This window comes from Monodelphis domestica, chromosome 6 (genome assembly GCF_027887165.1).
Source record: "Monodelphis domestica isolate mMonDom1 chromosome 6, mMonDom1.pri, whole genome shotgun sequence".
NCBI lineage: Eukaryota > Metazoa > Chordata > Mammalia > Didelphimorphia > Didelphidae > Monodelphis > Monodelphis domestica.
Window position 1 is genome coordinate 115,703,587 of NC_077232.1, and position 72,089 is coordinate 115,775,675.

Genomic DNA, 72,089 nt, shown 5'->3' on the forward strand with positions numbered 1-72,089 from the left:
ACCAGAATGGTCTTTATGATAATGGTCCCTTTATTTGGAATATAATTAAATTTCTAGTTAATAGGTTTCTATTAGGAATTTATCACTCTTCCTGAGGAGTGTGTCATAGGTAGCATATAATACAGAGGCTTCTATTTTAATGACATCTTATTTTAAAACCCTCCCTTTTCATTTTTTCAGAAAAGTGATTTAAGGCCATTTAACAGAAGACTTATCAAGCCCACCTGTTAAAGTCAACATTCTTTTATTTAGCTTACTCTGGAAATATTTTCTGAAAACTAAGGTAAAGAATATATTATTGAAAATTTTTTGAGATCAATGAAGTGTTAGACACTACATTTGTTAATATCAGAGGTGCTCAGGATGAGGGAACAATAACAGCCAAGGAAGTGTAAATAGGTACGCGTAGCTTTTTTGCTTTCCTAATGGTCTTAAATAGATAGGCATGAAATGAACTGGAACCTTTCACTTGGGATGGTGTTTTGTTGTAGTTCATTCCAGATTTTTATCATTGAGAGTTATTCAAACTGCAAAATTGTGCATGACATCCTGAGGAGAAGAAAAAAAAAAGCAATCATCTCCCAAATCCATATGGAGTTTTTTTGACTCATCTGGTCATGTACCACAGGGAATGGGAATTCAAAGCACATAGAGCATTAAAGATCTACAGTTAAACTGAGAATTGTATTTTTCCTTTTTATGTAAGGGTAAGAATTCATGAAGAAACATGGGAAAATTTTAATACCATCACCTAAAACTGGGTGATGCTACAAACCCTTTCAGTTAAATTATTATCTTTATCAAAAGAATATATAAATCCATTCATTGATCTTTAAGTTAACATTCTGTCCAATTTAAATTTTCCAATCAATCAAATAGAGTATTAAAATGGCCAAGGAGAAGCAATATTATTACTAGTATGAGTTCAAGACTGGTCTCAACTATGTCAGACTAAATTACTTAACTCTTATAGATATAGATATAGAAGAGTTGATTATCCTTTATTTTGTAAAGAAAATCCTTTATTTTCTCAAGACTTTGTGTGAACTATTCAAGAGGCTGTACTAGTTTTCTAATAAAACCAGAATTAGATTATTAAATTCAATAACTTACAAACAGATTTTAGATCAAACTATTTCATAACTGTTATTTGAAGTCTTTAACAATCTGTGATTTTTTTGGATGTAGGGACATTTCACAGAACATTTATTGTAAACTATATATTTCCTTATTTTTTGTGAGTAGGAGGAAAAATTACATTTAGGGGTTGAATGTTAGAGTTAGTTAATTATTTGATTAATTTATAGAGAGGTGTATATTTGGGAACCCATTCATATTTTACTCTAAAAGTTGTAAAAATGTAAATAGGCACTTGAAGATACATGCAGGCATCACTGAATATAAATGAATGAATGATCTATTTGGGGATGAGATGATTAGATTGAGCTGTAAGAATTTGACTATGAATAAATTAGTTAAATGGAGTTACTCCTTTTTCATAGGTATATGAAAAAAAGTGATACAATGAACCCTGTCTCTGAGATCTGAAGAGATGTGAATAAAAAACAGGTGTTAGCAAAGCTAAAAGTGGACTTGTAGTCTGAGTGGTATAAGGATGGGAATAGGTTATCTAGCACATAAGTATTGGTGCCATGTTGTGTGTGAAATATTTCCACCTCTACTATAATTACTCTACAAGTGGGAAATGACTTAATTTTGGGAAGATATGCATGGTAATTGCATGTGTAATAAACTATATGATCTAAGGAGCAAGATTCTTAAGCTTAAACTCCTAGATAGAGCACAAGAGAAAATTTCTGCATAATATTAATTTAGAAATTCTATAACCCATCCTTGCAAGGGTGTTTTTGGACAGCATCAATCTCTTAAAAAAAAGATCAGAGTTGTAGGTCCCAAAAGTGAAAAAGCAGCAAAAGACTAAAGTCATAATATGGGAGAGAGAATAACTTAGACTTTGTCATCTCTCATGAGCTATATAGACTTTGTAGGTTTGATAGAAAAAGAACATTTCTGTGAAGACCAAACAATTTGAAAGTGCTAATAGTGAGTTTTAACAACTATTATATTGCTTGGAGTTGTTATGTCTTTTCTAGTTCATCTTTGCCAGGTTATTGTTCCTATATGAATTGTTTTTATTATGCTTATTTTATTTTATTCCACATCAGTTCATACAAGTTCACCCAGGATCCCTAAAAATGATCTTCTATATTCCATTATATTCATGTGTTATTATTTAATTTTTTAATTATTGACTCCTTCATATCCTGTTCTTTTACACCATACAAAAGATACATACATACACACACAAACTTTTATATATATATATATATATACATATATATATATATATAATATAACATAAATAATAGAGGGATTTTAGCATATTCCTTTGATCTTTTATGGGTCTAGCTTTAGTAATGATATTGCTGGGCCAAAGGTTATCTATACAATTCAGTAACTATTATGCGATAGTTAAAATTGCTTTCAACTAGGTCTACGCCAATTTATAACTTCACCAACAATATAGCGCCTCAAACAATTATTAACTTTCTCTTTGGTTAACTTTTTTCAGTCTGATCAATTTGAGATAGAGCTAGAGTGGCATTGATTTGCATTTCTTTAATTAATAAAGTTTTGATAATATCTTCTAAGGTCCTCTTATTTTTATGAGAATCTTATTGTTAAGACACATGTGTTTTTGATGCCTTTATTTTGGTGTATGGTATGAAATGTTTGTTCATAATTAATTTCTACCAAACTGCTTTCAAGATTGCCTACTGCTTTTAGTTGAATATTGAGTTTTTATCCCAGTTATTAAGATGGAATATGGTAATCTATGTTGATTGTATATTGACATATGCAAGTTGTATTGTATTCTAATCTATTACACTGATTAGCTACTCAATATTTAACCATTACCAGTTCTAGTGATTCTGGGACCATTTCCTTTGTTTATTTTCTTACAATTTCCCTTGAAAATATTGATATTTTAACCTATCAAATAAACTTCATTTTTTTTCTAGATCTATAAATTTGTTGAAGATCGATATGGCATGGGAAATATATAAATATTTAGAGATTATTGACATTTTATTTTATTTTATGACCAAACTATAGGCATTCAATATCTCCAAAGTTCTTTTTTCTGTAAATTGTGTTTTATGCTTACATTTTGTAGTTCATGCATATATGTTTTGGCAAGTAGAATCCCAAATATTTTCTACGTTTGGGAGATTTTTAAAATGTAATTCCTTTTTTTGCGTTTACCTTCTTAATTTTCTTATAATTGCACAGAAAATTAATAATTTATATGACTTTGTTTTATACATTTCTATTTTGCCAAAATTATATTTCAAAAAAATTGTTGAATTTTTAATTTTTCTCTAATTGGAATATAGTTTATGAATTAAGCAATATTTTCCCCTCTTCACAGATGGTTATTTCTCTTACTTATATCTAGCATTTTAAAATATCAAATTAACAAAATGAAAATATACATCTTTGCTTTCTACCAATATAATTGTATAGGCCTCTGTCATTTCATAATTTTATATAATACAGAACTCTTAGTTCCAAATAATTACTATTGACTATATTAAGAAAAAGCTCATTTATTTCTGTTATTGTTTTTAACAGAAGTGGTCATTTAATTTTGTCAGATACCTTTTTACATCTATGGATATAATCATGTACTTCAATTGTTTTATTATTAATAAAATATATTATGTTCATAGTTTACCTAATATTGAAAAACATGAAATTATAAATGCAATCTGATTGAATAAACCTTCTTCATTACATGACTTTAGCATAATTGCTAATACCTTCTTAAATATTTTTGTGAATATTCATTAAGAAGATTGGTTTAGTGTTTTCTTTCTTTATATTTTTTCCCTATTTTAGGTATCTATTCCCTGTTTCTACTCAGTATCAACCTTAAATCTGGTCAAGGTAGACCCTTCTCCCAGATACTTATGGCATAGTGGGAATTTTGAGAAGGCCAGTCATCATAGGCACAAAACTATTCTGAATATAAACTGATTTTCTTGAATATATGAAGAATAGTTTGAGATAGGTCAATAGGATTCACCCCTTAGGCCATGATGGTGTGATTTGCTTGAAAACTTGCTTCATGGAATTTTAGCAAAATTATTGTTATTTCCATGATAAATTTCATAGTTTATCACAAAGGTATCAATTGTTATTTATTCAATTATTTTTTATGAAGAAGACATTCTAGGAAAGGTCCTATTGTACTTCTAACAAAACATTTTATTTAATTCAATTTGATAAAGAAGCCCGATTTAAAAATATTGTAACTTATGGAATCACCCTCTTAAAAACACTTTTTCAATGTCTAGAAAAAAATTATCTCAGCATATCAAATTATACTTTCTTTTATAGTTATGCACTAAAAGCAAGGAGATGAAATTAAGATTTAGATCTCACCATTGAACAATGGAAGGAGGGATATGCTAAAAATTATTTGACCAGAAGAAATGGAAGAGTCAATTTATTTCTGGAACTCACTATAATTATTATATAAATATTTTAAATATTATAAAATTAGACCATTATTATGTAATTAGTTTGTTCAGTGTCACATTGCTTTCAGATGAGGTCAGCAAAAATATAAATGCCATTATCAACAGAAACCATACTCTGTACTTCCCCTGAACAAGTAAAACTAAAAACAAAACCTTGAACATAGTGATATCAAGAAGATATTTTCATGAAAATTCCTTTGAATTATCTATACTAATCAATGGTTACATGGTAACATAGTAGACCTAATAAAATTGAGCTGCCCTATGGATATCTAATTTATTTTCCTGTCTTCCCTTTTGGTCCTCCATCTGCTATGTGAATGCATATTACTGAGATAATAAAATTACCAAATAAAAATAAATATGAATGCATGTATGTAGTGTGAGAGTTCTCAATCACTCTGAATTTGCTTAATCCATTGTTGTAAATAATTAGAAATAAAATATTAAAATATTATGGATTTAAAAACTATACTGGCCCTCATTTAGAGATTCCTTAAAGACATGAATGAAAGTTTGGAATTTTTAGAAGAAATAACATTTTTGGAAATATATTAAAATTTATTTCTTTATATTAACTTTAATTTGATATTATAGTAAAATAAATTATTTAGTATACCTCACATAAGTCTATTAATTTCCTAATATATATTTGGCCAAATTATTTTAATTGAAAGGGCCATTCTCCAATTCTCCACAACATCTTTTTAAAATTACACACTATAGACATGTCCCCCTTTTGCTTATCATATTTTATTTATTTTCAAACTTTTTTCCTAGTATTGAGTTATTTATATCCTCTACTAGTCTACCAATTAATAAATTTTATATTCATCTAAATATTCATCCAGACTCAAACTTTCACAAGAGAATATCAACATTTTTATATGTTTATTGTCATTATAATGTGTATCAAACCAATGTCAGCAGTACCAGAACTCTGTACGTTCTTTTATGAAGTTGATGTAGAACAATACTAAATATAGAATGTAGAAAAATCCCAGTGTAGAACAATTCCAAGGAATTCATGATAAAAGAGTGAGAGATGGGGGGGAAGAGAGAGAGAGAGAGAAGAATGTTAAATGCAAATTGAAGCATATTTTCCTTCACTTTGTTTTTCTTCTTTTTCTTTTCCTTTTATGTCTAATGTAGAAATGGTTTACATGACCAGAGTTTTAGAATGGATATTGTATTATTTATCTGCTCAATGGGTGGAAGTAGATAAAAAATGAAGGTTTAATTTAAATTTTAATTTAATTTTCAAAATATACTTCTTTCCTTTATCAAAAACATAGTATCCGTACCATGGAGGAAATTATCTGAGATTTCAGCAGCGAGTTGAACCACTTGTCTAAGTTTTTCTTGGAGAGTATCTGATATTTAAGAGTAATGTGTAATTAGAATTTTGTACCCCAGGACTTCATATCCCAGAATCCTACTTTTCATCCTCAATTTAAATCCTTATGTTTGGGATATAAGGTTTCTATAATCCCATCTTTGCTCTCTCTTCTCCAGATAACAAGGTCAGGAAAACTTCTCTTTATTTAAACTTTTACTTTTGTCCTTTTATGTCCTCTACTTCAAGTGATTATTAATAAATCTTATAAAATAGAAGACTTGGAGTTATTGGATATTATTTTAAATTTTACAGTAATAACCTAATAAATATACTAAATTTCAATTATTCTAAGTTCTTTAAAATTTATACTTAGTTCATCCTGAACAATTCTGTCTGTGTCTTATGTTCTATTGTCTCAGTGTTTTAGAGGGATAATATAAGAAATATCCATTTGAAGTCACATATATACTTTTTGTATAACTATAGTTAAATATGGTTCATTACATTATATAAGAATTTATATGATAAATTCCTTCTTCAGCTCAGTGTCTTCTTGGGATTATAGAGAACAATGTCTCTCTAGTAAAAATTGTTTGCTTTCTTTTATCAACAAAAATGATGAAATCTGATGTCTTTTTGTCTTTTATTTTAAAATATATGTAAACTGTTGGAAAACTCAGAAGTAAATTATTTACTAGGCTATAGTAATTAACTTATACCAGGTGCCTTGCCATCTCAACCTAACTTCTCCTGATATTTTTACTGTCCTCAATAACTTACATTTAATGTAATACACCTTAAATTTTCAGTGCAAATGGGTGTTGGAAGACAGGAAGTTGTAGTTGGTTTTGATTTATGGATTTTGGGGTTCTTGGAGGTGATATTCCCTGAGAGAAAGTTGTATCATCTTGAGCAGTATTCTGCCCCAGAGCAAGATCTATGAATTCTAATCTTTGATAAAAATAAAGATATTAGATATTAGGGTAAGACTCACTATTTAGTAAAAACTGCTGGGAATACTGGGGAAACTGTCTGGAAGAAATTGAATGTAGACCTAAATCTCACACTATATAAATTTAAATACAAACTCAAATGGGGACCAATGGACATCAATCTTTTCTTAATTACCAAATTTGATGACTCTTTTCTCAATCTTCATCCTTAGACTAAGAATTAATATTATTTAGAGGACTTAAAGATGACATTTAGAATTTCGAGGAGAAAATTGTTGTGTTCTGCCCCAGGCTCAACTCAGCAGTGCACACTAGCATTCTAGAGGCAGTAGTATCTGCCTTGCAGAGGCAGAAGTTCCAGGCTATGCAGGCTTGTTGCTGTCATCCATGTTGTTTCCTACAACTAAAGAAATATCTACCACATGATACAGATAAGCTTCTTAAAGAGCCACTTGTTTTGGAGGGACAAGCTATTTCCTTTCAATCAATTAGGTTAGGGGGCTGATGAAACCTGTTTCTCTTAAATGAATAGTTGGAAGAAACCAAGTACTTCATATTCCATTGGCTCTCCAGTGACAAGGCTAAAGCAGTTTGTTTTTTTCAAATTAACTGGTTTTGAATAATTTCATTAGTGCCATAGAAAATGTCAAGAAGGATGTCTCCTAAAGCATTGATGGGATTGTGGTGAAACAGTCTAAAGGAGACTTTCTTAAATGCCCTATTACATGTGGATGACCTAGAAACCACTTGCTCTTTAGATGAGCTTCTGGTCCCATTGGAAAAGCACTCTAAACAATGTGCTGCCTAATTAATTAGTACCTAAAACAAAGTTCGGCACATAGGTATCCAATATCCAGCAAGAAACCATATAATTCTCCCAATTCAACTTTAGCATGATTTTTTTTTTGCATTTCAATATATTCTTCCCCAAGAACTCCTTCCACTTTAGTTGAATTTCTTGCCATTTCTGTGTTGTATGTTCACCCTACTTCCATTGTTTTCCATCTGCTAATTCAAAGAATTACAATATCAAAGATTTAAAAAGAATTGCAGAGGAATTCTAGTTCAACTCATGCCAGAATGAGAAACATCCATAACAAGTAACCATGAAATCTCTTCTAGTATTGTAAAATTTGGTCTCTAGAGATAACTCATTTTATATTTGTTGTGGTTCAGTTGTTTTAGTCATGTCCAACTCTTCATGACCTCAGTTAGACTTTTCTTGGCAAAGACACTGGAGTGGCTTGCCAGGTCCTTCTCCTGTTCGTTTTACAGATGAGAAAACTATGGCAAAATGAGGTCAATTATTTCCTCAGCATCACAAAATAAGTGTCTAATATAAAATTTGAACTCAGAGAGGGGAATCGTCCCAACTCCAGCTCTATTCACTGTGTCCACTATTGGTTCCCATTTTACTCTGAGGTACTCTAAAAGCTTGGACAATTTCCTGTTGTTTATCTAATCTGTCGTTCTTCAGCTTCAAAACATTTCTACTTCTGTTTTTTCAGATGCCAATTGCTTAGGAAACAACTGTGTTCATGTCCATAAAACCATATAACCACAATCAACATTAATCTTAAAGAAAAATAGATAGATAAAATATCTAGGAATCAATTTCCCAAAGTATGATCAAGATATATAAATATAATTATTAATGATCATTTTAAGACTTTAAATGAAGAATATAATTGGTCATGGTTAGGCTAAAGCAGTATAATTAAAATGATTATTATACCTAAAGTCATCTGCAAATTTAAATCTATAATAATTAATTTCCATATAGGATGAATTATAAAATTTGATAAAACCATATACAATATATTAGGTTGCTGAATTGATTAGATTTGCTGAACTGCTTTCCTCATCTCTTTATTTTGTTATAAGCCATGATTCTTTGAGTAAGGGAGAGTTAAAGATAAATTTAAAAATAAATGTAATTTTAAAATATTTAAAAGCCCGATCTATATTATTATTATTATTATTATTATTATTTATTTGCCTTTTATTACCTTTATTTAGGTAAATATGTATTTTTGGTAGTTCATAATATACAAATGTGTGATTCTAGGCTGAGGACACAAGCAACATGGAGCATATGGACAATGAGGATAGGCTTCTATTAAGAGATAAACTGAGATTAGCCATAAACAACTGCTATTATATTCCTACTTTATATAATACTATTGTAAATACACCAAAGTTCAAAGAACAATTCCTATCCTCATTAATCTAATGAAATTAAAAATCACATATATGAAAAGAAAATGAATATTATGATAGTAATCTAAATGCTAAATGAAACTATGAATAAGTGTTTCTAGACAGGAAAAATCACCTTATGGCAAGAAAGACCATCTCTTATCCATCCAGAATCACAGTTCAACATAGTGGATGGGGATATAATTTAAAAATAGATCATATACCTTCAATACTGCATATTTTAATTAATATGATAGAAACCTTCATAATAGCACCTAAATTTAGTTAGGTTGGACACAATTGTTTTGAATTTGAGGGATTAATTTTCCAAAGCTGAGACAATGATCAATTGTCCAACATTTACCAAATTAATGACTATATATTACATTTGCCAGAATACCAAGTAAGTAAAAAACAAAAGCAAAAGAGCAATAATAACAGAGAATGCTTACAAAACCTATGCACCTTAGCAAATTTTAATGACTTAGTCAAAGCCAAGTAGGTTTCATATCATGAGTGAGTAGGTGATTCTTGTAGGGATATTCAAATAAGAGGAATATTTTTATTCAGGTCTTTTAGGCATATGATTTGACAAGTCAGCACAATCACAAAATATTATCATCTGCCTCTCTTTATATCCACTAAGATTTCAATGCTTCTCATTTTTTTTTAAATATTTCAAACCCCCGATATAGCAGAAAGCTAGGTGGTACACTGAATATCATGCCAGATCTGGAGTTAGGAAGACCTGAGTTCAAAACTTCTGGCATTAGCTGTGTGACTTTTGGCAAGTCCCTTGATCTTGTACACCTCGAGTTTCTTTATCTGTAAGATGAGCTACATAAGAAAATAACAAAACATTCCACTATCTTTGCCAAGAAAATCCCAAATGTTATCAGAAAGGACTGAAAATGATTGAAACATACTTAATATTATTGCTGGAACATAACTCCTGAAGAAAGACTTGTTTCTTCTGTTACCCAATGTCTGTTAGTCACATCCTAGTGAAGCAATATTACAAGAAGGAGAACTTGGGCCTTGGAGCTAAAGAATTTAGGAATTTAATGGTAACAAAAAGGACTATTAAAACACCTAATAAAAAGAATAATAACACTAATGTGAATGACTTAGACATTTACATACTATTAGAATGGATACATATCTTTCTCCTTTAAATCATCTTAGTCAATGGCTATTCATGTTATTTGTTACATAATAGTTTTTGAATGGTATTCATTTTTTGATGAATCCCTTTATTATCACTTCCCTTTATTAAAGGGAAACCAGATTATACTGTAAAGAGTGCAATCCTTATAATTAGAAAGACTTAAGTTCAAATTCTATCTGTGGCACTGGCTTTGTGACCTAGTAGATGTCTTATAATCTCTATGCTTAGTTTATTATCTATAATATAGTAATAATAGCTTAATTGATTGATTTACTACAAGAATCAATTGAATTAGCCTTCATAAAGCTCTTTGTAAACCCCCAAAAATTGTAAATTATAGTTATTATTGTTGTTATAACAATTCTACCTCCAAAAAATAGGTTTAGTCAAGAAGAAAATTTTTACATTTGTACGGTATTATATAGGTTAGAAAGATGTGCAATTTGAAATGGACTAAGTGGATATTTTATGTATCAGAAAAAGGAAAGGATAGATATAATACCTCATCAGAAGAAGTGGTTTAAGTCACTCATTGTTCTTTGATAAGCTCTGTGATTCTTTACAATATCCCCTTTAATCACTAAAGTTCCATGTATCTAGAAAGTAGGGTTTTGGCATCCTCAAGCCATTGGAAATCAACTTTAAAACTCAAAGTATATCAGTGAAAAAGTCCTCTAAATGATCAAAATAATTGTCCTTCAAATCCACCCAGTTTACTCTTGCAGAAGAGACCCAGAGTTCTTACTGAGAGTCATCTTGACATCTAACACTCCACCCTAAGAATTTTCATTATCTTCTTTCTAAGCTTAAAGCAGATGAGAAATAGATAAGGCAATAAGAGGGAGAAAATGTACAGGAGTTATTTTATACTGATGTCAGAGAGATGTGCTCTAAGTGCTAACTGGCAGTGAGGGAAAAGGGAGAAAAAACAAATAGCAGACATGCAGACATAGAAATAACTAGTATAGCTAAAGTCTAGCAGCAAGGTGCCCTATGTGCTTCTCTAGTTCCTCAGGGAACCATAACCCAGTATATAACTTATATTTATAATGAATACCATGAATCATGCAGAAAAAATATTGAATTATATGCAATGTTCAATAAACACTACTTTGGACAATGGGAAAGTATGAGAATTCAGATTCTCAGCACCAGTGCTTAGTACCTATGTGAGTTTATGCAACTCACTTTACCACTTTAATCTTATGCTTCTTATCTACAAAATGAATGTTTTAGAATAGATTATCTTCAAGACACTTCTTAGTGTTTGATCATATGATCCTGTGAAGTAAATTTTAGTAGTTTTTTATCTGAAATGGTTAATTTTTAATGTGCCTAAAAGGCACATTAAAGTATTTTATAAGTATTACTTATAAAATATATTTTTGAAGATTTTCTTAATATTGAAGAATATTTTTATAAACATAACTCCTGATTCTCCTATAATTTGCCTCATCCTGTATATTCCCTCCCTTAGACTTTGTAAATGATATAGAAGCAGGGCAGCCACATGCTTTAGTGGATTAAGAGTTGCTTCCTTGCTGTGTGACCTTGGGCAAGTCACTTAACCCCTGTTGCCTACCCCTAACCATTCTTCTGCCTTGGAACCAATATACAGTACTAATTCTAAAACAGAAGGTAAGGGTTTTTAAAAAATGGTATAGAAGAAATCGAGTCTGGATAGAGATTTTAAAGATATCATTCCTCACCTATTTCCTCCATAAATGTTTTTCTTTTATCTAAGCAATATATGTTTTGTTTCACAACATAGTGGATGGTGAAATATATATTATATGATATCATCTATACAACTAATATAATATCTGCCTTCTTAGGGAGATGGGACAGATGGAAGGACAGGGAAAAAGAATGAGACAAATTTTTGGACATAATGTGAGAATGTGTTTCTCTTGGATAAATATAATTATTATAATTTATTACAAAATTATAAAAATCACATGTGTTATGTTATGTTCTATATTTAAATATTTATAAATAAATGCTATTAAAGAATTTTTAAAAGATATAGATTCATGCCCTTCTAAAGGAAGAAAAACCTACAAATAAGAAGGCTTAGAAAAGGAGGGACACATTTGAACTCTTTCAGTTTTGTAAAGCTCTGTATTATATCTCTAAGATACAGTCTCTAAATGGCGAAAGTATTGTTTTTAAATTACTTACTTGATATGGAACATCCAGTTCATAAAAACAATTTTGTGAAGCAATAAGACTAGCCAATTTGTCATGTAATGGTACAGTTATGTAGGATCTTTTTGTCAAGGACATCAATGCAAAGAGCTGGAAGGCAAATTTTGGGGCATGTGTTCCAAACACTTGTATCAAGTAGATTTGTACAATTGGATAGTACAGGTGACTATTACTCCCTAATTAAAGGATTTCCAGAACTGAGAATCTATATCCTCTTCTGTTTATTTGTTTTCTTAAGGTAAATTTTGTCCTTAAATTCAGGATATGTGTATAGAAAAACCCTCAATAGACTTTCTGGAAACCTTGGTCTCATTAAATTGGTGTAATATGACCCAGTCCTTTTTAGCAGAAAGAAGTTTTCCTGCATAGTTAATGTCATCTTCATGAAAAGATGTGAAATACTCAATCTTACATCTACTGATAATAAATCAAAGATAACTATTACAATGGACAGTGTTTTTGACATTGGTCTTTGAAAAAATGAGTCAATAGACTAAAGAAGAGCCAAAACTGAAAGACAAAGGGGAGCCGATGGAGATACAGAGACTTCGGTTCTCTATAAAAATTATATACTTTGGGAAACCATGTGGTCCCAGGAAATCTGTAGTGATGGTAACTGCTGGAGGAAGTGGTGGAGAAGCAAAGTTTTTAAATCCAGTCCCCTACATTTAGAAGAAGAGTTTTTTGACAACATTTTGTCTTCGAACCAGAAAAAGGAACTCCAGTTGAAGCAGGAATCATGACAGAGTAGCAAGAAACTGAGCCATGATATAAAGGATAAGATTTGGTTATAAGGGAATTCGTGTTTGGGGTCATCTTATATCTCACTAAAGAGACTCCATATTCAGATGTTTAAATGAATCCATGATCTCTCTGTCATGAGTGGTCTCTCCAATAATTGATATTGAAATCCACATATGCCTTTCCTTACTATATAACTTACACATATTCACAAAGGATGAGAAAATTTATTCCTAATGCTATATCATTACTTCCAATAGTGCTTGGGACTTTTCAAGACTCTTTCCTTATTACTTTGAGTAGGGAAAGCACTTTACATTACTTGACTCAAACAGCTTCTAAAAATTGGCATAACTAACATTGAGGATATATGATTCAACTTTTATGGAAAAAATCTAATTCTAGGCAAATAGGTCTGCAGCAGGGAGCAGCCTTGGTTTCCCATTGGGATAAATGGGGTATGTAACTCTTAATCAAACAAAACCTAATTTCTTAATACAGATATTGGAATGCTATGAACAGATGTGATTTTCCATCTTAATGAGAGGTATTAGGGAGCGATGGGGGAATATTGACCCATTTACTCATAGATATCCATCAATTAGAGATGTCTTGAGTTGTCTAGGGAAGGATGAAATAATGAGCTTCAAAATTGTTTTTAATAGCTCAAGACTCTGAATAAAATATCTCTGGCTACTGAAAGAAACCTTAGATCATTGATTTAATATTTGTCAGCTAGTTAATGTATTGATTTCCCATACCCAGTACCCTATCTGTTGGAACTTTGATCCATTAAAAGGGAAATGTGGCCAAAAGAAAGGAGGAGAGATCTTAGAGGTGTTATCTCCCAGCAGCAAAAATGGAGCCTCAAGGAAGTTTTGAATCAAGTCTAAGGTAAATGTGTTAGCAATCTACTTTATTTTCTTCTGCTAAATAGAATACACTGGCAGGAAATATGGGATGTCCACTGATTGTTATTAATAATGTATTTCAAGGATCATCACATTTTTTTCAGAGTTTCTTATTCATATATTTGATCCTGCTCATGCCCACAATGTACTTCCAGAAAACTTAAGTAATATTCTTCCTTCTCTCTGCATTTGCCTCTCTGTCTGTCTGTCCTTCCCTCCCCTTTCTTTCTTGTCCAGATTAAGTGGGTTAAAATTTCCTCTTTAAAAAAATAAATAAACCCTTACCTTCCATCTTGGAATCAATACCGTGTATTGGTTCCAAGGCAGAAGAGTGGTAAGGGCTAGGTAATGGATGTCAAGTGACTTGCCCAGGGTCACACAGCTGGGAAGTATCTGAGGCCAGATTTGAACCTAGGACCTCCCGTCTCTAGGTCTGGCTCTCAATCCACTGAGTAACCCAGTTGCCCCCAAAATTTCCTCTTTAATCAACTCAAAAACAAAACATAGGATTATATATTTAGAGCTGGAAAAGATCTCAGAACCATGTAAAACCACCCCCTTCATTTTACATATGAGGAAATTTAGGACCAAGAAGATAGAGTGACTTCTTTCACTTAACTCATGGACTAGATAACAGAGATAGGATTTAAACCAAGTTTCCCTAACTCTATAGCTAATATTATTTTCTCTGTACATCACTTCCTCCTATGCCTTTTGCACTATCTAAAGATTGTTATGTAGATAAAATTCTATTCTAGATATGATATTACTTCAAAATTTTTCAGGAACATTGTTATGAGGTTGAATTAGCTTTCTAAATATGTAAATTTATAAGGGTAGGAAAATCTCAATCTATTATTTATTAGAGTTTTCAGGGGCACTGAGATGTTAAGTGACATGCCCATGGTAACATAGCTTGAGTTTGTCCTAGATAGGATCTAATCCTACACCTCCTTGCAATGAAGGCAAGGTCTCAAGTTTCAATCCACAATGCAAATCAGTTCATGAAAGTCATTGTTACTACTATTACTGTTACTACTACTATTCCTACTACTGCTGCCATTGCTATTAATTACCACTATCTTTACTATGTAGCTAGTAGATAGTACTATGTAGCTCCTAGCAAGAAGGGATACTGAGAAAAATTTTCTTCCATAAATGCAATTCAATGATAGTGACTAATTTATTCTACAGTATTCTACTCAGAAACTGATCCTAAAAACCCAAGCTGGCAATAGGTAAGAAAAGGAGGAACACAGTAATAGTGCTATGAATGTAAGTAAAATCCAAATCAATCCTAAAATGTTTAATGAGTGATTGTGGCTCATGGTCCTGGATGAACATTCACTGATCTGATTCATCCATATGTTTCCCTGCCCTGCTGCTCTCACTCTTCACACAATAAGTGAAAATAATTGATTGTTTCTCTTCTCTGTAAAAGTACATTGAAAGCTATATACCTCAGCAAGCTTTTCATTTATTTTGAAAAAAAATTATAGAAAAATGCTAAAGAACCAAAAAAAGGGAATCAAATGCATATACTGGTTTTCTTTTTATAAAATAAAGTATTTCACAGACTTAAAAATAATACTAAGAAGCAATGCAGTAAAAAATAAAGTATAGAATTGCAGAGGTTGAAGGGATGATAGATGTTATTTGGCTTAGCTCCTATTGGAGCATGACAGTTCTTATACAGTATGCCTGAGAAATGCTTTTCTAGTTTCTGAATACTTCATTATCTACTGAGGCAACCCTTCACATAGTTTTTACTTAAATAGTCAAATTAATCTGTGACGTCATCAATTTGCAAGTTCCCTCCTGTGAGGCAAATCACCATTGATTTGTGTACACTCATACTATGTTACTCTTATTTGTCTTCTCAATTTATGAAATGGAGTCCATCTATATGCCAAAGCCTCCTTCTACTCCTGGTATTGCAAAATAGCCCTGATACACTCTGGTAAAATTAAAAAAGAGTACTTACTTACAAAAATCTTTATACTAAGGGTATTTTTTAATAAATAACTGGAAACTTATGTGAACCCCATCAATTAAGGAATAAATAATCAAAATATGGTAATGGAAGCCTCATAAAAAATGAAGAAATTCATGGTTTCAGAGAAACTTGGAAAAAGTCCATGAAATGATACAGAGTAAAGGAAGCAGGACAGCAATTAATACAATTACAACAAAGTTAAAAAAGAAAAAATAATAACTTCAAAATACATACAAAATCTGATCAATGGAATCACCAATTAAATTCTGGGGAGTTTATGATGTAATCTACTGCCCAATTTCTAATATAGATGATTATATACATTTTAGACAGTGTAGGATCTTGTATAGCTTAGCTGTGATTTTGTTAAAAGTACTTTCTTTTTCTCTACCCCCTTTAGTCCCATGAAAGTAGAGTAGAAGCATAAGTGCTAAAGAATAGCAAAAAAAGGAAGAAAAGAAGAGATTCATTAAAGCATTCATTAAAAAAAATCATAAGATGATCAGAATCAGAGACAAGTAAGGACATTGAAAGTTACAGGCCATATTTCTTATACTATTTAAGAGAAAATGAAGTGTACATAATAGATATCCAAAATTTTACATAAAATATATTTTCTGTTGTTAGTCTAAGAGGCAATGAAGAGGGACTTTCGCTCAGAGAGGAACTCTTATATGACAAGGTCAAAACTTGGAGTTTCCAGATCCCACACAGGCCACAAGTTTGGAGTTTCTAGATTCCATGATGACATACACCTCTTTTGATCAAGACTGGATGTCGCTGACCAAACAAATGGGCATATGGGGTTGGACTTCATCTCTAATGGTGGGAAAGCCTAGGGGTACAGGTAAAAGCAATTGGCATTTATGGACATTCCCCAATGCCACTGGCAGATTGACATTTGAGCCAGAAAGGCAATCAGTCTGCCTTGGGCAAAAACTAACAATCAAAACACTACCCTATTTCCCCAAAGTCTTTAAGTCTTTCAAATCTGGTGGGTCCTGAGATGATGTCTTCAACCTCCTCTCTCCCAAAGACTTCAGTCCTCCTGCAGACTCATCTTTTTGTACCAGCCTTTTCCTTGCAGTTTCTGTTATTAACAATTATTTTTAGGATCTATCATTCTTTAACTTCTGATATTAATTTGAAACAAACACTTTTTGCAATTGTAGGCCTGTACTGAAACTAGCACTCTGAAATCTGCTGCAAATTCTCAAATTAACAAATATTACTTTTAAGCATCTTAACAAGGTAAAAAGTTCCTATTTTTAATTTTTACTTCAACTAAATTTGTAGAATAAAACTCTCTTCTTTCTAGATTCTGTACCAAAAAGGGACTTTGCTCAAGGTATATAAAATGGCCAGTTTTATGTCTGCTACAGAAATATTTCTAAAGTCAATGAAAATGATGAGAAACAATACTTATCCAGTTATTCAGTTTCTTGGGGGCTCCTTTGAATTTCTTGTAGAGATGTCTTCTTCAGGAATTCTTCAGATTCTAGGTTGCAGGAAAATCTTGTCCTTCTTTTGGATCCTAAGAAATGTCTTAAGGTAAAACTTAACTTTAATAACTTAACTTCACCCACACTCCAGAACTGGGGTGATAAAATACAGGGCATTCCTAGAACTTTCTTAGGAGTTTCCCAGGTGGAAAATTTCTTTCTCTATTAGTGGTCATGTGCCAATGATCATCAGAAATAATACTCACAAAACAATTAGTTCTTTCCACTTAAAAGGAAAAGTTAATTATTGGTCCTTTAAAACAAAAACTTATCTATTTTAATGGTTGCACTCTGGAAATTTACCTTAAAAATTCCAAAAATCAGATTATAGTTCATTGTCCTTTACTTAAGTAAAACCCACAAAATGTTTTCTCCAAACACAAAACTTAGGATAACAAAGGGAAAACTTAAAAATTATCTTTAATTCAGAATACCTATACAATTCCCTTCTTTTTATATTTTTTACTCTAATTTACTTTTGGCCACAAATTTGTCTTTCTCTTAGCTTTACCTCAAATCTCTGTGGCCTAAATCTCCTTGAGAGGAAATTTGTTTATCAATTAAAACTGTTTAGGATTTCCTTACCATTTTAAAGCAAAGTCTTTTACCAAATTTTTCTTGTCCATTGATACCAATTTAATGACCAGTCAGGTCTGTAGTTGACCATCCTAAATTGAACTTTCTTAACTCCAGAACTCATACATACTTTAACCAGAAAAAGCTTGCTCTTAGAAAACAATTAACAGCTTGGGGGAAAACGTGAAACTATAGCACTCAAATAACAAAGTTAACACCTAGAATAAAATGCATCTTATTACCAATATTGACTGCACTTGATACAAAATATTTCACACATTAACCATATCAAAACTAGGAAGAAAAGATGAGACTTTAAAGGAATGAATTCCTGTGCCTCCTTTTGCCTCCTGCTGGATATTCACACATCCAGATCACCAGCTCCAGTCTCAACCCTTCAACTTTTGGGAGGAATTTATTGTTATTATGACTTTAAGTCATCACTTGCTAATGTTTAAATCACAAGCATTTGAAATTATTCGTGGCCTTTGCTTAAGAAATACATTAGACATACAACATAAGCAAAAATCCACAGAAAATGGATAAGAAATCCAGAATTTAAGTTCTTAAACTTCTATGAGAAGCTCTTTCACAAAAAAAATGTTTAACCATTTAAATCTTAAACACTTTTAGAAGTGACTCTCTGAAAGATGAATTCAAGTCAAGCATCTTGCCTAATTTCTATACATCTCTCCCCTCTGAGACACATCCTAATCTCAGGAACCATGCCCTCAAAATGGCAACGATCTTTGGCAGTACTTATGTCTGTGAACAGACTTTTTCCTGAATGAAACATCTGAAATCTCAAACAAGATCTAGACTGATGCATACTTGCATCACTTGTTACCACTAGCAGTGACAAATATGGAACTGGGAATTGACTATCTCATTAGTCAAAAGCAGGTCTTCAGTCCCCATTGAAATACTGGTCAGTTTGTTGATTTAAATTTACTTGTTTTTATTTTAAATATTGTAATTGTTCCCATTTTGTTTTGTTTTTACTTTAAAATAAGATATATGCAGTGTGCATAGGGATTTGTTCATAGTTTGTTTGTTTTTTATAGTCTGGCCCTCCAACAGTCTTAGGGACAGTGAGCTGGCCTCCCTGTGTAAAAAGTTTGGGGACCCCTAGTCCAGGGTGTATACCCTGTAAAAGGTGTGGTGCCAGACTCTGAGTAAAGAATCAAATACTGGATTTATCCCTATCCTGATTAAAGCCTTGGTTTTTCTGACTATTTAATAGTTCTGTGTTATTTCCAAGTTAACACTTTTAATATGGAGATTCTATGTTGTTTCTAAATTCAGGGTAAAAACAAATAAAGGCAACACCCACCCCAATATCCAAGACAACAAAACAATTGATAAATCTAGCTATCCTCATTTCAGTGGTCACTTTTACCACATGACCAGACCATCTTCCCTTCCAATCATCTTTAATAATTGGTTTTGCATACAATTTATATTTCATCTCAAATAATTAGAGTTGTTTTCCCTGAGTATTTTCCAGACCCTTCCATTGATTCAAGTCAGTTTTTTTCAACTAATCCCTTTTTTACCTCCCTTCAAAAGTATAGACATATAGTATTATTCAGCAGAAATAATAATGGATGAAGTTATAAAATTTCCTGGATCATATCCTTCAAATAAACAGATATAATACCTAGCAGGATTGTGAGGGAATAAGAAAAAAAGACCAAATTTACATAGGAGTAATTTTCTTGCATATAAAATAAAGGAACAACAATGTGCAGTGGGGAAGTCATGAATGCCCTATCAAAGCTAAAATTCCATGAAATTCTCTCTCAATAATTAGCCAACTCCATCTCTATCTACAGGTCTTATGTTACAAGGACTGAAGTGTAAAGAGAAAAAAATAGGGATTCTTTGGACCTCTGGAACAGAATTTTTTTGATATACAGAAAAGTCAGAGAATTAGGGGATAATGTCTATTTCCAACAAGACATTGATTCAAGACAGTATACAATCACTTATTTTTTAATGCTTTATTTCATTTATACACATTGTTCTTCTGCAAAGTAGGACCTCTTTCTCTTCCCAATTTTCAACCCAATGCTTTGATACTCTAGATATCTAGACTATAGGAGGACATTACCTTGTCAATTGATTTCTTTGGCATTGTACCTTAAGGAAATAATTAATGGATCAGAGATAATTTGACATAGTGGTTGGGAAATTGGATTTGGATCAGAAAAATCTGAATTTAGATTCTTCCTCAGATCCATACTAGCTAAGACACCTTGGATAAATCATTTAACCTCTTTCATCTTCAAGTTCTGCAACATTAAAGTGAGGATAATACTATCTACCTCAAAGGTTCATTGTGAGAACATGAGATAACATATTAAGTTGATTGAAATTCTTAAAATTGTATATTTATGTCTGTCATTAATTGAATGAGTCAATTAATAAAAGGATGCCTCACACTATTCATAACAGAAAACTTGATTCTGATTAGACTTCAGAGTAAGTATAACATAAAGATTTGACTGAATATTCTTTTTTCTGGATTCAGGCTAAGAAAAAGAAGGAAAGGAGTAGATAAATTTCCTATATTTAGAAGATTGTTAAGGATACCAGCACAAAATATTTGGTTTGAAGGTACACTTAAAAGGTGATTTCTGATTGCTATAATAATATTGGACACTTTTTCTTTGAAGAGTACAGAATAATAACTCATTCATTAAATATTAACAAGTTATACAAATAAGTTAGATGGCATTAAATTAGCCCTATAGCTCACTAGATATAAGAATTATTAATTCAATTTCTCAGTATATAATTCAGGGCATTTTATTTTACTACTCAGAATATTATCCTCCATACCTCCATTCTTTGACCAAACATTAAGTATTTCTTCTATATATGCAAGCAAGTATGTTAAAATATTTTGTCTTTTTTGGGGTCTAATTTGTTGAATCCACTAAGAAAAGGGTAAGCATTTCAAACCTATCTGGCTTAGTAAACATTTATCTACACTTTTGTCTGTTTAAAGAGTTCTGCAGGATCTACAAATTCACTAAAGAAAAGAGAGCTCTACTTAAACTGATGTTTTCAGCATGCTGAAAATTCCACTCACAAAAATGTTTCTTTACTCTAGAAAATGTTTTTGGTAGATTTCTTGTAGGAGGGAAAAATCACCAATTTGACCAAACATTTGCATTCATGGCTTCATGTATGTTCAGCCTCAAATTTTCTGCTGTTTTCTTATGGGCTTCCACTCACTATTAAATACTTCTTGAATGTATTGATTGAAATGTTGAGATTCCTATATATTTTTGGACCATGATAATGATTTTGTTTTTGCTTTTTTGAACATTAAAGTAAGAAAATTATCTCTATACATGTATAGATAAATACGCAGATATAGATTATACATATTTAAGGAACCATGTTGCTTTGAGATTAAGGTGATTGATTAATCAGAAACAGTGTTAGCAATTATTGAGTTCTATTACTTTTAGATACTACTTCTAAAGGAAATACATATCATAGTCCTTTTCCTAGAAAAAGGGCAAATAAGCTAGACCTTTACCTATTTACATCTTTATTATGGTTGCTATTGACTCATTTCAGCTGTATCTGACTATGATCTAATTTGGGGTTTTCTTAGCAAAGACACAGAGTGGTTTGCCATTTCCTTCTCCAATTCATTTTATAGATTAGGAATTAAGACTAACATGGTTGACTTCCGGTCAAGATGGCGGCTTAGAGAAAGCTAAAGTTCAGATCTCTGGAAACCCTTCCCAACCAATCTCAAACTATAGGCTCCTAGGGCGCCAAAATTCAAAACGACCAACAGCATAGACCCTGGGAATCCTCCTCCTGGACCTGGACCTGGATCAAAAGGTATGGCCCCCCTCAAAAGCCAGAACCAAAGAAAACTCAGACTTAAGGAGTAGGAGCTCAGAGTCCAAGGCTCCGGGAAGCCTCGGCCACTCCTCCCTCAGAGAGCAGGTTCATATGAAACAACAGTAACCCTCAGGGCCTTCTATCCGAGGCTAAGTGAAAGTCACTGCCCTCAGAGCTCCGGGAAGCCATGGCCCCATCCCCTCAGAGAGCAGGGTCGTCTGAAACAACAGTAACCCTCAGGGCTGGCAAGACAGCCTCAAAGGCTGGATCCTTCCATCGGAGTCTCAGTGAAAGTCACTGCCCTCAGAGCTCTGGGAAGCCACGGCCCCTCCCCCCTCAGAGAGCAGGGTCCTCTGAAACAACAGCAACCCTCCGGGCTGACAAAACAACCTCAGGGCCAGCTATTCTGAAGGAAAATACAAAAAAATCAACCTGACCCAGTGGAGGGGGCACCCGAACAGCAGGGAAACAGAGAGAGCTGGGGGAGAGTGTAACACCCTGGACCCATCCTTCCATTCCAGTTCCAGTGAAAGCCACTGCCTTAAGGCATACTCAGTTCAACTCAGGGAAAGCTCATAGAATGGAAAATCTGCCCAGAATTAAAGCCTCTGAACACCAGACAGAGATAAGAAAAGCTAATCCTCCACATTCAGAGATGGCAAACTCCACAGAAGCACAGAAGCCTGAAAGCCACAAGAAAAATAAGAAGAAAGAAGCGGCTTTGGACACATTCTATGGAGCCAAAATACAAAATACAGAGGAGATACAAGAAGATATACAAGAAAATGCTCCAAAATCTTCCAAAGGAAATGGAAACTCTCCACAAACCAATGAAGAATTTGAATCAGAAATGACCAAAAAGATGGAAACCTTCTGGGAGGAAAAGTGGGAAATAATGCAAAAGAAATTCACGCATCTACAAAACCGGTGTGACCAAACTGAAAAGGAAAACAAGGCTTTAAAGGCTAGAATCAGGCAACTGGAAGAAAACGATTGAGTAAAAGAGCAAGAATTAATAAAGCAAAACCAAAATACCAAGAAATTAAAAGAGAACATAAAATATCTCACAGACAAGGAGACAGATCTGGAAAATAGAGGGAGAAGAGATAATTTAAGAATAATTGGACTTCCAGAAAAGCCAGAAATAAACACCAAACTCGACATCATGATACAAGATATAATCAAAGAAAATTGCCCAGAGATACTAGAACAAGGGGGTAATACAGCCACTGACAGAGCTCACAGAACACCTTCTACACTAAACCCCCAAGAGACAACCCCAAGGAATGTAATTGCCAAATTCCAAAGCTCTCAAACAAAAGAAAAAATCCTACAGGAAGCCAGAAAAAGACAATTTAGATATAAAGGAATGCCAATCAAGGTAACACAAGACCTTGCAAGTTCGACTCAGAATGATCGTAAGGCATGGAACATGACCTTCAGAAAGGCAAGAGAGTTGGGTCTTCAACCAAGAATCAGCTACCCAGCAAAACTGACTATATACTTCCAAGGGAAAGTATGGGCATTTACCAAATTAGAAGACTTCCAAATTTTTGCAAAGACAAGACCAGAGCTCTGTGGAAAGTTTGATACCGAAAAACAAAGAGCAAGGAATACCTGAAAAGGTAAATATTAAGGAAAGGGAAAAGGAGAAAAATGTTATCTTCTTCTTTTATTCAAACTCTCTTCTATAAGGACTACATTTCTATCAATCTATATATACCAACATGTGGGGAAAATGTAATGTATAAATAGGGGGTAAAGAAAGACCAAATAGAATAATCTTTCTCACACAAAGATTCACATGGGAAGGGGAGGGGAAGAAAACTCCTATAAGAATGAGAGGAAGAGAGGGTTTTTTACTTAAACCTTAATCTCAGGGAAATCAACTCTGAGAGGGAAGAACTTTCAGATCCATTGGGATCTTGAATTCTATCTTACCCAACAAGGGTAGGGAGAAGGGAAAACCAAGGTGGGGAGGGGAAGAGGGAAAACAAAAAGGGAGGGAAAGACGGGGGGAGGGGGAGGATACAAAAAGGGAGGGACTAAAAAGGGAAACATCAAGGGAGGGGAAAAGGGGGACTGATTCAAAGTAAATCACTGGACTAAAATGTAGAGCCAAAGAAGAAAAGGTTAGAATTAGGGTAGGATATCAAAATGCCAGGGAGTCCACAAATGACAATCATAACTTTGAATGTGAATGGGATGAACTCACCCATAAAACGTAGACAAATAACAGAATGGATTAGAATCCAAAACCCTACCATATGCTGTCTTCAAGAAACACAGATGAGGCGGGTTGACACCCACAAGGTCAGAATTAAAGGATGGAGTAAGACCTTCTGGGCCTCAACTGACAGAAAGAAGGCAGGAATGGTAATCATTATATCTGATAAAGCCAATGCAAAAATAGACCTGATCAAAAGGGACAGGGAACGTAATTGTATTTTGTTAAAAGGGACCTTAGACAATGAGGAAATATCACTAATCAACATGTATGCACCAAATAATATAGCACCCAAATTTCTAATGGAGAAACTAGGAGAATTGAAGGAAGAAATAGACAGTAAAACCATATTAGTGGGAGACTTAAACCAACCATTATCAAATTTAGATAAATCAAATCAAAAAATAAATAAGAAAGAGGTAAAAGAAGTGAATGAAATCTTAGAAAAATTAGGATTAATAGACATATGGAGAAAAATAAATAGGGATAAAAAAGAATACAACTTCTTCTCAGCCCCACATGGCACATTCATAAAAATTGAACATACATTAGGTCATAGAAACATAGCATACAAATGCAGAAAAGCAGAAATAATGAATGTAGCCTTCTCAGATCACAAGGCAATAAAGATAATGATTAGTAATGGTACATGGAAAACCAAATCAAAAACCAATTAGAAATTAAACAATATGATACTCCAAAATCATTTAGTTAAAGAAGAAATAATAGAAACAATTAATAATTTCATCGGGGAAAATGACAATGGCGAGACATCCTTCCAAACCTTTTGGAATGCAGCGAAAGCAGTAATCAGAGGTAAATTCATATCCCTGAATGCTTATATTAACAAACTAGGGAGAGCAGAGATCAATCAATTGGAAATGCAAATGAAAAACTCGAAAGATATCAAATTAAAAACCCCCAGCAGAAAACCAAACTAGAAATCCTAAAAATTAAGGGAGAAATTAATAAAATTGAAAGTGATAGAACTATTGATTTAATAAATAAGACAAGAAGCTGGGACTTTGAAAAAACAAAATAGACAAAGTATTGGTCAATCTAATTAAAAAAAGGAAGGAAGAAAAGCAAATTAACAGCATCAAAGATGAAAAGGGGGACAGCACCTCCTATGAAGAGGAAATTAAGGCAATCATTAAAAATCACATTGCCCAATTATATGGCAATAAATACACCAATTTAGGTGACATGGATGAATATATAAAAAATACAAACTTCCTAGACTAAGAGAAGAAGAAATAGAATTCTTAAATAATCCCTTATCAGAAAATGAAATCCAACAAGCCATCAAAGAACTCCCTAAGAAAAAATCCCCAGGGCCTGATGGATTCATCAGTGCATTCTATCAAACATTCAGAGAACAGTTAATCCAAATACTATACAAACTATTTTACAAAATATGCAAAGAGGGAGTTCTACCAAACTCCTTTTATGACACAAACATGGTACTGATTCCAAAACCAGGCAGGTCAAAAACAGAGAAAGAAAATCAATATCCTTAATGAATATAGATGCGAAAATCTTAAATATGATACTAGCAAAAAGACTCCAGCAAGTGATCAGAAGGATCATCCACCATGATCAAGTAGGATTTATACCAGGGATGCAGGGCTGGTTCAATATTAGGAAAACCATCCACATAATTGACCACATCAACAAGCAAACCAACAAGAACCACATGATTATCTCAATAGATGCAGAAAAAGCCTTTAATAAAATACAACACCTATTCCTATTAAAAACACTAGAAAGCATAGTAATAGAAGGGTCATTCCTAAAAATAATAAACAGTGTATATCTAAAACCATCAGCTAATATCATCTGCAATGGGGATAAACTAGACGTATTCCCAATAAGATCAGGAGTGAAACAAGGATGCCCATTATCACCTCCCAATAAGATCAGGAGTGAAACAAGGATGCCCATTATCACCTCTCCTATTTGACATTGTACTAGAAACACTAGCAGTAGCAATTAGAGAAGAAAAAGAAATTGAAGGCATCAAAATAGGCAAGGAGGAGACCAAGTTATCACTCTTTGCAGATAACATGATGGTCTACTGAAAGAATCCTAGAGATTCAACCAAAAAGCTAATTGAAATAATCAACAACTTTAGCAAAGTTGCAGGATACAAAATAAACCCACATAAATCATCAGCTTTTCTATAAATCTCCAACACAGCTCAGCAGCAAAAACTAGAAAGAGAAATCCCATTCAAAATCACCTTAGACAAAATAAAATACCTAGGCATCTACCGCCCGAGACAAACACAGGAAATATATGAACACAACCACAAAACACTCTCCACACAACTAAAACTAGACTTGAGCAATTGGAAAAACATTAACTGCTCATGGATAGGATGAGCCAATATAATAAAAATGACCATCCTACCCAAACTTATATATCTATTTAGTGCCATACCCATTGAACTACCAAAATACTTCTTTACTGATTTAGAAAAAAAACATAACAAAATTCATTTGGAACAAAAAAAGATCAAGGATATCCAGGGAAATAATGAAAAAAAAAACACATATGATGGGGGCCTTGCAGTCCTTGACCTTAAACTATATTACAAAGCAGCAGTCATCAAAACAATTTGGTACTGGCTAAGAAACAGAAAGGAAGTTCAGTGGAATAGACTGGGGGAAAGCGACCTCAGGAAGACAGTATACGATAAACCCAAAGATCCCAGCTTTTGGGACAATAATCCACTATTCGATAAAAACTGCTGGGAAAATTGGAAGACAGTGTGGGAGAGACTAGGAATAGATCAACACCTCACACCCTACACCAAGATAAATTCAAAATGGGTGAGTGACTTAAACATAAAGAAGGAAACCACAAGTAAATTGGGTAAACACAGAATAGTATACATGTCAGACCTTTGGGAGGGGAAAGACTTTAAAACCAAGCAAGACAAAGAAAGAATCACAAAATGTAAAATAAATAATTTTGACTACATCAAATTAAAAAGCTTTTGCACAAACAAAACCAATGTAACTAAAATCAGAAGGGAAACAACAAACTGGGAAAAAAATCTTCACAGAAACCTCTAACAAAGGTTTAGTTACTCAAATTTATAAAGAGCTAAATCAACTGTACAAAAAATCAAGCCATTCTCCAATTGATAAATGAGCATGGGACATGGATAGGCAGTTCTCAGATAAAGAAATCAAAACTATTAATAAGCACATGAAGAAGTGTTCTAAATCTCTTACAATCAGAGAGATGCAAATCAAAACAACTCTAAGGTACCACCTCACACCAAGCAGATTGGCTAACATGATAGCAAAGGAAAGTAATGAATGCTGGAGGGGATGTGGCAAAGTAGGGACATTAATTAATTGCTAGTGGAGTTGTGAACTTATCCAACCATTCTGGAGTGCAATTTGGAACTTATCCCAAAGGGCGACAAAAGAATATCTACCCTTTGATCCAGCCATAGCACTGCTGGGTCTGTACCCCAAAGAGATAATGGACAAAAAGACTTGTACAAAAATATTCATAGCTGCGCTCTTTGTGGTGGCCAAAAACTGGAAAACGAGGGGATGCCCATCAATTGGGGAATGGCTGAGCAAATTGTGGTATATGTTGGTGATGGAATACTATTGTGCTAAAAGGAATAATAAAGTGGAGGAATTCCATGGAGACTGGAACAACCTCCCGGAAGTGATGCAGAGCGAGAGGAGCAGAACCAGGAGAACATTGTACACAGAGACTAATACACTGTGGTATAATTGAACGTAATGGAGTTCTCCACTAGTGGCTGTGTAATGTCCCTGAACAATTTGCAGGGATCTAGGAGAAAGAAAAAAACACAAGTCATAAGCAGAGGATAAACTGTGGGAGTAGAAACACCGAGGAAAAGCAACTGCCTGAACACAGCAGTTGAGGGGACATGACAGAGGAGAGACTCTAAATGAACACTCTAATGCAAATATTATCAACATAGCAATGGGTTCAAATCAAGAAAACATGTAATGCCCAGTGGATTAAGCGTCGGCTATGGGGTTGGGGGGGGGGGAGGAAAAGAAAATGATCTATGTCTTTAATGAATAATGCTTGGAAATGATCAAATAAAATATATAAAAAAAGACTAACATGGTTAAGTGACTTGCCCTATGTGGTACAGTTAGTAGAGATTTAAGACCAGATTTGAACTCTGGAAGTTGCACCCTCTTGAATTCAGGGATAATATTCTATTGACCAGGCCACTGAGATGCCTCAATCTTTATTATTAGACTCTGACAAAATGGAAGTTATTAATTTTAAATAGCACAAAACTTAAAATCAAGCTCATATCCAATGAGCATAAACATATTTCATACATTATAGTTGTGCCAATTATACAAAGAGGAATATCAGAGTAAATGAGAGAAATATGACACTGCTCAAAAGAGTAGAATGGAAATAAATATTTCAAAATGGCAAATTGGTACAAACATTTAAAAGAAAGAAAAAGCAAAATGTTTTAGTTGAAATCGTAGTTGAGTTATGTATAAATTTTAAAAAAAGTGCTTACACATTGGTATATATCTGTAAAACAAACTTTCAACCATATTAAGTGAGATAAAAATACATAAACCAATAAGTATTTATGTACAGAATTAGCAGAATAATGATTAATAAAATAATTACAAAAGAAATACACATTAGGAAATGAAACTTAGAAAATGAATAGGCAAATCTTAATCATTGTGTCTATTATATTTGTGTGACAATGAAATCCAAAATGTTGAAATCACCACTTCTAAATAATAATAGGGAAGTGTGAAATATAATATTTTTGAAGAATAAGTGTGAGAAAAATTAAAATTAAAGCAAACAGAAAAAAAGAAACAATAAGCAATAAAACTAAGAGGTAACTTCAAATTCAGGTAGCACTCAAATATTCTAGCTTAAGTAATTATTTGTAGCTATAGCATTAGAAGAAAGAGTTAGAATAATAAGATAAAAAGAATAAGAATTGATGTTGGAGGTCACCACATTTACAACTGCAGAGTCAAACTAATATTCTGAAAGATGGGAAGAAAAAGAAATGAAGTAATCATGAATTATAGATATAAAACTGGAAAAGAACTTATAGACCATCTAGCTCAAACTATTTTTTCTCATTTCTCTGAGTATAGATCAAATACTAATTCTATTACATAATGCAAATTTAGACAGAGCTGATAATCAGTTTATAGACAATTGAGACTTTACTGCTGTTTTTTCTTAGGAAAAAATAACTTGTATTGTGATTATGAAATAAAATCATTAACATAGATATTCCAGGCTTTGTAAAAGTAATGCCAGAAAATATAAACTTAATATTAAGTCTATTATCCTAATCTTTATCTGATCCAATTATTACTAATACTGAAGCACAATCATGTGATTTTTAAAATTATTTTGAGGGTTGTAATACATATGAAATTACTATTTTAAAAAAGCAGATTGATTTTTTAAAGTATTCATCTATATACTTAAGTAAAATATAGAAGTAAATTTCAAATGAATTTTAAAATACATTAATTTAGTTTTCATGATAAATAGTTCATTTTTCATTGTCTGTTTTTTTTCCAAAATTTGGCATAGAGCATAGACACCTCCTAAGAAGAAAAAATAAAAAGCAATAAGCACATCACTTCGCAACTAAGTGTACAGTAGCAAATTAAGACATTCAAGCTCAGCATGACTTTGATTTATTAATGGAGAGAAGTGTGCTATATGCTATGCAGTGGGTCTGTCCCAACCTTATGTAGTAATGTTTCAGGGGATTTACCATATCTTCTTTACCATAATGCCAGATTGATTCCAGAGAAGCCTTCTGTAGATATGTAAAGCAACCTTCTGTCTCTCATAAATCATAATTTTGTTCCTTATGTGTGAACAGAAGGTGTAGGTAAACAAATCATTTTGTAGTAGTTGGCTACTATTTCTTATAAATTTCTAATAACTGAAATTTATGATTACATTTTATTTTGTCAGTTATCTCCTAGTATCTTTAATTTGTATATAATATTCCTTTAAGTGAACAGGGTCTATTTCATAAAGACCTACCAAAGAGTGTAGGTGGAGAATTGTGACATGTCAATAGAAAAGGTACCTAGAACTGATGGAATTCAGTAAATATTGATCAGAGCAATGATATAGATTTATTGGAATAATTATAGACTTACTGAAATTAGAATTAGCCTTTAAATTCCTCAAATCCAAGGAGTTAGCAAATTTCATATCACAGAATGTTTTTTTTTAATTCTCAATTTAGATTTTTCTTTGTTGCTTGAAGCATTCTTATTAATCTATTGTACACACCTTATTATATTTTCCATGGTGGTGATTCCAAATATCTTCATAAATATAGCATCAATTCTATCTCTTTCACTCCAAGAAAATGGATGACTGACTTGTAACTCTTCTGATTAAAAGTTAATTTGGCTGTACCTTATATACTTAATATATAAAATAGCCTTAGATATACCACATATTTGTGTATATACCAATACAGTAGACATGTTTTATATACAATAGCCTTGTAAAAAGTCTTCTATTTTACCCATTGGGATTTCTAACCTTCACACTTCTTTCTTTATGGCATTGTTTAGAAATTCTTCTCATTCTCTTAAAAAGAAAAGATTAATGATACCCTATCACCTACTAATTAAAAAACTTTGATCTTATATTCAAGACTGTTTAGAATTTTGTACCACTTTAAATTTGCAGCATAGTGTGACAACCAAAAATGCACATATACTGCTAACTTTATCAATACTCATAAAAATATGGTATCCAGAATGAACTGTCATTACAGCTAATCAGATCATAAATGGTGACTTCTGGCCAGTTCTGGCTTTCAACAAACTATTTTTATTGTTTTAGTTCATGTGCCTCAATAGTCTTGAGCTTCTCTTAATTGTTTTTTGTATTGTATTTTGAGTTCTGATTCCAGTTTACTGGAGTTTCTGCATTTTTGCTTTGTGTTCCTTGGTCATCCTCTGTTCCAGGTGCTTTTTGTTCATTACCTAAATAGAAGGTGTTGATCGCAATTTCTTTTTTTCTTTTTCTGTTGTTTAATCATTTTTTCCTACTTTCCCCCCTTGCCACTGGCTGTAATCTTTCTCTTATTATTATTTGCTTTATCTGTGGGTTTGATCTATTCTATCCTCTGGCAAGTTTTTTCTTTAAATCCAGCAAAAAAAAATATGCTATTTTACTCATTTTTTCCCTTAGTGATATAACTTGGGCACATTAAAATCTATGAGATGCATGTCTTTAAAAAATTCCTTTCATCCAATGCAAATCATGAGAAACTACCTACTATCAGTCATGCTTACCTTTTTCTTTGTTCTAAATAGCAGAGATAGGTGACATTACACTTCTGTAGGTATCTTGAAACTATTAAAATTAGCACAGGGGCATAGGTTTTTAGCTGATATTGGTTTTACTTAACTATATGTAAATATGTTTTTAAAACTATGTAAATAAAAGAACCATCAAGAGAAAAGCTACAAGGTGATGCATATTGAAGCTATAGCAAGACAATTTGTACCACTCTTAATTTTTGCTTTTGAAAATGTGGCTAAAATATTTTATTTATCCCAATAAGGTATGTATCAAAATTAGAAGTTATACAAATTAGTTTCCTAAAAGATCCCATAATCATCAGAATTTTTTAATTCCAGAAAGATTGTCTAAGACACTAATTTGGAGAAGTGGGATCTGAAACTAAATTCTCTGGATATGAATCCTTCATTTCATTTGCTAAAAAGTTGGTGCTGATTATTAAAGATTAAAAAAAAACAGTGCAAGCCTCCTTTGGTGTCTACTTCCCCAAAAAAGTTATTAGGTATTAATTTGAAGATGAGAAAAGAAAGTTTAGCATAACAATTTAACTTGAAGCAAAACCTGGTTCTCATCATTTTACAAATAACAAAACTGAGAGAAGGTAAGCATTGACAAAATTCTTATAAATAATTAGTGTTGGTGCTGAAACTAGAACTTTTGTCTTTTTAAAATCAAATATACATTGCTTACTTTTTGTTTTCTTTATTCAGGCTCTATGTGACCAGCATAAAGAAGATGTCACTGAAAGGAGCAAGTTCTATAAAAGTCCATGTTATTAGCATGATTTGTCTTTCATTTCAGAAGAAACAAAAATAATACTTTCTTCAAGATAGTTCTGTTAAATAATAGCCATTACATTCACATCATCACAACTAGTTTTTAACCCTGGCATACCCTTCACAAAAATTTTGAATTGATTTTCCTTTTATTTTTTTTTAAAACTTCAATTTGAAAGAACTGAAGTGTGCATAACACAGGACCTGGCTGCATCCATACTGAAGGACCAGAACACATGGAATATGATATTCCAGATTGGATCTACAATCAGGAATTAACTATCCAGCAAAGTTGATGATGCTGATAATGGCATTGCTGTTGTTGATGGCAATGATTTTGGTGTTGATGATGGTGATGATGGTGATTATTGTTAATGATAATGATATTGAAGTTGATGATGTTGTTGATGATGACACTGGTATTGTTGATGCTGCAGCTGCTGCTGCTGATTGAATTTGGAGTTGAAGTTTTTCCTTCCATTTGAAACTTTCTGACCTTTTCCATTGTAATGACTGAAATTTTCTTGCAGGCTGTATCCAACTTTGTTTAACTCTTCCATACTATTAGTCTTCTCCCCATCTCCAACCCTTTACTTCTTCATGCAATATATATTTACCCCATTTTTAGTCTTTTCCCATTTCTCTTAGTATTATCTTCTTTTTACCCCTAGTTCTTTATATATATTTTGACATATCATCCTTTACAGTTTGTCGCTGTACCCTCTAAATATAATTCTTCTAGCTACGTGATGATAATAACAATTTTAAGAGTTACCAATATCATCTTTTCTTGTAGGAACACAAATCATTTTAACTTATTGAGTCCCTTATTTTTTTTCTCCTTTCTTAATTACCTTTTGGTGATTCTCTTGAGTTCTGTGTTTTGGCATCAAATTTTCTATTTAAGTAAGGTCTTTTCTTTAGGGATACTTGGAAGTCTTCTGTTTTATTAAATGACCATACTTTCTCCTGCAAGAACATAGATGCTCTCTTTACATGTTAGCAATGAATCCAAGAGTCCTTCTCTCCAATTTTATAGATGTTGGAGTGGTTAGCAATATTTGGAATGACCCTTCCCAGGAAGGCTGAATTACTCCAGTGTGCTGGAAGTTCTTTATATACACTTTGTCTCCTGGGTTCAGGTCATAAAGTGAAAAGTCTAGTAGTCCTGCTTGTACTTCAGGTCTGGATTCATGGAGTTCACTTAGGTTGTGCTATAAATCTTGTATATAGGAAGCAATAGATGTATCTCCCCCCAATAGTGATATATATGCAAGGGACAAAGGCTTAGCCTGTATATAGATGGATGTTCAAAAAGCATCTCAAATGATGAGAGGTATAAATCTCCCCTGGGCCTGCTTCTAAGATAAAATAGGGCCAGAGTGAGAATTTTAGGACATTTTAAATGTGTCTCAGTGCATAATTTGTCAATCATAGTTTTAAGTTCTCTGTTCATTCTTTCAACTTGACCTGAGCTGTGGGAATGATATGGTACATGAAATTTGGGAGTTATCCCCAAACAAGAATATATCTGGGATAAAACAAAATCAGTAAAATGACTTCCCCTGTCTGAATCAATATATGCTGGCAGGCCAAAGCAAAGAATAATATTTTTTAAAAGCACCTTATCAAGAAAAACCACTATGGCTCAAACAGTAGGAAATGCTTCCAGCACATTTCTTGTACTTAAGGTACATACAATCAATATTAATTATTTTTATTCTGCAGTAATAGAAGTTAAAATATACATATTTGCTATAATATCAATGCATATTCAAAAAGCTTTAGACTATGGAAACCTACCATTTATTGATAAATGTTATGGGGCTGTGATTAATGATTGTGTCTGATTCCAGGAGAAGGGAACAAAAGAACAACTATACAGTGCCAAAGAGCACAAGGTTAACAAGGACCAAACCAATCCAGGTTGGATTGATGAACTTCTAAGTTAATACAAAAGGACTTGTACCTAATGTGAGACTCGAGGTTGAGGCACTTAACATATTTTAAGATGTAGGATGCCTTCTATCCACACTCTTTGTGAAATACTCACAGACAAGTACCAAAGTTTGGCTATCCAGTCTCCCCCTATCCCTGAGAATCTCAAAAAATCAGACCAGAGAATGACATTTCCCTATCAAACAAAAATCTAGTCCTTTTTTCTCTCCTATAGTATGGTAACCTCTTGTAGTCTTGGCTGTAACCTCCTGTAGTCTTGGCTACAAATGGGTAAGTGAAATATTAGACATTTTTTCTTTTAAATTTGTGCAATAGAAATTACTTTAATTGGACTCTAATATCGAGGTCTGTTAGAAATTTGTTAAACCTAAATATAAGGGCCTATTATGAATTTATTCTTGTTTACTCAGTATTTTGTATACAGAGATTTTTGATATTTTGATTCTTATTTTAAATTTTTCTTTCTCTGAACAGTTTAATTTTTCTTCAATTTGGTTTTCTTTTTTATTTTGGGGTTTTTCTTTCCTTTTGATAATTGACTCATACACTTCAAGGGGGATTATATTTTCACAAAATCCAAGATTTAAAATTTTATTCAAGAAAAAATAATCTTCAAAGAAAGAAGCTTGCTAACTCCTAAAATCCAGAGAATGACTGTTTGCAGAAAAATGCCTGCAAAAACCTACATTACATCAAGAAGATCCAGAATGAACTTTGGGATGTGGTTGATTGAACTTAAGGTTTACTGAACATTTATTTTGAATGTATACTCTTATGCCAAAGGGCACTGCCCCATAATTAGTTTTTGTCAATGAGCCCAGCAAACTTCCCTCTCTTCTATTTCCTTCTTATCTCTAAATATTGTAGTTTCCTCTTAAAAGGTGAAATTTTGTATGTACCTGTAGTTAGAAGATTTTAGAGGCATAAGATGAACATGTTAAGTGATCAGTTGGGGAGACTAGTCCCCCAATCATTATCAGGGAGAATTGTGAATTTTAGATTTATTCCACCTTGCTTAGTCTTTAGAATTTTAGCAACTAGGAATGTATATACCCCACATGTGTGCTAGCAAGCGACAAATCAGAAACAACGGACTAACCCCCTGGGCCATCCAAAACCAAGTTTATGCCACCATTGGTACATGTAAGATACTGAAAGTGATGTAAAGATCTGCCTTTATATTTTGCATCACTTCCTGTGAGAGGGACTTGGCCATGGAACTTGACCATGGAGGGGTTTGAGGGTGAGACCTCAGAAGGCTTCCCTTAAATTGTCATGTGGTGAGTAAGAAGGCTGACTCCCCTTTACTTGACTTTTCTGGAGGCACCAGACTCTGGAAAGGCCCATCTCTTAGAGGAGGCCTTATAGTTGGAAGCCATTTTAGATTCAATCCTCTCCCCCACCCCTTGGTTGAGGCCTTGGAACTCCTGCCTGGTTCAGACAAGCTCAGGGCAGCTATCCTTTCCCTTTTCCTTCTCTCTCTCTCTCTCTCTCTCTCTCTCTCTCTCTCTCTCTCTCTCTCTCTCTCTCTCTCTCTCTCTCTCTCTCTCTCTCTCTCTCTCTCTCTCTCTCTCTCTCTCTCTCTCCCTTAATTTCTTCCTTCTATTGTAAATAAAGCACCATAAAATTCCATTCTGACTTGAGTATTTCATTGGGATTTAGAATTTGAATCCCTGGTGACGAACTAAAAATAAATATATTCAGTCCAACCCAAAATTTTATCCCTTACAAAGATCAGTTTGGTAATAGAAGAAAATGGACGATTTCATTTTTGTGTACAATGAATAACCATCAACATCAGACATTTTTCTAGATCTTTCTTGTAGGAATCCAGGCATATACTAATCTTGATAATATTTTAGGTGTGCTCAAAAGCTGACTCTTATGATATTTCTAATGATGGTTTCTATAATCTTGAGTTAAGTTAAACCTTAACCTGGTAAAATTCCTAACCCATCCTTGAGGCTACACTTAGGAAGACTGACCAACTATCTCAGTGTACTTGTTTTGCTAATAACAATCAATTAACGTTTGTATCAGACAATCTTAGATGCCTTAGGTCATTTGAACTCCTGATCTAGGACTTAGCTATACTTATGTTCTTAGGAGCCTATGCTTGTATCTTGTGACATATTACCTCATAATGTTAATTTACCAGACCATTGTTTGATTATCATTCTCCCCTCCCCCTTTACTGTTGTTACCCCAATGAAAACATCAATATGTTAGGCTAAGAATTAATAGACTAATCCACCAAAGCTAATGCATTGTCAGACTACTTCATGTTGGAGCTCTTTTTCTTTTTGTGTCTCTCTTCTCACCTTATGCTCTCCTTTCCTTAGAATTTAATGCATCATCCATTTTTCTTTCAGTCCCTGGTCCCCCTTTCTGAGTGTTCTACCCACTAGGAACTTTTGTGAAGTTGATGGATGGCTTCATTTCTACTCATTTGAGAATTATCTCAGTATAGACTATTTGCCCATAGCTCAGTTCATGACATCACAGTTAGTTGTTTTATGACAAAAATACACTTTTTATCAGTATTTTCCCCTTTCGTTTCAAATTCTAGGTTAGAAATTATAATTTTAATCACTGCTATGCAAATAATCTATTGATTGGCTCAGTGGTTTCAGGCAGGACACATTAGTGTTAATTATTTAAAGGGCATATTACTGGGTTGCTCTTTGTTTTTAAGCTCAACCTAACAAACAACAACTAAAAATGGATGTGTGTTCATTTTATTATCTTGCAATATTATCTTTATCAGAGAAACTTGCTACAATGAACTTTTTTACCCAGTTAAGTATTTTCCTTATTGTCTCCATTACACTTTGTTCAAAACCTTTTTTTTTTACATTTTCTGTTTTCAAAATGTTTATATCCTATTTTATTCTTTTTGTCCTTTGGTCACAAACTCTTATTCTATCAAACATGAAAAATACTATCTTTTTGGGCTTCTAATTTATTTAAGATATGAACATTTATATTTAAAATATATTTTCACATTTTGCCTCTTTTGTTATATGATTTGAAGAGTTAGTCTTTACTAAATTCATTGAAGACTACTTTCCTGATTTCCATAAAGATTTCAACTACTGAGTCCTTTATATGGAATTGGAATATTTGTGCTATCAAACAGCATGTTAATATATATAAATATAAAAAGGAAAAAATAGAAGATTTCAATAAATATATAATAGAAGATTTTTAAAAATATCAAAATGCTTTGGAATCTATTTTTCTTTTTTCTTTTTTGTTCCTATTGTATTCCTCGACCTTCTTTGTTCTTTCTTTATGAAGGTGTCTTGTAATTTGATTGGTAGGTGACAAATATGTAATTTTTTATTATATTGTTGAGACATAAGCATTTCATAATTATTCAATTGTCTTTTTTATGTAAAGGTTTTTATGTTCATATATTTATTGTAAACATGTTATTTGATGGTCAGCCAAATGTTTTTACTTAATCTGAAGCTGTTTTGAATGGAAAATTTCTCCCTTTTACTGCTTCTTTTCAGACTCACATGGAAATACTATTTTGATGTATTTTTCTTATCTCCCAAAATTGTTGTGGGGATAAGATGAGATGTTATTTGTAAGGGGCTTTGGAAAACTTAAGGCCCTGCATAAATACTGGTTGTTAAGAATGATAATTTTATTACTTTCCAAATATTTTTATTACAACAATTTATGTTTTAAATTTGTACTTGTTTTTAAAATTCTTTATCTTAAGAAGGAAAAGTTAGGGGCACCTGGGTGACTCAGTGGATTGAGAGTCAGTCCCAGAGGCAGGTCTTGGGTTCCAATCTGGCCTTATACCCTTTCTAGCTGTGTTACCCTAAGCAAGTCACTCGATCGCCATTGCCTAGCCCTTACCATTCTTCTGCCTTAGAACCAATTCACAGTATTAATTCTAAGATGGAAGGTAAGGGTTTAAAAAAATAAATAAAAAGGAAAAGGAAAAGTCTGGGAAACAAAATTTTGTGGTTATTTGATTTATTTTAATCCTTGCAATTACCATAAATTAAAAGCCACTGATCTCTAGATAGCAAGAGGCAAATGAATGACCCAAAAAGTTCTATTTTAATAGAATAAAAAAGAGAAATGCAATTCTATTTTTTCATTACAATATTCAAAAGTAGAAGGAAACATGATGGAATAGAAATAATTTTTACAGGAAATAAGAAATAGGTGGTTTGCAATATACAATAGCTAGAAATCATGGAAGTGTTTTGGGAAGTGTCTAAGGTGAGACATGTAAGATAAGAGAAAAAACATTCTACATTGGGGAGAGAATAGTCTCTTTTGAAGGGAGCCACCCACAGATCCCTTCCAAGGATTTCTCTCTCTGATTCTCTCACCCTTACCTGTCCCTGAACTCCTATATTCAAGATTTAGTTAGCTTGAGAATAAGGACTAAACGGCAGTTGGATAGAAAGAGGGGTCAAGGTTGAGAAGCCAAACTTTGGAGGGCCAACCTGCTAGAGGGGAAAATTCATAGGGCTTCCTTTACCCACTTTCCTATCTGATATCCTTACTACCTCTTCCCTGCTTGAACCCCAATAAATTACCTGATATTTAAGATTTAGGTTTGGGACAGTCTCTAAACAACATATTTAAGGATATTGAAGATTTGGGGAGGGTCACACCTCTCCACTGACTCTTTCCTGGGCAGTTGAGTAGTCTTAAGACCCTGAAAGGGACTGACAGTTAATACCCCTGGGGAAAGCAGAGGCAAAAGAAATCATCATGTCTCTCAAGTATAGATTGGACCTCAGAAGCCCCAGGATACTCTGAGGGAGGCATCTTGCCAAGTCTCCTGTCCTCCATCTCCCAGAAAGCATTTTCTGGTGAAACATACTCCTCCTTTCAAGGAGACAAGACTTGGCTTTTCTCCCCCTAGAAGGAAGTGAGGAGAAGAATGATTTCTTCACTCTCTCAACACCATTCCCTCTTTATCCCCATCATCACTACATTTCATTACAGACCATTACTGAATCTAATATTCTATTCAACTAAGCCTCATTTGCATCATTTCTTACACTGCTGCTGAAAGTATATTTTGAAAACATTTGCTGAAGGAAGAACCCTGTTGTCCTAGAAACTTGAAGTAGCAAGGATTTTTGTATATGTGTGAACTTCAAGTCTGTTTTTCATGATTGCAGAAACTATGCTGGACAAATCACTTACTATTATAGAGAAGTTATGATCTCTACCAAATCTAATAACTATTCCTTTTTTTCTAAAATGTCTTCTATTTTTTATAACTAATGATTAATTATTTACTTAACCAAAGTAACATATCCTTTAATGTCAATATCTATGCCAACTTAATTGTTAGACCTGGATATCACCTAGGATTTATTCTTACTAAAAAATAACTAAGGAATATTAGCTGTTTTGGAGAGGCAGAGCTAAGATAGTGGCATAGTAAAAGGAGCTTTTCAGCAATATTATGAGCCTTAGTCTGTATTTTCTTCTTTACAATTGGAGGTTTAACAGGTATTGTTCTAGCTAATTCTTCACTAGACATTGTACTTCATGATACATATTATGTAGTAGCCCATTTTCATTATGTCCTATCAATAGGAGCTGTATTTGCTATTATAGGAGGTTTTGTTCATTACTTGCCATTATTCATAGGATATATACTTAATGATATATGAGCAAAAATTCATTTCTTTATTATATTTGTTGGAGTAAATTTAACCTTTTTTCTCCAACATTTTTAGGGCTAGCCAGCATACCATGATGATACTCAGATTATCCAGATGCTTACACTATATGAAATGTATCATCAATTAGATCATTTATTTCATTAACAGCTGTTATCCTAATAGTATTCATTATCTGAGAAGTATTTTAATCCAAACCAGAAGTACTTAATATACTTATATTATTTATTTGTGGAAATGCTATATCTGGGGCCCCAATTATTAATGGTACTAGTCAATTACCAAAACCCCAGTTATAATAGACATTACTATAAAGAAAATTATAACAAAAGCATGAGCAGTAATTATTACATTATAAATTTGATCATCACCAATTAGGGTTCCTGGTTGACCTAGTTCTGCTCAAATGAGAAGGCTTAATGCAGTCCCTACTATACCTGCCCAAACACCGAATAGTAAGTATAAAGTACCAATATCTTTATGACTAGTTGAAAAAAGTCAACGTTTAATGATCATAGGTAAAATGGCTGAGAATTAATGTAGGAAAGACCTCCAGGAATTGATGCAGAGTGAAAGTAGCAGAAGCACAAGAATATTGTCCACAGAAACTGATAATTTCTGGCTTAATCAAACATAATGGACTTCTCTACTAGCAGTCATTCAATGATCCAGCACAATTCTGAAGGACTTGTGAGAAAGAATGGTATCCACATCCAGAGAAAGAATTGTGGGAGTAGAACTGCAGAAGGAAAACATATCATTGATCACAAAGTTCTATATGATTGGGGATATTGACTTTAAATGATCACTCTATTGAACATATTGATAATATATAAATAGGTTTTGATAAATGACACATGTAAAACCCAGTGGAGTTGTGCATTGGCTCCAGGAGGGGGGAAGAGGAGGGGAGGGAAAGAACATGAATCAAAAAACTATAGAAAATTATTCTAAATTAATTAAATATAAAAAACAATAAAACAATTAAAAACAATTAACAAAACACTTAAAAGTGGGAAAGAAGTTGGTACTGAAAGAAACTTGAAGGAAGAAGAACAATAGGATAAATTGTAACACAAAATGAGGTGCATGGGAGATGGAGAATACTATTATAAGGAAAAAAATAAGGGTGGGGAAATATGGGACTAATTAAAAGCAAAACACTGGTGTAGAAGGAAATAGTGAAAACAAAAATGGTAAAACTAATACAGGAAATCAAAATGATGGACAATACAGAGGTGGTTATCATAACTCTGAATGTGAATGATATGAACTTACCCATAAAATGGAAGCAGATAGTAGGGTGGATTAAAAACCAAAATCCTACCATATGTTGTCTACAAGAAGTACACGAGACAGTTAAACATACAAGGGGTAAAGATAAAAGGCTAGAGCAAAAACTATTGGGTATCCAATATAGTGACCCCCCCACGGGAGTCTTATATTATTTATCTGTGGGTAATAACCTGAGATGGAGAAGGGAGACTAAGGAAATGAGTCAATAATAAAGACTCAAAGACAGCAAGTTATAACACATGGAGAGTAACACGAACTCCAAGGAAATATGAGGAATAAGAGAATAGGTGGGGAATACCAACTCCTTAATAGTTCCTATAGACAAAGGAGTCTGAGCATTATTAGGAAGTATGGGGGCGACAGCATCGTGAGGAAAGCAAGTACGTGGGGAGCACCATTTCCTTAATACTTCCTATAGTCAAGGGAGACTGATTATAAATAGGAAGTATGGGGGCAACAGCTTTGTGAGGAAAGTAGGAAAAGATAGGACAGAGAACTCTGAGGATCCAGAGAAGTAAATAGAGAGAGCAGTTTCACACTTGTTCCCCAGTATTTATTGGAGGTTTTAATTTAACATTGTTTGAATTGACAATGACAAGAGGTGGAGATTAATCCAACCTGCGCTTTGCAAATGAATGTACTCTGAGCTGAGGCAGTATGGCTATCAAGGCACAGCCCATGAATTTGCCCATCCTATGCTAGTGCTTCAGACTGTCCCTTTCCATGCAATGAACATCAAGAGGTCTGACCATGCGTCTGGTAATACAATATCAATACATCAATCATACTTCCCAGATGCTAACATGCCTGGTATGCTACATTCTCTAAAAACATAAGGCAGGAGTTGCAATCATTAGATCTGACAAGGCCAAAGGAAAAATAGATCTGATTAAAAGAGATAAGGAAGTGTATAATTAAAATCTCTTACCCTAAATAAAACTACATTTCCTGGGATCCCACTGACTTCCTGTTGTTACTTATTTCCTGTATACAGGGGATATTGGGCTGGGATGTGGAGAGTCCCTTTCTCTTTATGGCCCTATTGGAGAGCATGGCACTGGTGAGTGGAGATTTTGAAATGGTTAATCAGTCATGGGCATGTGGTCTTTATTTTGTATCCCCTTTATTCCATGATTTCTAATGATCACTAATAATCTCCTAAAATATAACATGTTATTATTTGAGATTAAATTTAATTTTTACATTTATGGCAACCAGAAGCTGGAGAAAAAAAAAACTCTCAATTTTTAAAGATAGCTTAGATAAAAATTTAAGCCACATTTCTCCTACCAAGGCTTTTTGCCTATTCTACCTACCCACCCACCCTAACAAACTCTGAGAGAACTTCACATTTTCTTTGGAGCTGCTGCCTTTTTCTTTCCCTACTTTTTGCCACAGTCGCTCTCCAGGTATTTTTAGCCGGGGGACATGCTTGAGCCCATGTTCCTCTGTGACTGGTTGCTGCCTCTAGCAACACTCCTCCTTATCTCTGGCCCCTCTCCTACTCCTGCTTCTGAATTGGCCTCTGCCCTGACCCTGACCCTGACCCTGACCACTGTTGCTGATCCTGCTGGGCTGCTGATTGCTGCCCCCGAGAAGATAGGAGTTATTGGAGCTGCTCTACAGGCAACTGGTAAAAACTGGAGTGTGTTTTCTTTAGGCAATGATTAGCCTCCCAACTCCTTCTCCATGTGACTGGGGAAACTAAGACCTCAGGGGGGGAGTGAAGGAAGCTACTCTTCCAAACAGAAAGTAAAATACAAGCATTTTGTACTCTCTGAAAGAGCAGTACCTTGTCTATTTCAAACAGTTTCTATCATTTATGAGTGCACTGATCCTTTCACTTATCTTGCCTGAGATTTAGCGGAGAAATTCATCTCCTTACATCCCTTTGACTTTTGGGTCTGTCCAGTCTCTAAGATTCATCCAATTTGAGATTCCACACCCCCATGTTCTCCTTCACTGTGGGAAATCTCACAGTTCTGACAAAAGGAATCCAAATGGATAGAAATAATACTTTAAAGAGACTTAAGGTGAAAGTTTTAAACCTTTTCAGACTCCATTATTTATGAAAGTCTCTATTTTTTTGTATTTTGATGATTGTTTTGTTTATGATTTAATTGTGTTGTTTTAAGTTCAAATTTTAATCTGATCAATACTATTATGTTACCCTGAATCATTTTATTCCACTGCATTTTAACTATTACATATATTCTGTTACTTTTCCCCTATAACTATACTGAACTATATATATATGTATTAAAAGCCCATAAACACCTTTTTTTTCCATTTTGCCTTTTTTAATTGTAACATAGATTATGGATGGACTCAACCTGGCTAACAACCTTTGAAGAATTTAATGAGTTAAATATCTCAAATTGGTTTTAAGTGGTTTTCAGATCTGATTTTTAAATATTTTTCAGCAAATCTGACTAATCATTTTGTCTGCCTCTGAGTTATTTGAAACAAGAGGTAAAGAGTCCATTTTAGTAGCTGAAGTGAAGCACTATTATTATCCCCACCTCCCACATTTGTAAAAATGTGAATGAATGGGACATAAGAGTCTCATACCAAAGGAAATGGGAAGTTGATCCCAGGGCATGGTACCCCTGGATGTATCCAAGAGGGAACATCTCTCATTTATAACTCTTCTGCTAAGATCTGTCAACAATGATCAGACAAAACTTGTATCTTCCAGCTTTTGGCATGCTGATGTAATCAATTTGTAGACTCTCAAATGGACAATATGTTAAATGTCTACCACCCAAACATTTCTGTCTGAAAGCCCCTTGATTAAATTTTTGGCAAGTAGAACAGCCTGTACAGACCTTATTTACTACAGTACTTATTCCAGGAGCAATTCATTGTCTCTTTTTAGTGTCAATTACAGTTTGAGTAACAAAATGACCTTTTGTGTGGATGGCTTGACACAAATAGGTATACAGGTCTTTTGGTAACAAAGGTTTTCCAGTATCTACTACCCATATATCATGTTCTTTTTTTGCTCCAAACTTTTCCTTCCATTTCTTTATTTCTGAATCTACATTAGATTTTTTCTAGATCAGCAGAGTCTATAGTTGATAAGTTTATGACATACACCAGAGCATTTTTAGCTGCAAATTTCACAGTTACATCAGCTCTATGATTTCCTTTAGAGACTGAATCCCTGCCATAAGTGTGACTTCTAAAATAAATTACTACTAGATGTTTAGGCCTCTGGATAGCATCCAACAACTCAGTTATCGTGTCTGCATGAGCAATTGGCTTTCCCAATGCAGTAATGAAACCTCATTGTTTCCAGATCTTTACTATAGCATGACACAGGAAAAAAGCATGAGATTCTGAATAAATATTTGCCCTTTTCCCATCAGTCAGAAGACATACTTACTTTAAAGAGACCAGCTCTGCACCTTGAACACTAAAGATACTAGGTAATGATCCATACCACAGTGTCTCAAATTCTGTGACAACTGCAGACCTGTACATCCATTTTCATTAAACAAATATGAAGAACCATCTGGGAATAAAACCAAGTGTGGATTTTCAATTTGAGTGTCTTTTAAATCCATCATAGGCATATCCACTAGATCTACTAGTTCTAAATATTCATGTAATAGTTCACCATTCTTTGGAAAATCAGGGAGAAGTATAGCTGGATTTAATATACTATACCTTCTAAACTTGATATTTTCATTACCTAGAAGTATAATTTCATACTTAGATATCCGTTGGTCACAATAAGCTTGAGTACAAAATTTCCTCATTAGTGCTTCTATTTGATGAGAACAATATACAGTCAATGGACATCCCAAAACTAAATCTAATGACTTCTGGACTAACACAGCTGCAGCCTCTCCAAGATGGCTGCCAGGAGCACATGGTGCAGTCAAAATAGCTCCCCCAGGAAAGCCAAGCCCACAGAATTCCATTGGGCCTTCCTCTTCAGCTCCTGGCAGTGCAGAGAGGCTTTAGAATGTTGGTTCACCTGAACTTTTCTAAGTAAATTAACTATACTTAAGTTACACTTTAAACATACAATTAACAATAATTAACAAATATAACCTACCTGGTTCAGCCAATTGTTATTATTGAATTGTTTAATGGGAAGAGACAAGATGGAAACATCTAAATATTTTTAGTTTATTGATAGGAAATGGAGAGGAAGGAGTGTAACAAGGGAGAAGGAAGACTTCTTAATTTATTCCCAAACATAAATCCCTAAATAATATCCTAATAGCTAATTTATCTAAGGTAAATAAGTTAAGTTTTCCCCCAAACAGAACCTCACAAACTGAGTCCAATAAATGAGCCAAGATTCCAGAGGTAAAGTTCAAAGTATGTCAAACAGAGAAGTGATGATTCTTCTTTGGTCTTTTGTCCAGCTGCCAGCATCCAGTAAAAGCAGTTGTTCTCCTCCCAAGCTGGTATTTCACAAAGGGCCAGATAACTTGTAGAAAGATGGAAATCACAGCTACCTCCAAACTTCCCCCAGGAATATGTTTTCTTTTTTTGTTTGGGATCTTAGAATCTTGACCCAGGTTCCCATATGATTCTCTATCGCATGTCCCTGTCAATCAATCAAATACAGTTCATTTTGCAGAATAATTTTGCAGTCTTCCTTTGCTTACTACAATGTACAATATACTATTTCATTTATATTTTTTCTCCTTTTTGTATCTGAAGAACATCATCAGTATTGAGAAGATTTTCTTAAACTTTTTTTTATTTTACAGTAATATAAATTAAATATATGTTTGCTATAGTATTAATACATACTCAAAAGCTTTAGAATATGGAAACCTGCCTTTTATTGATAAATATTATGGGACTGTGATTAATGATTGTGTTTGATTCCACAAGAAGGGAACAAAAGAGTACAAAGAACGGCAAGGTCAAGGAGACCAATCAATACCAGTGGGGTTGAAGAAAAACTGCACAGTGCCAAGAGCAGAAGGTAAAAAAGGACCAAACTAATACAGGTAGGATTGATGAACTTCTAAGCCAATAAAAAAGGACTTGTTCCTCCTGTGAGACTCAAGGTTGAGGCCCTTGACCTGGTGATGGTGAGTGGGGATTTTGAAATGACTAATCAGCCATGGGTATGTGGTCTTTATTTTGTATCCTCTTTATTTCTTGATTTCTAATGATCATTAATAAATCCCTTAAAACATATATTTATCATTGAGGTTTAATTTTAACTTTTACAGTAAGTAATTAGTAGTAGTAGTAGTAGTAGTAGTCTCTTGGTAACCGAGGATGACTATTGTCTTTGTGCGTTTTTGTGCACAAAGACACTTGTGCATGAAGATTTAAGTGGAAAAGTCGATGCTCAAAGACAGTCCCACTCTCTCGGCATTGGAAGCCTGGGTCCAGTGGCACGAAAAGTCGTTACACCTGGAGACTTCCTCAGCTGCATTGGATGGCCGTGTTGTCTTTTGTGCTCCAACATGCCCTAAGCACTACACAGTGCCTTGCTGTGTTGCCATCTCAGCCGTTGAACCTTCTTATTGGTTTATTCCATCTGTTCAGCTGAAGCAGTCTTCACATGCTGGGTGAGCAAAGCCCTAGTTCACCAGGGGTCCACGACGACCCGATGGCTACCCTCACAGGGTTTAGCCGGCCTGTTGAAGCCTTTCCCTGGGGTGTGGCTGCTGCCACATGCTAGCAGCTACTAGGAGCCACAAGTGATAGCTGGGTGTCAGGTGAGGGTCAGAGGCTGGAGAGCTGCCCTAGTTGGGCATGACAAGCCCTCTATACCAGAGATATTACTTCTACCTGAGCACCCCATACACCCCATACACAGTAAGTAATTACATCCTGATAAAAGGCAATGTATACAATGGAGAAATATTAGCATTCAACATGTATGCAACAAATGGTATATTGTCCAGATATTTGAAGAAGAAACAATTGGCATTTAAGGAGAAAATAGATAAAACTATACTAGTGGGAAATCTGAACCTTCTTCTATAAGATCTAGCTAAATCAAACCAAAAAAAAAAGAAAGAAAGAAACCTATAAAAAATGTGAATGAAATCCTAGAAAAATTAGAGTTAATAGATATATGGAGAAAAAGAAATAGGGATAAAAAGGGAATATGCCTTCTTTTCAGAAGCACATGGTACATTCACAAAGACTGACCATGTACTAGGACATAAAAACAAGTGCAAAAAAAAAAAAACAAGCAATAATGAATGTGATTTTTTCAGATCACAATGCAACAAAAATTATAATAAGAAAGGGTATGTGGAGAAACAAATCAAAAATTAATTGGGAATTAAATAATCTGATTCTCCAAACCTTGTTGGTTAAAGTACAAATCATAGAAACAAGTAATGATTTCATTGAAGAGAATGACAATGAGAAAACAACATATAAGATTTTTGGTTATGCTGCAAAAGCATTCCTTAGGGAAAAAATTATATCCCTGAGTGGCCATATTAACAAAAAAGAGAAAGAGGAGGTTACCAATTTGGGCATGCAACTAAAATTTTAAAAAATAGAATAAGCACAAATTAAAACCCCTCAGATAAAGGTCAAACTGGAAATCCTAGAAATCAAAGGTGAAATTAATAAAATTGAAAGTAAAACAACTATAAAACTAATAAGACTAGGAGCTAGTATTTTCAAAATATGTAAAGTAGATAAAATGTTCCTTAATCTAATTAAGAAAAAGAAAGAAGACAACCAAATTAACAGTATCATGAATGAAAAGGGTGATTTCACCTCTACAGAAGAGAAAATTAAGATAATTATTAAGAACCATTTTCCCCAATTATATGGCAATAAATATGACAATCTAATTGAAATGGATGAATATTTACAAAAAAATAAATTGCTCAGATTAACAGAAGAGAAAATAAAATATTTAAATTATACACTATCAGAAGAAAATTGAAAAAGTCAATATGGAATGTCCTAAAAAAACATCAAGGCCAAATGGATTCACAAGTGAATTCTATCAAACATTTAAATATCAATTAATCCCAATATTGTACAAACTATTTGACAAAATAGTCAAAGAAAGAGTCTTAATACATTCTTTTTATGATACTAATATGGTACTGATTCCTTACCAAGGAAGACAAAAAAATAGAGAAGGAAAACTATAGATCAATATCCTTAATGAACATAGGTGCAAAACTATTAAATAAAGTACTAACTAAAAGGCTACTACAGGGGCAGTTGGGTGACTCAGTAGATGGAGAACCTGGCCTAGAGACTGGAGGTCCAAGGTTCAAATCTGACTTCAGACACTTCCCAGCTGTGTGACCCTGAGCAAGTCACTTAAATCCAATTGCCTAGCCCTTAACCACTCTTCTGCCTTAGAACCAATACACAGTATTGATTCCTAGACAGAAGGTGTTTTAAAAAAATCAAATAAATAAAAGGCTAAAACAAATTATCACAAGGATTATTCACTATTACCAAGTGGTATTTTTATTAGGAATGCAAGAATGGTTTAATATTACAAAACTATCTGAATAATTGACTATATTAACAAAGAAACAAATAGAAATCACATGATTATCTCAATAGATGCAGAAAAAGCCTTTGATAAAATACAACACTCATTCCTATTAAAAACACTAGAAAGCATAGGAATAGAAGGGTCATTCCTAAAAATAATAAACAGTATATATCTAAAACCAACAGCTAATATCATCTACAATGGGGATAAACTAGATGCATTCCCATTAAGATCAGGAGTGAAACAAGGATGCCGATTATCACCTCTACTATCTGACATTATACTAGAAACACTAGCAGTAGCAATTAGAGAAGATAAAGGAATTGAAGGCATCAAAATAGAAAAGGAGGAGACCAAGTTATCACTCTTTGCGGATGACATGATGGTCTACTTAAAGAATCCTAGAGATTCAACCAAAAAGCTAATTGAAATAATCAACAACTTTAGCAAAGTTGCAGGATACAAAATAAACCCACATAAATCATCAACTTTTCTATAAATCTCCAACACAGCTCAGCAGCAAGAACTAGAAAGAGAAATCCCATTCAAAATCACCTTAGACAAAATAAAATATCTAGGAATCTACCTCCCAAGACAAACACAGGAACTATATGAACACAACTACAAAACACTCGCCACACAACTAAAACTAGACTTGAACAAATGGAAAAACATTAACTGCTCATGGATAGGACAAGCCAATATAATAAAAATGACCATCCTACCCAAACTTATTTATCTATTTAGTGCCATACCCATTGAACTACCAAATAATTCTTCACTGATTTAGAAAAAAACATAACAAAGTTCATTTGGAAGAACAAAAGATCAAGGATATCCAGGGAAATAATGAAAACAAACACATATGATGGGGGCCTTGCAGTCCCTGACCTAAAACTATATTACAAAGCAGCAATCATCAAAACAATTTGGTACTGGCTAAGAAACAGAAAGGAAGTTCAGTGGAATAGACTGGGGGAAAGAGACCTCAGCAAGACAGTATACGATAAACCCAAAGATCCCAGCTTTTGGGACAAAAATCCACTATTCGATAAAAACTGCTGGGAAAATTGGAAGACAGTGTGGGAGAGACTAGGAATAGATCAACACCTCACTCCCTACACCAAGATAAATTCAAAATGGGTGAGTGACTTAAACATAAAGAAGGAAACCATAAGTAAATTGGGTAAACACAGAATAGTATACATGTCAGACCTTTGGGAGGGGAAAAGCTTTAAAACCAAGCAAGATATAGAAAGAATCACAAAATGTAAAATAAATAATTTTGACTACATCAAACTAAAAAGCTTTTGTACAAACAAAACCAATATAACTAAAATCAGAAGGGAAACAACAAATTGGGAAAAAATCTTCATAGAAACCTCTGACAAAGTTTTAATTACTCATATTTATAATGAGCTAAATCTATTGTACAAAAAATCAAGCCATTCTCCAATTGACAAATGGGCAAGGGAATTGGATAGGCAGTTCTCAGATAAAGAAATCAAAACTATTAACAAGCACATGAAGAAGTGTTCTAAATCTCTAAATAATCAGAGAGATGCAAATCAAAACAACTCTGAGGTATCACCTCACACCGAGCAGATTGGCTAACATAACAGCAAAGGAAAGTAATGAATGCTGGAGGGGATGTGGCAAAATAGGGACATTAATTCATTGCTGGTGGAGCTGTGAACTGATCCAACCATTCTGGAGGGCAATTTGGAACTATGCCCAAAGGGCGACAAAAGAATATCTACCCTTTGATCCAGCCATAGCACTGCTGGGTCTGTACCCCAAAGAGATAATGGACACAACGACTTGTACAAAAATATTCACCAAAACTGGAAAATGAGGGGATGCCCATCAATTGGGGAATGGCTGAACACACTGTGGTATATGTTGGTGATGGAATACTATTGTGCTAAAAGGAATAATAAAGTGGAGGAGTTCCATGGAGACTGGAACAACCTCCAGGAAGTGATGCAGAGCGAGAGGAGCAGAACCAGGAGAACATTGTACACAGAGACTAATACACTGTGGTATAATCGAACGTAAAATGGACTTCTCCATTAGTGGCGGTGTAATGTCCCTGAACAACTTGCAGGGATCCAGGAGAAAAAAACACCATTCATAAGCAAAGGATAAACTATGGGAGTGGAAACACCGAGAAAAAGCAACTGCCTGAATACAGAGGTTGAGGGGACATGACAGAGGATAGACTCTAAATGAACACTGTAATGCAAATACTATCAACAAAGCATTGGGTTCAAATCAAGAAAACATCTAATGCCTAGTGGACTTACGCGTCGGCTATGGGGGGTTGGGGGGAGGAAAAGAAAATGATCTATGTCTTAAACGAATAATGCTTGGAAATGATCAAATAAAATATATTTTTTAAAAAAAAAAGAAAACATTAGAAAAAGTATAGAAATAGAAGGGCCTTTCCTGAAAATAATAAACAGTATCATCTGTAATGGGGATAAGTGAGATGCCTTCCCAATAAGTTCAGGAATGAAGCATAGATGGCCATTATCACCACTACTATTTAAGATTGTACTAGAAATGCTAGCACTACTAATTAAAAAAGATAAACAAACTGAAGGGATTATAGTAGGCAACGAGGAATCTAAACTATCAGTCTTTACAAATGACATGATGGTATATGTAGAGAATCTAAGAAAATTAACTGAAATTATATTTAGCACATTTGCAGGGTACAAAAGAAATTCACACAAACCATCAGCATACCTATACGTTTCCAACAAAACCCTGAAGCAAGAATTAGAAAGAGAAATTCCATTTAAAATAAATTCATACCTAGAAATCTACTTGTCAAGAAAAATTTAGGAATTATATGAACATAACTACAAAACATTTTTCACACAAATAAAATTAAATCTAAACATTTGGAAAAACATCAGTTACTCATGGAAAGGATCAGCTAATATAAAAAAATTACAATTCTACCTAAATTAATTTACTTTTTTAATTTTTTTTTACCTATCAAACTACCAAAACACTTTTTTATGGAATTAGAAAAAATGATTACAGCTTTCATCTGGAAGGATTTAGATAGAGATAGGGACTCCATTTCCCCACTTCCTTTTCCCATCTTCCCTGACTATTATTCCTTTTGTATTACCTGACTGAGTTGACATTAAAAGTTATCTTTTCCCCAAGCTGAGTGTGAGTGAACAGATCAAGGCAAGACCCTTTGGTCTTGAGTAGTGAAGGGGAGACAAGAGGAACAAGAGCAAATTAGGGAGAGCAGCTTTAGCCAAGGAGGGAAGGCAGAAGGGGGAAAATCTCTCTGAGCCAGCTCATTACATCTGCTGTCTCCCCTGAACTCTACTTTGAGAAGGGGGTTCTCTATTCTTTCCCCTCTCTATACTTTTGGGTACAAACTTCTTTTATTTTTTAATACACATCAAAGCTATATGGTACTGACTTAGAGATAGAAGGGTAGATCAATGGAATAGACTTGGCATAAATAACATTAGCAAGATGGTGTTAAATAAATCGAAAAATCCTAGCTTTGGGGACAAGAATCCACTATTTGACAAAAACTTCTGAGCTAATTGGAAAACAGTAAGGGAGAAATTAAGCTTAGATCAACATCTTATACCCGACATTAAAATTAAATCTGAGTGTGTTAATATAAATAGGAATAATAAAAAATATTAAATATAAAATATATAAATATAAAGAGGAAAATCATAATTTAATTAAATTAATATAGAATAGTATATCTGCCAGATCTATGGGAAAGGAAGAAATTTTAGAACAAGCAGGAGATAGAGAACAATACTAAAATGTAATAATTTGAATTATATTAAATGTAAAAGTTTCTGTACAAATAAAACCAATGTAACTAAAATTAGAAATGAAGCAAAAACCTGGGAAAAATTATAAGAAAAACATCTGACAAAGGACTTATTTCTCAAATTTACAAGGAACTAAGTAATTCATACAAAAAAATCAAGCCATTAGTCAATTGGCAATGGTTCAAGGGATATGAAAAAGCAGTTTTCAGATAAAGAAATCAAAACTATCAATAAGCATATGAAAAAGTGTTTTAAATCTCTCACAATTAGATGAATGAAAATCAAAACAATGCTGAGGTACTAACTCATACCTATCAGAATGGCCAATATGACAGTAAAAGAAAAAAATAAATGTTGGAGGGAATGTGGCAAAATTAGGACACTAATGCATTGCTGTTAGCATTGTAAACTAATCCCATCATTTTGGAAGGCAATTTGGAATTATGCACAAATGGCATTAAAAAATGAATACCCTTTGATCCAGTAATACCACTACTGGGTTTGTATCCAAAGAGTTTTCGATGAGAGGGTATAAGTACATGATAAAGTTGATGAATAAAATGTGGAAAGGCCTATCCTTTGGAAAAGAAGATATAGGAAGCAGTTAGGTGGCTCAGTGTATTTAGAGCCAAGCTTAGAGAAAGAAGTTCCTAAATTTAATCTGGATTCAAGCACTTCCTAGCTATGTGACCCGGGGCGAGTCATTTAACCCCTATTGCCTAGCCCTTATTGGGTGGTAATAATTAATAGGTAGTATTGTGTCCAAAGCAGAAGGTAAAGGTTTAAAAATAATAAAGAAAAGGAAGATACATGGATAAAGATATCTATAGATATATAGAATGATAGATATATAGATTTGCCAATAATAAAATGCTGGAAAATATCACCTGCTAATTTTTGACTCCTAGAACACAGAATAGTACTTTGTATTTCAGTCCAGGTTATGTTTCTAGAGACATTTTTTATAATTGTATAGCATACACTTCTAATATTGACAATTGAAAAATGGATAGAGCTAAGATGGCAGAGTAAAGACAAGAAATGACCTGAGATCTCCCAAATTTCCAATACTTTTTCATTTTTTTTAATTTATTTTTAATTGTATTTAATTAGTCAATTTAGAACATTTCCCTGCATTACAAGAATCATATTCTTCCCCCCACCCCTTCCCATGACCAAAGAGCAATTGCACTGTGTTTTACATGTGTCCTTGATCAAAATCCAATTCCATGTTGTTGATGTTTTCACTAGGGTGATCATTTAAAGTTTACATCCCCAATCATATCCCCATTGACGCATGTGATCAAGCAGTTGTTTTTCTTCTGTGTTTCTACTCCCATGGTTTTTCCTCTGAATGTGGATAGTTTTCTTTCTCATAAATTCCTCCAAATTGTTCTGGTACACTGCATTGCCTTTAATGGAGAAGTCCATTACATTTGATTGTACCACAGTGTATCAGTCTCTGCTTATAATGTTCTCCTGGATCTGCAACTTTCATTCTGTATAAATTCCTGGAGGTCATTCCACTTCCCATGGAATTCCTCCACTTTATTATTCCTTTGAGAACAATAATATTTCATCACCAACATATACAACAATTTGTTTAGCCATTCCCCGATTGGTGGGCATCCCCTCGTTTTCCAAATTTTGCCTCCACAAAAAGTGCAGGTATGAAACTTCTTGTACAAGTCTTTTTTCTTATTATCTCTTTGGGGTACAAACCCAAGTGTGCTCTGGCTGGATAAAAAGGAAAACAGATTTTAGTGCCCTATGGGCATAGTTCCAAATTGCCCTCCAGAATGGTTCTATCAATTCACAACTCCACCACAATGCAATAATGTACCAATTTTGCCACATCCCCTCCAACATTCATTAATTTGCTTTGCTGTCATATTAGTTAAACTGCTAGGTGTGAGGTGATATCTTAGAGTTGTTTTGATTTTCATCTCTCTGATTATAAGAGATTTAGAATACTTTTTCATATGCTTATTAATAGTTTTAATTTCTTTATCTGAAAATTGTCTACTCATGACTTTTGACCGTTTATCAGTTGGGGAATTGCTTCATTTTTTGTACAATTGATTTAGCTTTTTATAAATTTGAGTAATTAGACCTTTGTCAAGTTGTTTGTTATGAATGTTTTCCCCCAATTTGTTGTTTTCCTTCTAATTTTGGTTGTATTGGTTTTGTTTGTATAAAACCTTTTTAATTTAATATAATCCAAATTTTACATTTTTTTATTTTTTCTAACTTTTGCTTGGTCTTAAAAATCTTTCCTTTCCCAAGGATCTGACATGTATACTATTCTGTGTTCACCTAATTTACTTATAGATTCCTTTTTTATATTCAAGTCATTCACACATTCTGAGTTTATCTTGGTATAGGGTGTAAGATGTTGATCCAAACCCAATCTCTCCCATATTGTCTTCCAACTTTCCCCACCATTTTTATCAAATAGTGAATTCTTTTTCCCAAAAGCTGGGATCATGGGACTTATAATAGATTGTCTTGCTGAACTCAGTTTCCCCAAGTAAATTTCACAGATCCTCTCTTCTGTCTCTTAGCCAGTATCATATTGTCTTGCTTTATAGTATACTTTGAGATATGGTACTGGAAGGTCACCTTCCTTTGTATATTTTTTTTCATTATTTCCCTGGATATCCTTGATCTTTTGTTCTTCCAAATGAACTTTGTTATGTTTTTTTTTTCTAATTCAGGAAAAAAGTTTTTGGGGAGTTGGATGGGTGTAGCACTAAATAAGTAAATTAGTTTGGGTAAGATTGTCATTTTTATTATATTGGCTCATCCTACTCATGAGTAATTAATGTTTTCCCATTGTTTAGATGTCATTTTAATTGAGTGAAGAGTGTTCTGCACTAGAGTTTATAAAGTTCCTGTTTATCTTGTCAAATAGATTCTTAAATATTTCATAGTGTCTAGGGTGAATTTAAATGGAATTTTTCTAAGTCTTGCTGCTAAGATGTGTTGGATATACATAGAAATGCTGATGACTTATGTGGATTTATTTTGTATCCTGCAACTTTGCTAAAGTTGTTGATTATTTACAATAGCTTTTTAGTTGATTCTCTAGAATTGTTTTTTTTAATATTTTATTTGATCATTTCCAAGCATTATTCATTAAAGACATAGATCATTTTCTTTTCCTCCCCCCCAACCCCCATAGCCGACGCATAAATCCACTGGGCATTTCATGTTTTCTTGATTTTAACCCATTGCTATGTTGATAATATTTGTATTAGAGTGTTCATTTAGAGTCTCTCCTCTGTCATGTCCCCTCAACCACTGTATTCAAGCAGTTGCTTTTCCTCGGTGTTTCTACTCCCATAGTTTATCCTTTGCTTATGAATAGTGTTTTTTTCTCCTAGATCCCTGGAAATAGTTCAGGGACATTATACTGCCACCAATGGAGAAGTCCATTATGTTCGATTATACCACAGTGTATTAGTCTATGTGTACAATGTTCTCCTGGTTCTGCTCCTCTTGCTCTGCATCACTTCCTGGAGGTTGTTCCAGTCTCCATGGAACTCCTCCACTTTATTATTCCTTTTAGCACAATAGTATTCCATTACTAACATATACCACAATTTACTCAGCCATTCCCCAATTGATGGGCATCCCCTCGTTTTCCAGATTTTGGCCACCACAAAGAGCGCAGCTATGAATATTTTTGTACAAGTCTTTTTGTCCATTATCTCTTTGGGGTACAGACCCAGCAGTGCTATGGCTGGATCAAAGGATAGATATTCTTTTGTCGCCCTTTCGGCATAGTTCCAAATTGCCCTCCAGAATGGTTGGAACAGTTGACAACTCCACCAGCAATGAATTAATGTCCCTACTTCGCCACATCCCCTCCAGCATTCATTACTTTCCTTTGCTATCATGTTAGCCAATCTGCTTGGTGTGAGGTGATACCTCAGAGTTGTTTTGATTTGCATCTCTCTGATTGTAAGAGATTTAGAACACTTCTTCATGTGCTTATTAATAGTTTTGATTTCTTTATCTGAGAACTGCCTATCCATGTCCCTTGCCCATTTATCAATTGGAGAATGGCTTGATTTTTTGTACAGTTGATTTAGCTCTTTATATATTTGAGTAATTAAACCTTTGTCAGAGGTTTCTATGAAGATTTTTCCCAGTTTTTTGTTTCCCTTCTGATTTTAGTTACAATGGTTTTGTTTGTGCAAAAGCTTTTTAATTTGATGTAGTCAAAATTATTTATTTTACATTTTGTGACTCTATCTATGTCTTGCTTGGTTTTAAAGTCTTTCCCCTCCCAAAGGTCTGACATGTATACTATTCTGTGTTTACCCAATTTACTTATGGTTTCCTTCTATATGTTTAAGTCACTCACCCATTTTGAATTTATCTTGGTGTAGGGAGTGAGGTGTTGATCTATTCCTAGTCTCTCCCACACTGTCTTCCAATTTTCCCAGCAGTTTTTATCGAATAGTGGATTTTTGTCCCAAAAGCTGGGATCTTTGGGTTTATCGTATACTGTCTTGCTGAGGTCACTTTCCCCCAGTCTATTCCACTGATCTTCCTTTCTGTTTCTTAGCCAGTACCAAATTGTTTTGATGACTGCTGCTTTGTAATATAGTTTAAGGTCAGGGACTGCAAGGCCCCCATCATATGTGTTGTTTTTTTTTCATTATTTCCCTGGATATCCTTGATCTTTTGTTGTTCCAAATGAATTTTGTTATGTTTTTTTTCTAAATCAGTGAAGAAGTATTTTGGTAGTTCAATGGGTATGGCACAAAATAGGTATATAAGTTTGGGTAGGATGGTCATTTTTATTATATTGGCTCGTCCTATCTATGAGCAGTTAATGTTTTTCCAATTGCTCAAGTCTAGTTTTAGTTGTGTGGAGAGTGTTTTGTAGTTGTGTTCATATAGTTCCTGTATTTGACTCTGGAGGTAGATTCCTAGGTATTTTATTTTGTCTAAGGTGATTTTGAATGGGATTTCTCTTTCTAGTTCTTGCTGCTGAGCTGTGTTGGAGATTTATAGAAAAGTTGATGATTTATGTGGGTTTATTTTGTATCCTGCAACTTTGCTAAAGTTGTTGATTATTTCAATTAGCTTTTTGGTTGAATCTCTAGGATTCTTTAAGTAGACCATCATGTCATCTGCAAAGAGTGATAACTTGGTCTCCTCCTTTTCTATTTTGATGCCTTCAATTTCTTTTTCTTCTCTAATTGCTACTGCTAGTGTTTCTAGTACAATGTCAAATAGGAGAGGTGATAATGGGCATCCTTGTTTCACTCCTGATCTTATTGGGAATGTGTCTAGTTTATCCCCATTGCAGATGAAGTTTGCTAATGGTTTTAGATATATACTGTTTATTATTTTTAGGAACGACACTTCTATTCCTATGCTTTCTAGTGTTTTTAATAGGAATAGGTGTTGTATTTTATCAAAGGCTTTTTCTGCGTCTTTTGAGATAATCATGGGATTTTTGTTGGTTTCTTTGTTGATCTGGTCAATTATGTGGATGGTTTTCCTAATATTGAACCAGCCCTGCATCCCTGGTATAAATCCTACTTGATCATGGTGGACTACCCTTCTGATCACTTGCTGGAGTCTTTTTGCGAGTATCCTATTTAAGATTTTTGCATCTATATTCATTAGGGAGATTGGTCTATAGTTTTCTTTCTCTGTTTTTGACCTGCCTGGTTTTTGAATCAGTACAATGTTTGTGTTGTAAAAGGAGTTTGGTAGAACTCCGTCTTTGCTTATTATGTCAAATAGTTTGTATAGTATTGGGATTAACTATTTTCTGAATGTTTGATAGAATTCACTCATGAATCCATCAGGCCCTGGGGATTTTTTCTTAGGGAGTTCTTTAATGGCTTGTTGGATTTCATTTTCTGATATGGGATTATTTAAGAATTCTATTTCTTCTTCTGTTAGTCTAGGAAGTTTGTATTTTTGTATATATTCATCCATGTCACCTAAATTGGTGTATTTATTGCCACATAATTGGACAAAGTAATTTTTAATGATTGCCTTAATTTCCTCTTCATAGGAGGTGCTTCCCCCTTTTCATCTTTGATGCTGTTAATTTGCTTTTCTTCTTTACTTTTCTTAATTAGATTGACCAGTACTTTGTCTATTTGGTTTATTTTTTCAAAGTACCAGCTTCTTGTCTTATTTATTAAATCAATAGTTCTATCACTTTCGATTTTATTAATTTCTCCCTTAATTTTTAGGATTTCTAGTTTGGTTTTCTGCTGGGGGTTTTTAATTTGATTGCTTTTGCATTTTTTCATTTGCATTTCCAATTGATTGATCTCTGCCCTCCCTAGTTTGTTAATATAAGCATTCTGGGATATGATTTTACCTCTAATTACAGCTTTTGCTGTATCCCAAAAGGTTTGAAATGATGTCTCACCATTGTCATTTTCCTCAATGAAATTATTAATTGTTTCTATGATTTCTTCTTTAACTAAATGATCTTGGAGTATCATATTGTTTAAATTCCAATTAGTTTTTATTTGGTTTTCCTTGTACTATTACTAATCATTATTTTTATTGCTTGTGATCTGAGAAGGCTACATTCATTATTTCTGCTTTTCTGCCTTTGTGTGCTCTGTTTCTCTGACCTAATTTATGGTCAATTTCTGTGAATGTGCCATGTGGTGCTGAGAAGAAGGTGTATTCCTTTTTATCCCTATTTATTTTTCTCCATATGTCTATTAATTCTAATTTTTGTAAGATTTCATTCACTTCTTTTACCTCTTTCTTATTTATTTTTTGATTTGATTTATCTAAATTTGATAATGGTTGGTTTAAGTCTCCCACTAGTATGGTTTTATTGTCTATTTCTTCCTTCAATTCTCCTAGTTTCTCCATTAGAAATGTGGGTGGTATATTATTTGGTGCATACATGTTAATTAATGCGATTTCCTCATTGTCTAAAGTCCCTTTTAACAAAATATAATTACCTTCCCTGTCCCTTTTGATAAGGTCTATTTTTGCTTTGGCTTCATCAGATATAATGATTACTACTCCTGCCTTCTTTATGTCAGTTGAGGCCCAGAAGGTCTTACTCCATCCTTTAATTCTGACCTTGTGGATGTCAATCCGCCTCATGTGTGTTTCTTGAAGACAACATATGGTAGAGTTTTGGATTCTAATCCATTCTGCTATTCGTCTACGTTTTATGGGTGAGTTCATCCCATTCACGTTCAAAGTTATGATTGTCATTTGTGGACTCCCTGGCATTTTGATAGCCTTCCCTAATTCTAACCTTTTCTTCTTTAGCTCTACCTTTTAGTCCAGTGATTTACTTTAAATCAGTCCCCCTTGTCCCCTCACTTGATGTTTCCCTTTTTAGTCCCTCCCTTTTTGTTCCCTTCCCCTCCCCCCTTTCTTTCCCTCCCTTTTTGTTTTCCCTCTCCCCTCCCCTCTTGGTTTTCCCTTCTCCCTACCCTTGTTGGGTAAGATAGAATTCAAGATCCCAATGGATCTGAAAGTTTTTCCCTCTCAGAGTTGATTTCCCTGAGATTAAGGTTTAAGTAAAAAACCTCTCTTCCTCTCCTTCTTATAGGAGTTTTCTTCCCCTCCACTTCCTATGTGAATCTTTGTGTGAGAAAGATTATTCTATTTGGTCTTTCTTTACCCCCTATTTATACATTACATTTTCCCCACATGTTAGTATACATAGATTGATAGAAGTGTAGTCCTTATAGAAGAGAGTTTGAGTAAAAGAAGAAGATAAGATTTTTCTCCTTTCCCCTTTCCTTAGTATTTACCTTTTCAGGGATTCCTTGCTCTTTGTTTTTCAGTATCAAACTTTCCACAGAGCTCTGGTCTTTTCTTTGCAAAAAGTTGGAAATTTTCTATTTTGTGGAATGCCCATACTTTCCCTTGGAAGTATATAGTCAGTTTTGCTGGGTAGCTGATTCTTGGTTGAAGACCCAGCTCTCTTGCCTTTCTGAAGATCATGTTCCATGCCTTATGATCATTCAGAGTAGAACTTGCAAGGTCTTGTGTGACCCTGATTGGCATTCCTTTATATCTAAATCGTCTTTTTCTGGCTTCCTGTAGGATTTTTTCTTTTTTTTTTTGAGAGCTTTGGAATTTGGCAATTACATTCCTTGGAGTTGTCTTTTGCGGTTTTAGTGTAGAAGGTGTTCTGTGAGCTCTGTCAGTGGCTGTATTACCTCCTTGTTCTAGATTCTCTGGGCAATTTTCTTTGATTATATCTTGTATCATATGTCAAGTTTGGTGTTTATTTCTGGCTTTTCTGGAAGTCCAATTATTCTTAAATTATCTCTTCTCCCTCTATTTTCCAGATCTGTCTCCTTGTCTGTGAGATATTTTTATGTTTTCTTCTAATTTCTTGGTATTTTGGCTTTGCTTTATTAATTCTTGCTCTTTTGCACAATTGTTGTCTTCCCGTTGCGTTATTCTGACCTTTAAATCCTGGTTTTCCTTTTCAGTTTGGTCACACCAGTTTTGTAGATTCATGAATTTCTTTTGCATTTTTTCCCACTTTTCCTCCTAGAAGACTTCCATCTTTTTGGTCATTTCTGATTCAAATTCTGCATGGGTTTGTGGAGAGTTTCCATTTCCTTTGGAAAGTTTCGAAGCATTTTCTTATGTATCGTCTCTATCTCCTCTGTATTTTGTATTTTGGCTCCATAGAATGTGTCCAAAGTCACCCCTTTCTTCTTATTTTTCTTGGGATTTTGGGGCTTCTGTGCTTCTGTGGAGTTTGCCATCTCTGAATGGGGAGGATTAGCTTTTCTTATCTCTGTCTGGTGTTCAGATGTTTTAGTCCTTGGCAGATTGTCCATTCTATGAGCTTTCCCTGGGTTGAACTGAGTATGCCTTAAGGCAGTGACTTTCACTGGAATTGGAATGGAAGTATCCGGCCAGGGGGTTACACTCTCCCCCAGCTATCTCTGTTTCCCTGCTATTTGGGTGCCCCTCAACTGGGTCGGGTTGCTTTCTGGAAGTTGCCTTCAGAATAGCTGGCCGTGAGGCTGTCTTGTCAGCCCTGAGGGTTACTGTTGTTTCAGAGGACCCTTCCCTCTGAGGGGGGAGAGGTGGCGGCTTCCCGGAGCTCAGAGGGCAGTGACTTTCACTGAAACTCGGATAGAAGGATCAGTCACGTGAGGCTTACTTGCCAGCTCTGAGGGTTACTGTTGTTTCAGATGACCCAGCTCTCTGAGTGGGGAGGGGCTGCAGCTTCCCGGAGCTCTGAGGGCAGTGACTTTCACTGAGATTCAGATAGAAGGATCCGGCCAGGGGGTTACACTCTCCCCTGGCCCTCTCTGTTTCCCTGATGATTGGGTTCCCCCTCAACTGGGTTGGGTTGCTTTCCAGAAGTTGCCTTCAGAATAGCTGGCCGTGAGGCTGTCTTGCCGGCCCTGAAGGTTACTGTTGTTTCCAAAGACCCTGCTCTCTGAGGGGGGAGGGTCCCCGGCTTCCCAGAGCTTCAAGGGCAGTGACTTTCACTGGAACTCGGATGGAATGATCCGGCCAGGGGTTTACAAGCTCGGGTCTAAGTTTCCCTCTGTAGCTTTGGACTTGGCTCTCCTCCCCCTTAGGTACGAGTGATCTCGGGGTCTGGCTTTTGAGGGGGGCCATACCTTTTGATCCAGGTCCAGGTCCAGGAGGAGGATTCCCAGGGTCTATGCTGTTGATCGTTTTGAATTTCGGTGCCCTAGGAGCAAATAGTTTGAGATCGGTCGGGAAGGGTTTCTGGAGATCTGAACTTTAGCTTTCTCTAAGCCCCCATCTTGACCAGAAGTCTCTAGAATTCTTTAAGTAGATAATCATATCATCAGCAAAGAGTGATAGCTCTGTCTCCCCATTGCCTATTTTAATACCTTCAATTTCTTTTTCTTCTCTAATAGTTACTTCTAGTATTTCTAGTACAATATTAAATAAAAGAGGTGATAATGGGCATCCTTATTTCACTCCTGATCTTATTGGAAATGCTTTAGTTTATCCCCATTGCAAATGATGTTTGCTGATGGTTTTATATATATATATATATATATATATATATATATATATATATATATATATATATATATATATATATATATACTATTCATTATTTTTATGAAAGGCCCTTATATTCCTGTATGTTCTAGTGTTTTTAATAGGAATGAGTGTTGTATATTATCAAGGACTTTTTCTGCATCTATTGAGATAATCATGTGATTCTTGTTGGTTTGCTTGTTGATCTGGTCAATTATGTGGATGGTTTTCCTAATATTGAACCAGTCCTGCATCCCTGGTATAAATCCTCCTTGATTATGGTGAATGACCCTTCTGATCACTTGCTGGAGTCTTTTTGCTAGTATTCTATTTAAGATTTTTGTATCTATTTTCATTGGGGAGATTGGTCTGTAGTTTTCTTTTTCTGTTTTTGAACTACCTGGCTTTGGAATCAGTACAAAATTTGTGTCATAAAAGAAATGTGATAGAACTCCTTCTTGCTTATTATGTCAAATAGTTTGTATATTATTGGTTTTAGTTGTTCTTTGAATTTTTGATAGAATTCATTTGTGACTCCATCTGGTCCTGGTGATTTTTTTCTTAGGGAGTTCTTTGATGGCTTGATCAATTTCTTTTTCTGATATGGAGTTATTTAGGTATTCTATTTATTTTTTTGGTTAATCTAGGCAATTTATATTTTGTACATATTCATCCATATCACCTAGATTGCCATATTTATTGCCATTTAAGTGGGTTTTTAATGATTGCCTTAATTTCCTCTTCATTAGAGGTGAGGTCTCCCTTTTCATTTTGGATACTGTCAATTTGGTTTTCTTCTTTCCTTTTTTAATTAGATTGGCTAGTACTTAGTCTTTTGTATTTGTTTTTTTCAGAGTACCAACTTCTAGTCTTATTTATTAAATGAATAGTTCTTTGACTTTCAATTTTATTAATTTCTCCTTTGATTTTTAGAATCTCTAATTTAGTTTTCATCTGAGGATTTTTAATTTGTTTACTTTCTAGGTTTTAATTTGCATCACCAATTTGTTGACCTCTGCCCTTCCTAATTTGGTAATACATGAACTCAAGTATATAAATTTCCCACAAAGTATTGCTTTGGCTGCATCCAATAGATTTTGAAAGGATGTCTTGTCATTGTCATTTTCTTCAAGGAAATTATTGTTTCTATGATTTGTTGCTTAACTAACTGATTTTGGAGAATTATTTCCAATTAATTTTTGATTTGCCTCTCCATGTACCCTTAGTAATTATTGTTTTCATTGCATTGTGATCTGAAAAGATTGCATTTATTATTTCTGCTCTTTTACATTTGTTTGCAATGTTTTTATGCCGTAGTACATGGTCAATCTTTTTGAATATATCATGTGTTGCTGAAAAGTAGGTGTATTTCTTTTTTGTTCCTATTTATTTTTTCCACATATCACTTCTCTTACCTCTTTCTTATTTATTTATTTGGTTTGATTTATATAATTCTGATAGAGGAAGTTTCAGGTCTCCAACTAGTCTAGTTTTTCTATCTATTTTGTCCTTCAAATCAATTAGTTTCTCCTTTTGAAATTTGGATGCTATGCAATTTGCTGTATACATGTTGAGTACTGATATTTCCTCATTGTCTATACTGCCTTTTATCAGGATGTAATTAAATGGCCTATCTCTTTTGTCTAGATCTATTTTTACTTTGTTTTTCTCAGATATCATGAGTTTAACTCCTGCCTTCTTTTTCTCAGTTGATGTCCAATAGATTCTGCTCCATCCACTTACCTTTACCCTATGTGTATGTACCTTCCTCATTTATGTTTCTTGTAGACAGTATATGGTATGATTTGAGTTTCTAATCCACTCTTTCCTGCTTTTTATGGGTGAGTTCATTCCATTCACATTCAGAGTTATATTTATCAGCTGTGTATTTCCCAAGATTTTGATTTCCACACTTAGTCCTGCCCTTCCTTCTTTCACTATTTCCATCTACACCAGTGTTTTGTTTTTAATCAGTCCCCCTAATTCCCACCCTTATTTTACTTCCCTTTCCTCCTTCTTCCCTTCTTATTCCCTTCTTATTTTCTTTACAGTCTTTTAAAACTACCACTTCCACTGTCTGCCTCCCTTTTATTACTTCCCTCACTTCCAGTTCATTTGTTACCCTTCTCCTTCTCTTTAGGGTGAAAATTGATTCTTTGGCCCAATGAATTTCATTTTTCTTCCCTTTTTGAATCAATTTCAATGCACATAGGAATTAAGTATGTCCTATCTTCAACCTCTTTACCCTTCCAGTGTATTGGTGTTCTCCCCTACTCCCACCATGTGTGTCTTTATGACATATAAATTTACCCCATTTTGTTTCTTTTTCCATTTCTCTTTGTATTAACATCTTTATTATTTCTAATTATATACATATGTACATATATATATTTATGCATACATATATCTATATTTTAAAGGGTAAAATTATGGCTGAGACTGAATGTATAATTAATGTAGGTTGCCAAGGATTTTTTTATAAAAAATCCTAATAAAAAAACAAATAATAAAATATCCAAGTCAGCTGCCAAATTTTATGGTGATTTAATTGATATAGTAGAGAAGATTAGGAAGAAGGGAGAAGAAAAATGTGAAGGATTCTCCCCCCACCTAGCTGGTACCCAGCTGGAAAATTAGAAGGTCTAGAAAATAAGGGTTTGGACTGTGAAGGAGGAAGGAATCAAGCTGAAATCCAAAAGGGGATCAGCTGAGATGCCTGAACCTGAATCAGGTCGAGGACAAAACTCACCACCAAAACCCAGACACTAACTGCCACCACTCCCAAGATATAAGAATTCCTAGCAAGCTGCCATCCTGAGTTGCCCCTCCAGGAAAAAAAAAAGGGACAGGAAGTGCCGTGCCTTATATGGACATTTTTATATCACTTTTCTGTGTCTCATCTGTACCAATGAGGACTTAGCTTGACTTAGGACAGCCCAGAGATCTGTCCTTTTTCTGCACATGTCTGTTGAAGGCCATTCCTTAGATAATTAAATCTTGAGTTTGATGCAGACCTTCAAAATCTTGTTAAACTATGAAGGGAGGAGAAATGTAGTTTCTGAGACCTGATTCTGTTATTCCAAGTATTACCATTATTACTGATCATAAAATAGCTATATCACATCTTCTAAAGAATGGTCTGATTAGGGTGGAATAGTTTTAAAATTCACAATATAAGTATTTATGTATTGGCATCTCATCCTATATAATTTGTTACTGTTCCCTCTAAGTATAATTCTTCTAGCTACCCAGGTGATACCAATTTTTTTAAGAATTAACAATATCCTCTTTAATTAATGGGATACATATCATTTTAACTTATTGGACCCTTAAAAACTTTTGTTGTTGTTTTTTTTTTCCTTCCTTAATTGCCTTTTGGTGACTCTCTTGAGTTCTGTGTTTGGGCATCAAATTTTCTGTTCAGGGCTCATCTTTTCTTTATGAATGATTGGAAGTCTATTTTATTAAATGACCATACTTACCCCTGTAAAGATAAAGTCAGTTTTGCTGGGTAGTTCATTTTTCATTGTAGATCTAGTTCCCTTGCTTTCTGGAATATTATATTCCATGACTTTCGGTTTTTCATTGTAAATGCAGTCAGATTCTATGTTATCCTAACTATAGTTCCATGGTATCTGAATGACTTCTTCTTAGCAGCTTTTAATATTTTTTTTTCCTTTGTCTGGTAGTTCTTGAATTTGGCTATAACATTCCTGGGTGTTGTCAGGTGGGAGTTAATTAAACAAGTTGATCTGTGGATTCTTTCAATCTCCACATTTCCCTCTTGCTCTAGAATGGCAGAGAAGTTTTCTTGGATAATTTCCTGTAGAATGATGTCCAGGCTTTTCCTTTTGTCATGATCTTCAGGTAGAACAGTGATTCTAATATTATCTCCTAGACTTGTTTTTATAGATCTTCCATGTTGTGGATGAGGTGTTTCTTATTTTCCTCCATTTTTTTCATTCTTTTGATTTTGTTTTATTGTTTCCTGCAGCCTTGGGAAGTTGTTTGCTTCTAGTTGTTGGATTCTAGTTTTTAAAGATCAAATTTCATTCCTGGCTTTTTGGTCTTCCTTCTCCTTCTAGTCTGATTTTCTTTGGAGGTCATCTTTCATTTTCTTTGCCTTATCTTTCATCTCCTTTGCCTCATTTTCAAGCTGATTAATTTTGGCTTTCAGGACACTATTTTCTGTTTCCTGATGATTTATTTTGCTTTTTTAAAAGTTCTTTTCCCAGTTGTCTTCAGCATCTCTTAATTGCTTTTTTCCAATATATTTGGAGTTCTTCTGAAGCCTGTGTCCAATTCACTGGAGTTTCTGTGTTTTTTCTTGGTGTTCCTTGATCTTCCTCTGTTCCATTTCTGTTTCTTCATTGCCTGAAGGAAGCTGTCTATTGTAATTCCTTTTTTTTCTTTTTCTGTTGTTTACTCATATTTTTCCCCTTCTTTCTCCCTGTAGATGCCTGTAGTCTTGCTCCTATAATTATGTGCTGATTCTGTGGGTTTGGGCTGTTCTGTTGTGAATGGGCTTCTTCTCTGTTCTTCTATTTTGTTATGTAGTCTGATCTTCCCCAGCTGACAACAGAAGTTTAGAAGGAGCTGGGCTTCTCACCCTCTCCTCAACGATTTTTCCTGTAGTGTATTGCTGTCTTTTCCCCTTGGAGCTTTATCAGCAAGTCTCTCAGATCAGTCTGTGGGGAAGAGGTGTTGAAGTTTGAGCTTCTTTGACCTCTGAAGGCTTCCTATCTGCCCTTATTGATGAGATTCAGCCAGGGTGGAGGATTAGATCTGCAAAGCTGACTGTGCCCTGAGGCCTAAACCTCTAGGGGGTGGGGGATGGAGCATTTTCACTGAGACTGGGCTGCCTGTTCTGTGCTCCTCTTCCAGCTGCCTCTAAGCTGCCTGTCTTCTAAGCCCTGAGACTGGCACAGCTTTGCCAGTAAGGTACTCCCTCCAGACTAGTGCCCTTGCCCACCCAGCCACCACTGGAGGCTCAGCTCTGTAGGTGGGGGAGGGATCCTGGGACCTTCCTTCTACCTTCCCCTTAAAATGGCATGTTTTAGAGTTCAGGTTTTTTTGGGGATGTACCTTTTAAGTTGGGTCCAGGAAGAAGATTCCATAGCTCTGTCCTATTGTTAAATTTAGTTTTCAGTTCCCTGGAAGAGTTGTGTTTTTGATTGGTGAGGAAGGGTTTATGGAGGTCTGAATTTTTGCTACCTCTAAGCCACAATCTTGACTGGAAGCCTCTATTTTCACTTGCTCTAAATTTTCACAGCTCCTCTTCTACCTAATTCTCAGCTACAAGCCTTGCTTCATATTTTACTGAGAAAATTGAGATCATTCTCAGAGATCCTTCTCTTTTCCTCCTCAATTCACTCATATACTATTCACTTCCTTCACTCTGGGCTCACATAAAAAGGTGGCCCTTATCCTTGCTGATGAAAACTCTTTCATGTACACAATATAATTCAACCCATTTGCTCTAGCAGATTGCTTCTTCTATTACCCCTCCTCTCACAAATCTGAAATCACTTTTTGTATAGTAGCCCTTGCTACTCCCCTACAGCCTACAAACCTGTTCATGTTTGTAAGTCTTCATCTTTACTCATCCTTTCACCTCATGTCCCCAAGACCATATTACAGTATAATGATGTCATTTATTTAACTGCCTTCAGAATCTCCCAGTGGGTCAGAATCTAAAAACAGTCCAAACTCAGAGGAAATCATTTTGATTCAGGCAATAACAGAGATGGTAAGGAACTGCAGTTTGATGTCCAAAATCAGGGCATGCTGTGAAGAACTATAATTTGTATTTCACAAAATCCTTCTAAACCCTGAGCAATCCTGAATACACTATGATAGTAGAGGATTCTTATGGAAACCACCTATGGTATCTGTATGGAACTTCAGACCCTCTCCATAATAAGAGAAATAAAACTTTCAGGTTTATGGTTGAAAATTTTGTTGTTCAATAGCCATCAAAGTCTTTGGTCCTTTTATCAATGGTTTGGCTCCTATTCCGAAGCACTCATAGTTGTAAGGCTTAATGTCATCCATTTCTAGTTAGAATGGTCTACTGAAATTCTCTTTTGAGATGTTGCATTGTTATAATGCTATATTCCTCATCATGAACAGACCGACCTTCCTACTAATCATTAGAATCTTATCTTTTACTTTTTGTTCATATACTTTGGTCCCATGGCTTTTGCTTGCCTTGCCCACTACCCTCCATGCTATTCTTTGGATAGAGGATACATGCGCCAGTAAATCTAATAATCTAAATTAAATTGATGAATATTGAAAAATATAAATTGCCCAGGTTAACAAAAGAGAAAATAGAATACTTAAACAACCCTATCTTTGAAAAAGAAATTGAACAAGTCATCAAAAAACTCCCTAAAAAACAAAAATCCATGATCCCAGGTATGTGAATTTATCATCCATTTAAATAATAATTAATTCCAATAGAATATAAATATTCAGAAAAATTGGCAAAGGAGGATAACCTACTTTCATTTTTTTCCATTTTATTTTAGTTTATTTTTTATCTCCATATTATTCATTCTTTTAAGTGAACAATTACATAAAACCAAACCCCCAAAACATATACCAAATAAACAATTGATTAATCATATGTTTTCATCTGAATTTCTACTACAACAGTTCTTTCTCTAGAGGTGGATGATATTCTTTTTCATATGTCTCTCAGAATTGTCATAGATAATTGAATTGTTATTAGTAACAAAGTCTATCACATTAGGTTGTTCCACAATATTGCAGTTATGGTGTATAATGTTTTCCTGATTCTGCTTATTCCACTCTGTCAGTTCACAAAAATCTTTCTGACTCTTTATGAAATTATACTGTTCATCATTCCTTATACTCTAATAGTATTCCATCACTACATCACTATCATATGCCACAATTTATATTACTCAGTTGAGAGACACCCCTTTAGTTTCCAATTTTTTGGCACCACAAAAAGAGCAGCCATAAATATTATTGTACAAATAGGCCTTTTCCCATTTAAAAAAAATCTGTTTGGTATACAAACTTGGTACTAGGATTACTGGATCAAAAGGTAAGCATTCTTTTATAACACTTTTGGTATAATTCCTGAATGACTTCTAGAATGGTTGGATCATCTCACAAGTCCACCAGCAATGTATTAGTTTCCCAATTTTTCAATGTTTGATCCAACATTTATCATTTTCTTTCACTGTCATATTAGCCCATCAATATGTAGGAAGGAATACTTCAGAGTTGTTTTAACTTGCATTAACTTGCATTTCTCCAATCAAGGATTTAGAACATTTTTTCATATGATTATTGATAGCTATGACTTCTTCAATAGAAATTTGCTCATATATATTCTTTATTCCATATTCCAGATGAATTTTGTTATTATTTTCTCTCATTCTATAAATAATTTGGGGGGGGGTTGATTGGTATGACACTAAAGAAGTAAATTAATTTAGGTAGGATTTTCATTTTTATTATATTAGTTCAGTCTATCCATAAACAATATTTTTTTCTGATTTTTTAACATAACTTTATTTGTGTGAAATATTTTGGAATTATGTTCATAAAATTCCTGAGTTTGGTTTGGCAAATAGATTCCCAATTTTTAAGTTGTCTAGACTGATTATAATTGGAATTTCTCTTTGTAACTCTTGTTGCTGAATTTTGTTGGAAGTATATAAAAATGTTCATGATTTATGTGGGGTTTATTTTGTATTCTGCAACTTGGCTAAAGTTATTAATTACTTCAACTACTTTTAATTGATTTTTCTAGGATTCTCTAAGAATAACATCATATCATCCATGTTAGTTTAGTTTCTTTATTGCCTGTTTAATTTCCTTCAATTTCTTTTTTCTTCTCTGATTCCTAAAGCTAGCATTTTAGTACAGTGTTAAATAATAGTGGTGATAATGGGCATCCTTGTTTCACTCCTGATTTTACTTGTAAGGCTTCTAACTTATATTCACTGCAAATGACTTTCTGATTATTTTAAATAAATACTACTCATTATTTTAAGAAAAAGACCTTTTTATTCCTATACTTTCTAGTGTTTTCAGTAGAAATTGGCATTATATTTTGTCAATGGTTTTTACTGCATTCATTGAGGTAAACATGTGATTTCTATTAGTTTGATTATTCATATGGTCAATTATGTGGTTGGTTTTCTAATATTAAACCAGTCTTGCTTTCCTTCTATAAACCCCATTTGTTCATAGTGAATAATCCTTGTGATATATTGCTGTAAGCTCTTAGTTAGAATTTTATTTCATATTTTTGTATCAATATTCATTAGGGAAATTGGTCTGTAATTTTCTGTCTCTGTTTTTATCTTCCTGGTTTCAGTACCAACATCACATGCATGCCATAAAAATAAAAAAAATTGGTAGTACTCTTTCTTTGCTTATTTTGTCAAATAATTTGCATAGTAATGGAATTAATTGTTCTTTAAATATTGGATAAAATTCATTTGTGATTCTATTGGGCCCTCGGGATTTTGGGGGAATTTGAGGAATTCATTGTTGTCTTCTTCAATTTCTTTTTCTCAGATGATATTATTTAAGAATTTTAGTTCCTTAGTTAATCAGGCAATTTTTTAAATAAATACTACCTAGAATATCAAGTTTATTGTCATGTAATTAGGCAAAATAACTCCTAGAAATTGTTTTAATTTCTTCATCATTAGATCTGAAATCACTATTTTCATTTTTGATACTGATAATTTAATTTTTTTCTTCCTTTTTAAAATCTAATTTACCAATGCTCTATTTTATTTGTTTTCTCAAAGAAGCAGTTCTCTAGTTTTTTTTTTCCATGTTACTTCAATAGTTCTTTTACTTTCAAATTTATTAATTTCTCCTTTGATTTATAGGGTTTCCAATTTAGTGTTATTTGGAGATTATCCCTTATTCTCTTTTGATCAGATCTTTTTTGTGTTAGCTTTTTCTGAGATCATGATTTCTACTCTTGCTTTATTTGTCTCAGTTGAAGCTCACTGGATTCTGTTCCAGCTCCTTACCTTTACTCTGAGTTTCTGTCTACTTGCCTCAAATTTGTTTCTTGTCAACAACATATTGTAGAATTCTGGTTTTTCATCCACTTTTCTGTCTGCTTCTGTTTTATGGGTGAATTCCTTCCATTTACTTCCACAATTATGATTGCAATCTGTGTTTTCCTCTACATCTTGATTACCTCTTTTAATCCTGCTCTTTCTCCTTCTACTCTTTCCCTCCACACCACTCTTTTGCTTTTAATCACTCCCCCCAACTCTACCTCTCTTTTAATGTTCCTCTTCTTACCACCACCATTCTTATTCCCCTGCTATTTCTCTATAGGGACTTTAAATGACCTCCCAACTCTCCCTCCATTAAATTATTCCATTTCCTTATTCCCTTTTTACTTCTCTTTAGAGTAAGATAGGATGCTATACCCAATGAATCT